General features: G+C 39.6%; 1 protein-coding gene across 4 annotated transcripts; it reads left to right on the forward strand.

The window, feature by feature from the left end:
* Window positions 1-5318: 5318 nt before the first annotated feature.
* sh3gl2a (SH3 domain containing GRB2 like 2a, endophilin A1) lies at window positions 5319-46169 on the forward strand. Of its 4 annotated transcripts, XM_069168480.1 has the most exons (12): window positions 5319-5529; window positions 33967-34035; window positions 34636-34708; window positions 36388-36531; window positions 36900-37033; window positions 37138-37296; window positions 38657-38760; window positions 38956-39071; window positions 39849-39863; window positions 40511-40522; window positions 43402-43413; window positions 43547-46169. In XM_069168480.1, the coding sequence occupies exons 1-12, from the start codon at window positions 5485-5487 to the stop codon at window positions 43741-43743; spliced, it is 1080 nt and encodes a 359-aa protein (XP_069024581.1). In that variant the 5' UTR covers window positions 5319-5484; the 3' UTR covers window positions 43744-46169. The 4 variants fall into 4 exon arrangements, with proteins under 4 accessions (XP_069024581.1, XP_069024582.1, XP_069024583.1 ...); XM_069168481.1 differs by lacking the exon at window positions 43402-43413; XM_069168482.1 differs by lacking the exons at window positions 40511-40522; window positions 43402-43413.
* Window positions 46170-72089: the final 25920 nt, after the last annotated feature.

The following is a 72089-nucleotide window of genomic DNA, read 5'->3' on the forward strand; positions in this document are numbered from 1 at the left end:
GAGCCTATGATCATAGGTGAGACCCGGGGTGCAGGACTTTTGTTTGGCTTTTTAGTTCTGACAAACTGTCTAGTCAGCTAGGAAAGAGAAGTAGAGCCTTACTCCAGCTGTTTTTCAGCAGTTTAGGAGAACTGATGGTCTTAACCAGGTATTTTCGGATAAAGGAACACTTTGAGAAATATTTTCTGTGGTGGAGTAAGAGCTTAAAAGACTTGGGCAAAACCATGCCCACTTCTCTGGCAGAGTTCACCGAGGTAGCCTAAAGGTCTGCAATGATTTGGCATAAAACCCATTTTTAATAAGGCGGAGGGAGGTGCATGTTCCAAATACAGGTGTTACACAGCTCAACCATTTCATGAAGCGTTATTACAGGGTGCTGGAAGGGATTCAAATTCCCTCCGAGTCATGATGATGTGGGTCAGTTCTGTAACTCTTTCAAAGCTACAATAGGGCTCATAAAGGTTTAAGCATCCATTGTACACAACATACTGTATGTTTTGTGAAGTTACAGAAACCTCATGTCCTTGTTGCAGCTTTGATTAAGAGCTTCTTTACAATAAGTACACTCTTGTTGTCACTGGTCCTCATCAAATATTTTGCATCTTTCAGAATAAAGTCAGAAAAAGGCAACACTCAATAGTTTAAAAACAGCATAAAGAATTGAGCCATGTATTGATCTATAGGGTGAATTTATTTTCAAATATTTAAAGAATATCGATGCTACTTTTTCAAAGGAAGAGCAACGCGCTGAATTGCAGAGCTGGAGAAGTGCAATTATTTTCTCTGTTTCTTCCTTGGTGGAAATTTGTTGTCATTTAAATAAAATCCATCTTTGCACTCAGGTGAGGACTGACAAGAATCCAGTTTGTTGACCTCTGCATCTCTGCTTTTAGTAAATTATATAGTTCTGTTGACCTTATTAGACAGTGATCTCCAGGTCTGATTGAGAGTCAGGACTTCTGAGTCTTAGGCCATGAATACTACATTACAATGGCAAGCCTCACTTTAGGGTAGGTTTACATATGTTTTGAAAGAACAGTGTGGGACATATGGCACATTTAACACATTTTAAAACAAAACAACTCAGACGCTTGGCATCACATGTTTTTTTGGGCAGCTGCATGTCATTTTTTTAGGTCTCAAAAGGAGCTCACACGGGGCTCAGAGTTGATAGAAAGGAGAGACTTACCATTTAGAATGAGGTGCAGTTGTCAATCAAGTGAGTAAAGAGGCGACCATGTCAGCGAGGAAGCAAAAATCTTTCAGAGTCAAATGTAGTTAGTTTGCCAAAATCAACAGTTTGGAACATTCAAATAAAGAAGTGCACACAGGAAAACTTGAAAATGCTAAACGACCTGGTAGATCAAGGAGCACAAGTCTTGTAAATGATGTTTCCTTGTCTATGAACATGAGAAGACTTAATGAACAGAATCTTCAGAGGATTCACCACATGATGCAAATGAGCCTCAACAATAGAAAGGCCGGTTGCAGTTTACAAAAACACACAGAAAGAAAACAGGAGATTTCTGGGGAAAAAAAAAAAAGTTTGATGGACTGACAAACAAACATAAGCCTCTATCAAAATGATAGAAAGAAATGTGAGGATGGAAAAAGCAACAACTTCCGACACTGGCATTTATTAATAATTTCATTGCCGACAGAGGCAACAGGATGAATGAAGGGGTGTACCGGAGCGTTCTGTGTTCAGATCCAGCCAAATGTATCAAAGCACATTAGATGACAGTTCATTATCAGTGTTGATGCTGATAAAAAAAGACAAGTGGTCAGTGAAATAAAGTTAATGGCAACAATCTTATATTTGACTTCAGCTCAGCCTTCTTCTGTCGTGCAGTTAAAGTTTATTGTCTCCTGACTGAAGACAAAAACGCTCACCTCAGGCGACAGACAGGAGTCGCAGATCATTGAGCCGTGGGACCGAGCAGTTAATCAGAGTTGCCTGTCGAGGCCAGTGCGCAGGAAATCTGTGCAAGGAAGTGCATGCATTTACTTTCTCTGTTTGTCAATAAGTGTCTGTTCAGCATATCTCGTATACCACTGTATGTGTGCTGCTTCACTGGAGAGAGGTAAAAGGTTCTGGGTTCGAACTTCGGTTGAGGCTGGTGCCTAACCTTAGCTCGGGCGGGGCCTTTCCGTGCCTGCGAGGGTTCTCTCCGGGTACTCCGGCTTCCTCCCACCATCCAAAAACATGCATGTCAGGTTGTTTGTTGATTTTTAGTTGCCGGTAGGTGTGAATGTGAGCCTGAATGGTTGTCTGTTTCTGTCTGCCTTTCTGTGTCGGCCCTCTGGTGGACTGGCGACCGGACCAGGTTGTACCCCGCCTTTGCCGAAAGTCAGCTGGGACAGGCTCCAGCCCCCCATGACTGTTCAGGGTAATTGAGTATAGATGATGGATTGATGTTGCGAGGCCATCTTACAGTCTCATGTACACTATCATTGCTGCATCATTTTATACCACTAGGTGGAAGCAAAGCATCATAGTTTGAGATGATATGTTTGCTGGACTGTGATCAGACACAGCAACAAAGACAGAGATGTGTAATCACATTCGAGATGGAAATTTTACAGATTTCTAGAAGGAATAGTATGGCCTAAATTTTGTTTATTTTTCATGCACAGCCTCTGGTGGTGTTTGTGTGAGTGGATATTTTGTATATCTGTGACTACAAAAACATCATGACTTAATTACCTGACAGTTAAGTAAAGATGCTGTCAATGTCCCATTTTCAGGATTTCCACTTGACGATGAACTGACTATTTTGTTAGTTATTGTGTTTGTTTGGTGTCTCAGTGCTGGCAATAGATGGTTGTTCTGGTGCTCGGTCAGTGTTCACACATTCTCCACAGGATGGCGCCACTAACATAACAAATGTTTTTAAACCAAACTCTGCCTCCAATGCTCTGCTGTGGTGAAATGTGGTCATTACTCGAGTACAGAACTGGACACAAATAAAAAACGACAAAAGCACAATAAGATAACAAACTTAAGTGGAAAAAAAAGCTTTAATATTAAAACAGAAATAAATCAACAGAATACATGAAATTATGTCCAAAATGTTCCTCATTTATTATGTTAATACATTCATCTAAGAAATGAGCATGTGTATTAGCTGTTCATATTTTGCACGCACAGGTATAGGCCTGCACGGAAATGGAAAATTGCATGCATATTTGCATAATGGGAATGAAGACAGAACGTGTATCTTGTGTATATATATTGTTATCTGGTGTTATTGAAAATAATGTCATCACAGAGACCCTCATATCATTGTTATTTTAGGGATCCCTCCGCTTCTGCAGACTACTATTATTAGTAGTAATAGTAGTCTGTTATTATTACTATTATTTACACACATGATTTGCATTGTGGTTACTTTTCCAGAGCAAATGAGCTGTATATAAATGATTTTATAATATTGGAATGCATTTATAAGGAATGCAGAAATTCACAGTTAGTGTATAAGGGTTGCACCTGGTCATTTACCCTTTAAATCATCTATATTTCCTACACATGAACTCGCAGTTGTTTCTTTTAGACATTTAACACCCACAGTTACATCTTAGATTTGATTGCCTGTTTTGTGATCTACAATCCGAGTCTTATTCTCTAATAGTGGCCATCTGGGATGCGACTATGACAAGAAGTCCCACGAAAGTCGACCAGCCATCTGGCGCCGAGAAGCTGCCACTGAGCTTACAAATGTGTGCAGGTGACTTATTAGCTTTAATTCAGACCCATTACTGTTATTAGTCCTGCAGTTTCGTGCAGGCTTTTAATCGTAGCAGCCAAGAAATGTCGTGACTGAGTGAGAAGCCGAGAAGGGGCGTGATGAGTTCAGGGTTTAACGTGTGTGTGCGCACTACGGATGAAAATTGCAGGTTATGCACAATAAAACTCTTAAATATGCGACATGTTAAGTTACAAGCAACCTCTGTAATGAAGAATATGCATGTAGTGGAGAGTTTAAGCCCACTGTGACAGTGATGGTCTGCACACTATTTAATTTTGTGTGAACATAAGCCAGCATTTTGTCCTCGGCGTCTGATTTTGTGCCAAAGCAGTTTTTGTGCCATTACGCACCGGTAGGGTCTGTGACTTGAAAGTTTGATGAGACTAGTCGGTCATGTTCATGATTTGACAGGTATACTCTTCTTATTACCGCATATGATTTGGAGAGTTGACTTCAGTTAGTTAGAAAAATGTCATTGTAAATAATTTAGAAAATTGCACACACGTTACTAAAACAAAATTTGTTTGGCTTTACCGGACTGGCTTCAAAACAATATCAGTGAAGACAATTATCAACAAACAACATGGCTGTGGAAGACTAAACAAGACTAAACAATGCCACAGCAGGTGTATTAGAAGGTCTGTTATCTGTTTAGTAAAATTAAAAGTCGACATTGCGTGTCAACTGGACTTCTCCATCAGCCGATGAAGATACATGTACAACATGGCAAGATACAGCTGATCGACCATGTGGTGACATTGTTTCCGTCTTCATGGTCGAGAATGGGCTTTCTATCTCAATATTTATGTAACAGTACAAAATACATATATCGGTAATATGGCTTCAGATAGATGTAGGTTGTATAAATCACAAAGTTATTTATTTTTATATAGAAAAGGGTCTTAAAGTTGCACTGTTGTTATAGTACTCTTGTTTTATATTCTTCTCGGCGCTCCGATAGTTTGTGTACGCACATCGTTATGGTTTTCACAATTAACACCAGCGTGTGATCTTTGTGTGGGTGTAAATCTTCATTTTGACACGTGAACCTGTGCACTGTTCCCCTATTATTCTGTTTAGAGTGTGTTTGATGGAACATGAAGAAAGGTAGTTCGTTAGTGGGACGTCTGTAGGACTTCTGGGTGGCTTCTTGATGGGTGCTGTCCAGGGTGCTGGAGATGTGGGAGCGCAGCGGAAGTCTCTGTCCCACAGGAGCAGTTTTTTTGTTGTTGTTGTTGTTTTCGGGGTCGGGGTAACAACCTCTATAGAATCACCGTCACCTCATAGGACTGCTCCTTGATTATTTTAATGTTAAAATTAAGTGTGGTTTTGGTTTACTTTTTCTCGGTGTCACCGCGTGTTAAAGTCAGACTAAAGCTAAATTCAGTGGAAAACTAATTCTGCGTCACCGTTCCTTTTTCTAAACAAGCTTATATTAGAAATACCTCCGCTTCCTCTTAGGGAACCGAGTTCAGCCGTGACGAGGAGGCGGCCGCTTTAAATGGAGCAGACTCCGACGTCAGCGACGTTTAGACATGTGGGTTTCACATCCAATAGCCTGATCGGGGTTTAGTCAGCCCCTTTCGTCAGGAGATCCCTCTGGTGAAGACCAACGTAGACGAGGGGGTTTAGTCACGGCTGCAAGATCGTCACCAGATTCAGTTAGGACCGAGATTTGCTCCTCACACCTGCAGCATCACTTCATATTCCCAGCTAGAACCACCGTGTAGCAACCATGTCTGTAGCGGGGCTGAAGAAGCAATTCCACAAAGCCACTCAGGTAAGAGGACGCGGCGTCCTGTTCACCAGGTCTCACCACATCATCGTGTTAAAAGTGTCACATTGTTGGAGATCACGATGGGGTGGCGTTTGGATAGTCGAGATTCACCTTTATTTGTTATGATGGTTAATAAATACTCATTTTGTGCTCCACTCGTATGTAGTATTTCTTCTGTAGTCGTGATCCTCTGTTACCTACTACGTCTAGTTGCATAGTGCTGAGATCTACTCCATTGAAAATCCTGGCGTGGTGCAGCACTGCACCATCAGAATAATGTATTACTCACGATTTAGTCTGCCGCCTCCGTGTGGCTTCACTGTGATTATTTCATGGACAACACGATAATTATTTAAAGCCACGTTTTGTGTGGCCGTCTGGGAGGCAGATGGCTCAGCAGTGTGATGATAGTGATGTCGGGCACGTCAGTTCCTCTCAGTACCCTTCAGATGACATTCCGCACGGAGAACCATCAGAGCTGCAGCATGGCAGCCGCGCACACTTCTAATGCGTAAATGATATGGTCCTAAATGCAGGGCGGTTTAAATCGGTGATTCTTTCAGCCAACCGCGGCGGGAAACTCAAACGCGCACGATGTTATGCAATCGTTAAGAGCGCCTTGGCGGAAATCCGCTCCGACCAGCAGCCATGACCCCTGCGCCCTCTAAACCCCACTTATCGCCTATTGCGGGACACCAGTGATAAATTCAAATACCTCTTTCTCATGTAATGCTGAATCATGTTATTATTAGATTGGAGTCAAATGCATGAGAAGCTATTTAGTTCAAGGTTACTCAGCAGCTTTCTCAACCCCTCCCACTCATTTTAGGATCTCATGTTATTGTTGTTTTATTATGACTTGATTCAGGTGCTCAGCTTAAGGGTTTGACTACCATTGACTTTGGGGCCTGTCAGAGTGGCGGCCATTGGTCGAAAGTGCTCTCAACTGGGACCTGTATGGTCAAAGGCACAGACAGATCTGTCAATGCAGCTCACCACCAACTGCAGGGCTCTGAGTGAGTTTTATTTCCGGTGTTAGCTGGGAGCAAGGGGTCTGGGGGAGGCTGTCGGGGTGAGTCACAGTGAAACTGACAATCAGCTTCAGGCCTTGCACAGCAAGACACCTAGAGCCCCGAGTGAGTCACAGACACTGATGCTCTTCAACCAATCTCCGAATGGCCTTGGTCACAATTCCCAGTTTGCATTATTCTTCAACTTTATGAGCAACTGTCACGAGATGGAGGGGAATAATGACTTGTGACACTAATAATGACATGTCTGTTGAAGGTCACAACCTGTAAATATTAAGTTTTCTTAATTGCATGTTGGACCTCAATAAGTCAGAATAAGGTTGCTGTTTGTGGACAGGATTTAATTTACACAATTAGCAATCGAATATGGAGATGCAATGGAGTCAAATGGTATTTTTACTTAATTTATGCTACCATTAGTCATATATATTCTTGGTAATGTAACCCTGAAATTTGAAAGGCTCATGTGGATGATTAAACACCGTGCAGGAATGGTACATTTAGAATGCGAGAATTCATTTGATCTGAAAGCTGAAAATATATGTCGAGGAGTTTCATAATGTTTGCAAATTAAATTTAAAAAAAATTAAAATTTAAAAAAAAAAATTGGAAACAATCAGTACTTGCTGTTAACACATTTCTCAGTTTTTATCAAGAGTTCATTTTATAAGATTGGAAGTCGACAGCAGTCCACACGGGGCATGGGGGCTGCACAGATTGTGTTCATTCTGTGTGATGACTCTATTGTCACCCATTAGCAGAGCCCTGTGTTTCCCCGCAGATGTTCCTCTACAGCTTCCAAAGTGTGTGTGAGGTGGAGGGGGTGCACATGAGCATTTCTATCTGTAAATTGGCATACACTTATGTGGCTCTCACTGTGCATGCATGCACAGGTGTTGTCAAGTGTGTAAACATGCAGTGGGGATGTCTGAATTAGTGCATTTTTGCACAGCACTGTCTTCATGACTCAATTTTATTTCGAGTGTGATTCAATCAGCTCTAGGCTCACTGTCAGTTGTCTCTGTGGTCTCCTGCCGTCTGCTCCTCAACATTACACACACACACACACACACACACACACACACACACACACACACACACACACACACACAGTCTTCTTCCCCAGACTCCCTGTGGCAGAAGGCTCCCCTCAACCCTTTTGTTCCCGTACCATAGACCTGTAATCCAGGCCCAGATTTATATAGGAAGCGACCCAGCAATCTGGCTACTTGCACACATAAAGTCTACACACACATGTTGTCCAACCACACTTTAGTAAGACCCCCCCACCCCCTCCACCACCACCACAACACAAGGAGAGGGGATCGGGAGATTATGGGTTGGGACCAGGATTTCAAATAATCCAGACAGTAGTTTTGGGGAATGGATATCTGTATTGATGGTTTTGGCTCTTTTCTCAATGCCATGACTCAGTGTAGCTCAGGAGGATTTATATAGATAAAACTCCAAAAAATTAATCTGCAACTAGTTTACTTTTCATTTAATCATTTAAACTATTTCCAAGCAAATATACCAACATTATCTGGTTGCAGCTTCTCCAATTGTGAGGATTAGCTGGTGTAATTTGATCATTGTAACAAAATGTGATTGTTATATTGAATTGTTTTCGGACATCGTTGGACCAGGTGAATATTCAATTTATTAAAAAGAATTGTCTGTCGACATAATCATTAATGTATTCAATAAAAATGTGGTGTCCATTTCATTGTACAGTGTACTCATAGTACATTTTTATGATATGATAAACACAAGGAATTTATACTATGTAGTATTTTTTATGGAAAAATCAGTTGAGGAACATTTAATGGAAAGAATAATGATGCAAATAGGCTATTATGTCACACTTAAATAAAAATCATATAAAATTCCAATACCATGGTAACATCAAGCTGTTTTATATGTAGATTGGAACAGATGTCGTATTCTAAAACGCTGCATTAACCTTATGGCCCAATGTGTCACTAATCGCTAATTAGCTGCGTAGCTTTGTCTGAATTTAAGTGTGCGGCATCTGCTTCTGTGAGCGATAGAAAATTCTTATTTTTTTTGTGCAGGAGCCTCGCTGCAATTTTTCATTAAAGACTTTATGGACACTGCTGAGAGAAACAGCTCATAAAAGGCAGAATGCCATGAAGTAACTGGGATTTTATGAAATTCACACACACACACACACACCACCTCAGTTTCACCTTCTCACATAGATCACTGAGTAATTTATTTCACACATGCACAATCATACTTTTCTTTCACAGAGGACCGCTCTCTCTTCCTCCCTCTCTGGCTCTCCCTCACTCAAGGACATCGAGGCTCAATGTGGTGTATTAATAACGGGGGCCATTTTAAAAGGAAGAGAATCATGGGGCATAAAGGGTAAAAACCCTGCAGTTTCTCTTGAAATTGCATTTTTAGAAATGTATTAATCTTTTTTTCTAAGCAATCAATTGTTTCAAAGTGATGTAACTCAGCATACTTTATTATAATACCTGGAAACAATTTGTATTCAATCTAAAAAAAAAGAACAACCCTCCTCTAAAAAATACCACGATTGTTTGTCCTCTTTTTTGATTTCAAACTAAGAAACAGTGTTTAGCCATCATATTGTTAAAGGTGAAGATCGCTCGCTAGTTACGTCACAAGTAAACTTCACCTCAGAGTCAAATGAATCATGCTTAGAGCAGATGCTACTTTCACGACGGCTACGTCAGAGTGAGGTTCTGCAGCGGATCATGTGTGCAAATGAGCACGTGGTGAACATGCTCATGTGGCGAGGCTTTTTATTAGGGACAGTCTGCTGGTGGTTTAGAAAAAAGAAGCTTGCTGTTGTGTTTTGAACGGGCTCTAGTTTCACCAGTAGTTTTTGGTATTTTAAAGCTGCAGAGAGCACATTTGATCTCAATGGAGTGAGCATGTGCTGGAAGCAGGAAAACAGAAATGTGTTCATTAAAATAGAAACTGCAGCAGAGAGAGAGGCAGAGATGAAGAGTTTGTGGTAAGAAGGCTTGGGAAAGTGAGCCACCACGAGTTAGAGAAGAAAACAAAAAGAAGAGTCTTTGGGGGTTTCATTCTTGCAGCTTTCCCACAGAAAATGTTTTTTTTTTTTTTTTTTTTTTTTTTTTGCTTCTTGTCAATGTCAGAAAGAAGCTTACAAGTTGCATTGCTAGTTTGGCTTCCTCTGCAGGCACTGCATGTATAAATGTAAAGAGTGCAAAGGCATGAAATGTCAGATTAGCAAACTTAAGTTTTGTTGCCTTAAATTGGATCTTTAAGTAGTTAAAATTGTAGATATGGAAGATTGTTTTGTCTGTATGTAAATGTAAAGGTTGCTTTACCTAAAGTCCCACTTTGCATCAAAGCTGCACCTTGAATACTGAAGAGCCCGTTGCTGTTAACCACATTCAAATTAGTCCACAAGAGTTTCATGTGATAAGATACTATCTTCAGAGCGAGTACTGTCTGCTAAAGATATGAATAATTACCATGTTTCCAGCTATGTTCTAGGCTTCAGATCAACTCCATATGGCTTTATCTTAAAATTAAGATAAAGTTAATTAACTGCAGTACAGCACACAATAATGTTAAATAATTAGCATTAATCACAGTGATGAAGTTTGAGTGAAAGCTCCACATATTCAATGTATTTCAGTCACATAAAATGTATTTAAACACAATAAGAAGTTAGAACCACATGACATCCGTACGTGTTTACTGACAGCTCAATTTGGAAACAACCTGTGCTCCTTTAGCAGTGCCTGCACTGGAATATCCATTGATCCAGGTAATAAAGTCACCCATCATGTTTCAGAAATGATCTCTTCAGCTGTTTTAACACGACACTGAGGAAACTGCAGGGAAAGCTGGAAAACAAAGCCAATTTGCCGTTGAGGACTATGAGCGCGGCATTAGGTGTCAGCCCTGTTCTGTGTGGAAACTACATTTCTGTCAAGATGCTGATGTGTGATTGTTGGAATCCACACCTGCCTGTGTGTGTGTTTAGGTGCTGTTGAGTCAAGGTGCAGTTACCAGATCTGAACGGTGTGTATTTCTCGTGATGGGTAGTGGATCATTAATCCTTTATTTTGTAGTCAGCCTGCGCTTGAGGAGAGATTTCCCACTACGGGTGCTGAATATTGATGTCAGGGCGACACAAATGTGCTCCAGCTTTTCATATTAGTTTGCATCTTAAAGGCAAAACATGAAACGTATTCTTGGTCCACTGGATTAAATTCTTTATAAATACATCTGCACACATTGACATGTACTGTTACCGCCTTATTTAAAGAGTATGCCGTGTGCAAGCGTGTATGGGAACGTGTATAGATGTACATCCATGCGAGCCTGGGGACGGCAGCGGGGTCTTTGGATGTGGCGGATGCCTGCGGGGCTTTAGGGCAGCAGATTGTGAGTGGGTGACTCATCCAGCCTGGATCCGTACCGGGCCTACTGCAGTGCAGCGTAAAACAGATCCAGCTGGGAGATAACAGATGGGGTGGGAGGGACAGAAAGAGAGATAAGAGAAGGGCAGAGTAAGGGAAGAGAGGGAGATAGAAAGCACCCTTGAGCAGGTAGGGAGTGGCAGAGAGACAGAGCGAGGATTCAGCCAAGAGATAACAAAGGCTGGAGGACCGCGTGAGCCAAGCCAAACAGGAGAGGCATTAGAGAACAGTAGATCTGCAGGCATTTACTCGAATTCAGGCTGAGAGAAATTTCTACCGTGCTGAATTTTGTCTGTTGATATTTCCACCAAGCCGGTCTATTTAAAAAAAACAACAAAAAAAAACATTTTTATTTATTTATTTATTAATTCTGGGTATGGCTGCAACTAAGGATTCCTTTCTTTGCCAATTTGTTTACAGATTATTCACTCAATTCATTTATTGATATAGTTGTCACACAAAAAAAATGAAAGAAAAAAAGGGAAAATACCTATAAAAATGTCATTGTACTCTGTGCAAAAACTCATTTGACCACGTGTCCACATGACACGTGACATGTGGTTTTAGAACATTCTCAATGGTGTAACGTGTGAAGCCCATGTAGATTCTCATTTGAAACATATTCCACATATTTTTCCCACGTTATCATATATTGCAACATGCGTTAAACGTGTCATACATGTGGAAGACGTGGGAAACATCCTTCCTTCTGAAGTTAAAACCAGAAAATGTCTGACGTTAAATTTATTGTAGTTTGTTGCAGATCAATTTATTTGTTGAACAATGAATCAAATAGTTTCAGCTCCAATTTCAGGAAAACAATGCATCATTTTGAAATAGAGGATTTTAGTAGTATTGTTTTATGAATTTCAATATTGGATGACTGCAAACCATCAAATGAGGCCGTGTGCCTTTTTTTTTTTTATTTTTTTTTTTACTTCCTGCTTTTTACACTATCGGTGCACAGAAACTATGGCAGGTCTGATGTTAGGAACAGACCGTGATGATGGGAGGCTGTAGCTCAGACGGTAGAGTGTGTTGCACACTAATCGGAAGCTCGGTGGTTCAATCCCCAGCTCCTCCTGTCCACATGCCTAAGTGTCCTTGACCAAGACACTGAACCCTAAAATTGCTCCCTGATGGTGTACCACTGGTGTTATAAGTCGCTTTGGATAAAACCGTCAGCGAAATGAAATGTAATGAAAATGGTTAAGGTTAACACGAAGTTGGTTGCCCATAAATTCAAAGGCAAAAATTAAGTTCAGATCTGCAACAGAACACCAACTGAAATCAAAGTCAGATGTGGATGCCCATGCACACTATGACCTCGACACTTTTACTTTTCCGCCTCACTAGAAACGTGGCACACTTCTTAATGCGTTGACACTGAAACTTGGTTTGTAAATTGTGAGGTACAGAATTGTCATATATGCACATAATTCTTGTGGATACTGTGCTGAGCATCAGTTGTAGCCATGATGTTTCCTGTCGGTCAAGTGCTCATGAGTCAGATTAAACAGTCTCCTAAGGGCAGAATGCGGTTTTCCGTCGACCCAGTGGATCCAGATTTTGGCAAAGTGTAGATCAGCAATGCAGTAAAGTGATGCTGCACTGGATTGAGTCCAGCAGTACAGTACCTGCAGCCATTTACCAACCATCCTTTTATCTCAATTTATTTCCTCCCCTCTTGCTGCTTTTACTCTTTTCCTTCCGTTCTTAGTTTCCAGTGCTTTTTTTGGAGACGTGTCCATCATGAGATGTTTTTCCCGGTGCTCTGCTGTCGTGTGCTTCAGACCCCTGACAAGTGCAAACAGTATATTTTTCCCAGATATTTGATCTTGTCTGCTGACAGCCGCTCCCTACCTGAGGGGGAAATCTTTCACTGGTTCTCAGGCATGTTTTTCTAGATATTTAGGCAGCAGTGACAGTTTTTTTGTAATAGTGTGAAGAGTCAAAAGTCACCTCCATCAACACCACCACCAACCCATTTTTCTGACATTGCATCATTCCCCGAGAGCATTGCAAGCACATACGGCAGTTGAAAAGTGCAGACAGAAAAAAAACCTACACTAAATCCCATACATCTACTGGAAATATTAATTAGAGGGTGAACTTTAGCTGAAACTTTGAATTAACTGTCAGCAGTATCACTTTTGACCAGAGTGCACATGCCAGACGGTTGAAAATGTGGACTTCTGGGTGCCCTGACGTCAGCTTTGTTCTCTGGGTTAAAGACAGACGGACACGGCCTGCACCAGTCCTATTATTAGCTTGTCCTGTGTATAGATGCTGTCTGCACATTTTGAATGAGAGCACTAGCTCGGTAAACTCATTAAATGTCCCCATCCAGAGGAAGAAGAAATGTGAATGAAACTAAATGTTGAGCCTGTTTCAAATCTGTCAGAGGAAAAAGATGTGCTGAGCGATGAAAACACTGCTTTCTGGTGTTCTGCAGATTCATTCATTCTTATTTTGACAGGGACTGTCGCTGGAGGTTTTTTGATTTGACGGGAGTGAGTGAGTGAGCGAGCCGCTGTTCATCACTGTCCATGCTTTCTCTCTCCTCTCTCTCCTCTCTCCTGCTAACTCTCTCTGCATCAGTATTCAGGCCATGGTTGATGTTTTATTCAGGACTTGTATATTATATATTCTGGGCATCAACCACTGCAGAAGAGACGAGGGATGACTTGGGGCTGGAAAAGTGGAATCCTCAAGACCTGTTATAAAGCATTAGAAAAGGTTTGCCTTACCAGATGTAATTAAAAGAAAAATTATCTTCACTACTATTATTTTCATTTTTAATTTGCTTTTAATGCTTTTAAAGATGTTAACCATTAATATGACCTTCTACCTGTTCAGTAGTAATACACAACAAAATGGTATGATAGGTTTTTAGTTGTGTGGTGATTCCTGCAAAGCAATTTACTTTAATATATGGAAATAGCGCAAACAGTGATAAGACTAAATGAAACCACAATACTCTCCCTCAAACACACACACACACACACACACACACACACACACACACACACACACACACACACACACACACACACACACACACACCTCTACCTCAGGGACATTCAGGTCACATCATTATTATCTGAATCTATAACCCACAGGGCTGCAATACACTCTCCTCAAGACCCATTCACCATGCTGGTGTTTTGTTTCGCTGCCAACGTGGTGCGAACATGAAGCGTGATGCAATGTAATTTGCAGCTATGGATGTGTTTACAGCCCAGGAGACCTTGTACAAAGTATCGTGTGTGTGAAGTGTAGTACATTCACTCAGGGTTAAAGGTCATTGTCCAAACTGAGGTCATGAAACAGATCATACCAGATAATAATGTTTTGCGTCAATAATTTAAAGACTCTCCCTCCTGTGAAAAACAAGTTTTTATCTTCGTTGAAATGTCCAATGTGAAATAAACACTCGGTCAGCGTCATAGCTGAGCATTTCTGTTGTGGACCTGCAGTGACAGAGTGACTCTCAAAAAGAAAGATTCATACAGCCAGGCTTTCAAAGAGACAATCCTATCACCTAGCAATGTGGAGCTTTCCTTATCATCAAGCTGCATACTGAATGTAGGCAAAGGTGTTGAGTTACATCAAATTACAAAAAAGTCGAAAGATGAGTACAATTCTTGAAAAACAACGTTGTTTTTTTTCTTCTTTCCTACTCTCATTGGTGGTGGCATTTGAGTAAAGCAAGAGAAAAACATGATAGAAAATAGGGATAAAATGTAAGAGGGAGCATGACGAGATGGAGAGGAGGAAGTGGAGAGAAGAGGAGGATGTTGGGAACAAAAGAGGAGAGGAGGCAGTGCATCATGTCCTCAGTCTGATGCCTAATTTGGCTCAGGCAGGGACAGTAATGAGGGGTGGGAGGGAACATAATGTGCTTTATTACATATACACGTCTGCTAAAGCAACTTCACATCAGTGTTTTGAAAAGACAGTATGTATTTTAGTTTGAGGATTGTCCCTCTGTAGAAAACCCGTGTAATTTGATCTCAGACGTGCACACACACGGTAAACTCAGTCTCCCCGTACACAGACAGCGTCCTCCCACCAGCAGCACAGCCGAGGCTGAATGCCTTGTCAGGGATTATACTCGGATTAATCAGAGCACAGTGACTTTGCATCATATTGGAGCTGTGTGTGACTCAGAATCAGAGCGCTGCAGTAATAATCTGTGAAACGTGCCGCATGTGCCTGACAAGAACACCAAATGTACCATGTGACAGAGTCAGAGATTCATGACACCGCCTTTGCTTCTTCTTTTTTTTTTCTTCTTCTTCTTCTTCTTTTTTTTTTTTTTTTTTTTTTTATTAAAACCAGAATAGTATTTTTTTGTGGAGTTCGTCTGGGGATTTTAGTACTTGTATACTTTTCACATTCACCCACAACCTTCTCATTACTTGATCCTGCTTTATTCTGAGAAGTGTTCAAAACTTTGTGAGGATCATGTGAAGGTATCTGTTTTGGTATAATGCTCTAAATATGCCCTTGGTACATGAATTATCTTATTTATTGTAATTAATTAAAACCAATCCTTCACTATAATTTCTTATAATTGCCCTTATGTTATTGTTTGCTATGCAGTTGAGCAATTATTTAATCCCAGCAGTGCTCTGTATACAAAAGCCTCTTCATCATTTTCCTGACTTGTAAAATGTGCTGCAGGCTTGAAGGTAAACAAACTTATTTTTCTGCTGTTCAGACTTAATATGACAAACAACACCCACAGACTGAGCCATGGATTAGACACCTTGAATTAAATGCAAATGAAAGGGCTTTTTAATTAGGAGGATGTGGTGGGTATTTATATAGGTGTGTTTATTTGCAGTCATATAATTGGTGGTTATTTTGAGTAGATGAGTGTGTACATTTAGCGGGAAGTGAGTTACAAGGACTGAATATAAACTCAGTTAATAAGAGTTTTTTTGTGTAAAACAGCTCAAAATTAAATTCAATACACGCAACATGTCCTGTACAACTCATTTTTGAAGCCACAAATCTACTGTATGGTGATAGTGATGTTCATGCAAACTATAATGTTAAAAAAATGAAATTATTTACATAATATAATGTGGGCAACACTTTGAGTTGTCCTTAAGATTCAGCTTTCATAAGCAGAATATAAACATTTAATAAATGGTTTATAACAAACTATGAAGTGGTTTTAAGCCGGTACTGTAAAAGTGTTAAAATATATTAATTATTCTTATATAGGTTGAAGGGCGGACAGGTGAACAGGAAACAGATAAAGAAGCAGAATAGTACAGCACTTTGTAGTTCAAGTTATAATTGTTATATTATACTAACAGTACATCTACATTAATAAACACTGAAAATATTATTTAAAAGCCAGAGGCATTATGTTTTCATTCATATGTACATACAGCTGCCTTATTAATGTGAACACGCTATCTCAGGAACACCTATAGGGAATGTCTTCAGGTTTGGCACAAACGTTCACTTGGACTCAAGGATGTACTATGATTAGATTTTAGTGGTCAAAGTTCAAAGGTCACTGTGACCTTGCAAAACATATTTGTGGCCATAATTTAAGAATTCATATGAAAATGATGGTCAAATTTCCCACAAATATCTAAAAGGATAAAATGACATTTCATATCCAAAAGGTCAAAGATCAACTTCACTGTGACATAACAGTGTGTAAAAATACTTTTGTAGCCATTATTCAATCCCTTAAATTTTAAGTGTCTACCTTGAAACTGTGGTGGTTGTATAGATCTTCTGTGCTGTCAGGTTGAAGAAGTGATGCATTCACGTTTTAAAATGTGTAGCTTCTTTACAGCAACATCCATATATGAAGCATTGTCTGCTGTCATGGCTACAACTTTGTGTTTTATCAGATTTATTGGTCAAATTCCTTCAAAGTCTCCACTACGTACAAGAGTCTATACAGATATGAATTAATCTGAAACTTGACAGGTTGGCAGAGACATTCAACCACAAGGTGGCGAATGTAGGTCTTTTTTTGTTGTTGTTGTTTTTGAAACACTGTACTCCCTTAAAAATCTCATGTTGTAGATGTATGCGAGTTTGTATCTTTCCAGTTAGCAAAATTGAAGATGGCACTGAGTTTATCACAGCAGAGCCTGCAGTAAGACGTAGATAGAAAAATAGTTTTAGACGTCCACATGTTGAATGTACAAGTTATGTAAAAACATTTAACAGGGTGTGTTGTTTGGGCTGCAGTCTATAAATTGTTGTTTTAACCTTCTTTCTTTGCACAAACATATCACTGCGGACCACTAATACAGCTTCAACAAAAACCTCCTAACCTTTATGTGGGGAGAATTAATTGCACGACTTCTTGTATTAGACTGCTCCAGTTGTATCTTGGTGTACTTAATAAACTGACCACTAAATATGTATTATGCACCTTTATTTTGGATTTCTGGACATGCTTTTAGATTTTGCCATTTTAGTGTCAATGATGCTTTATTGTCTGGCTTTGATTCAACACCTGGACATGAATTCACAGTGCTTCTTGACCTGTTGTTTGTGCTTCAGTCTTTTGTCTTAGAATAATGCTGACATGCTGACTACAACTTACATACACTGATGGACATGCATTAGATAAGGACAAGGGCACAAGGGTGCCATTGACACCTTTTTTTTTTTTTTAAACACTTCATTGGCTCCCTGTCAATTTTAGAATCGAATTTAAAATTTTAATGATCACTCATAAGGCTCGGAGGGGGCTGTCGCCTGAATATATAGCAGACCTCCTGTCCCCCTACGAACCTACATGCAACCTGAGATCCTCTGGTAGGTCGTTCCTGACCATACGCTGAACTAAACACAAAACTAAAGGCGTTTTCTGTTCAGGCCCCTAAGTTATGGAACGACCTGCCAGAGGTGATCAGGGATGCTAACACACTGTTTTCTTTTAAGTCACTCTTAAAAACGCACTATTTTAGACTCGACTTTTTGACTACATTTTATTTTATTGATTGACTGTCTGCTTTTTGTCTGTTTTACTTCTGTTGTATTTTATCATTATATTTTATGCTGTTGGATTTTGTGTTTTAAATGTAAAGCGCTTTGTAACTTGTTTTTGAAACGCGCTATAGAAATAAAGTTATTATTATTATTATTATTATTATCATTATTATTATTGATTGATTGATCCCTTTCTTTACTTTTGAATTTACCAGCTGGGTTTGTAGATATTTTTTTTTGTACTTCTATTTAGGTTTATTTCACTGCTGATTTTTTTACAGGGTTGTGAATAAGGGTGATTTAAAATATTGATGATTTGGAAGATTATTTTCTCAACTAATTGCATGTAAAATGTCAAACAATGACTAAATAACAACCCCAAACCCAAAGATATTCAGTGTTCTATCATATATGAAAAAGTGAAGCTTAAACCTCACATTTCTGCTTGAAAGATTACTGAAATAAAGATAAATGATTATAATAAAAAATAGCTGCAGATTGATGTTCTGTTAGCCAATTTAACATTTTACCCTGAAATATTTGAATATTATTATAATAATAATAATATATGTATTACCATATTTGTTAGAATTTATGTACCTCAGTCATCTGCATGTCTTTTTATGAAAATACATTTTCAGCAGTATCCCTTAATATTCTAGGTGTCATTAAATTTCAAGGGTGTTTGTCCCCTCCTGTCATGACCTTCTTTATGGTCAGGAAATCTAATCAAACCAGACCAGCGTTGAATAGCACATAGTCAATATCAGATATACAGGAAGTCAGCATGCCGAGGCTTTTCAATTATCTCATCTTCTATTGAGTCATGCCAGCTATATACTGGCTCTATTTATATTATTGTTTATTTTGTGAGAGGTTTGTGCAGAGTGATTGAAAGTTGCAGTATTATTTGCAGAGCGAGGAGGCTGTTTTATTGATTTTAGAGTAAATGTGTATTTGCTGCTTGTTTTTTCCAGGATCCATTAGTGTGCCGAATAATAGTTGAATTTAGCTTGAAGTTCTGAAGGAAAATACATTTATCTTCATCAACAATGGCAATGAATCGGCTTTCATTGTGGGCACCATTTGTTCAAGTGTGCTGTATGAAAGACTGTTGTGTGCTCTCACAGACTGCAGACACAGTCTCTTCTCTCCTGGTAGATAACAGCAGTGCCTTGTTTTCAGTAATGGTGAAAACAGTTTTTCTGCAGGCCCCCTGTTGCAGCATATACACTCTGACATACTGTCCCTTCCACTTATCTTTTTTGTTGTCCTGCTGTTGCTCTAGATCTTTTGTCACTCACCTCTTTTCTTACCTTCTCTTTTTTATAACATGTCCTCATGACTGTCAGTCCCTGTCAAACCCACATCTGTACTTTACTCTGTTGAGTTTTCTGTTGTACTGCAATGTTCTAACTTTACATTTAGGTAACTATAGATTTAAAAAACAACAAAGGCATTATGCGTGCACTGTATGTAGTTTTAATTTTGGATTTTCTTAAATTGAAATACTATGGTGCTATAATTAAGTCCCAAAAGCCCATGTTGGTGTCTTTAAATTGCTTGTTTTGTTCAACCATCTGTCCGAAAGCTGAACATACTGTGTTCAGTTTACTGTCAGATTCAACCGTTAAGAAGGTTTGTTGGGGAAATTTTTGACTTTTGTTTTCTTACAATACAAACCTTGTATGTATCTGGACATGTTTGTGACGCTATAGGGCTTTTAATTTGAAATGAAGGCCTTTAATTTGAAATTTTAGTCATTCAGCGTTCAGTTAACCAATGGCATCGCTTTATCACTCAGTCAGTAAGTGTCAGGTTTCCAGGGCTGGTTCAGCCCTTATCAAGGCTGTTGATAATAAGTTTTCTGTCGACTTATTAGCTGACCAATAATTTCAGTTTAATAATAAAACAAACATCATACTGTACAGTATAAAGTATTTTTTTTAGTTTTCATTTATATATATTTTGCTCTCCATGTATTAATTTTCTTTCTTTCTCTTTGTCTGAACTCTTCCTCCCTTCTCTTTCCATATATCTGCAGAGGCTTGTCCTTCATGTCTTTTCCTCTGTCCCTTTAAATATTTTTGTCTATTTCTACCACTTGTATCCTTCCATAAAACCAGAATAACCACAACAAAGAGTGTATTATTATCTGAGTCTCACTTAACTGGCTTAGTTTTAATCATAAACATTTTGATTATTCTTAGTTTAACAACATAACCTTAACTCAAAGTGAATTCACTTGCTTTTTCCAAAGCTTTCAACAACCTGCGACGGCCTTCTTGCATGTTGATGATTTCAAGTTAGTGAGGGTCTTGAGATGCAGTTGAAAGCTACAGAAACATGTGTTAAGTGGGCCTTGAGTTAAGATTTCTGTGTGAAATTATTTACTGTAGCTTTGCTTCTTTAGTTAAAGAGTAACAGGGAGCTACTGAGGATTGTTATTCCATCAGTCACAGTGTATAGTTCAGTGAGTTTAACATCTTTTCATTGGGCCTCATTATTGATTAATGGTCATGGGCTGTGTGGGAGGAAAATTTTCGACAAGGACTGATGGGGTGCAGCAACATTTGGGTCTTAAGTGAGGATTTGTCTTAGTTTTTATTTCAAGTCAGGAACAACTCCACCATTGTGTGTGAGTAGGAGTGAGAGCGATTTGTGCAAAAGGTCAAAGGCCTCCTCTGAAGGACGAACCAGCGAGGGTCTTTCCTGCTCGTAAAACACATGCAGGCATCGTTCCTAAACCTGCATCAGTGTTTTTCCCCTGAGACTGAAGGGACAGAAAACCAGCACCAGGGCTTCCTACACCATAAGAAAGCAGCAGATTTACAAAATGGCCTCTGTGTCATTTTACCCAAAATTAAAACATCTGACCAAGCCCACTGGATCACATACAAAGCATTACTATGTGACCAGCTCAAACTCAGGAAATTGGCAGCAATCATCCAGAAAGTCTTCAAAAATGAAGTATTGAGCTGGGCGAGATGTTTTGAGTGGCATTTTCATTTCAGAGAGATGAAAAATCACTGTCCAAGAGCATAGAAGACACGTAAGGTCAGGAGTAAACCGGGCGGGTCTTCTTTGACATTGACAGGGCCGTGCACTGTGAATTCATTCCCCAGGGTCAGACTGTCAGCACTGGGTTCTATTGTGAGCATCTGAGGGAAAACATTCAGTGCAAACTACCTGACCCGTGGAGCAATGAAACTTCGGTTCTCCGACAGCACATCATGCCCGCTCACAGCGCACTGAAAACAGTTTCTCACCCACAACTACACAATTAGTGCTCACCCTCCATGCTACCCGCCAAATTTTTTGCTCCCTGTGACTTGTTGTTGTAGCTGCACGTACCAGCGTTCACAAAAACGTATGTAACTCAAACGCTGATGATGATGATGAAGCGACGTAACTTGTAATTCTTACTCACAGAGGATAAATCTTCCCCCTGCTCCGAGCACATCACAGTGCTGCGCTCCGTTTGTGGGCAACAGGAGCAGTCTCTGAAGTTTTTGATTGCACTTCGTATTATTAATCTGATGGTTTTCCTAATTGACAAGATAATTTAAGGATCCCTTTATTGTAAAACTGACAAAAATAGCATTGATTAAAGATGGGGCTATGTTAGTTCTTCATGCCTGATAAACTGACAGTCGTACAGAACTTCATGCTGATAGGTAGCAACAATCTTTTGGATAAATGATGTGGTCGTGAATCTGTGGATTGCAGATACAAGGTACACACACGCAGCAGGCAGCGGTGTGAAACTGAGCTCTAATAACTGTCATCAATACTGATTTTCAGTGTTCATTATCCTGGACAGTACCATCATTACACCCATGCAGATTCAACCCACACCACTGACATAAAAATGATATTACTATGAATCCACTGTACACGTAGGAGATGTTTTCCTGTTCAGTTATGTACTGGAAAAAGTCCTGAGCAGACCTCAAAGCTCCATCATTATATCTTCTGAGAGACACACTCGCGTTTGAAATGGAAATTACAGAGTAGAACCCGAGTATGGAGAAACGCAAGTGTGTTGTTGTATGCCTCTACATTTCCCATTTCTTCTCTGTGTGTGTGCGTGCGTGCATGTGTGTGGATAGAGTATAATTTATAAAATGATTATTTCAGGGCTGTGTTTTTCTCCGTTTCCTGGTTATTAAGGAAAATTTGATATTTTGTCTTGAGCCAGTCATGTTTTTAAACTGAACATTATGTTGATTGGAGAAAATAAAATAAAATTATGGTTTACACTCGATCACGACAAGTTTGTAAGACATATAAACCGACAATGTTGGAAGTCAAAGGTTTTTATTATTGCTCAGTAAAAGCTGGCCATTACAGACACAGTAGAGAAGCAGTGAATCATATTTTTGCACTTTGTCCAGACAGAATCTTTGCTGGAAGTCAGGTTGCACTCAGTTTTAAACACAAAAGGTGCCGAGAACAATCATACGCCTACTACAAAAGAGCTTAAGAGAGAAGTTCAAACCATGTGTCTATCTCACCTCCACAGCTGGTCAGTCAGGGCGTTGAAATGTCTGATTGCTGGTTTTGGTTACAGAAATGGTCGGTCACTCAATCCTCAAATCTGACACTGAGAAGGTGTTGGGAGAGGGAGTTTCTGAATCTATTTCTGCTGAAGAATACTGAACTCTTAAAGCCCAGTTTCAACATGAACTCTATAAATCCGATTTATATTTTATATAAATCTCTGCGGTGAGGCGGGAGGGGGGGGGGGGGCTCAGCTGTAGATTATTACTTTAACAGTGTTGAAAGTTTTACGTCAGTAACGACACTCAACGGTGACATCACAGTGTACTGACACACCCAGCAATACATTCATACATCACCATAGCAAGCTGAGAATTTAAAAAACTTTAATTAACCCAGAAAGAGATTTTCAATCAGTGTTAAATTGATATTTAATGAAAACAAAATATGCTGTCATCAGGCAACTGGTGCTCTGTGCAGCGGTAGGGGCGGAGTTAGGTCACGCCGCCGCAGTTACACACATTCACGGTCACCTAATTCTACAGAGCAATAACACAAGCCAGGGAATCATACTGTCACTGCAATAGTATATAAAATATTCATGGAAGAAACATTTTACTGCACATTTAAATTGCAGTTAGGACAACCCCCATTATATAACCTTAGATTATATAATTATATAATATTATATACATTATATAAGCACTGAATAATTGTATTTGCCTATACCCAATGTGTACTTAAAGTAAACAAAAATGTAATGTAGAGCAGACTTAAGAAGTGCAGATGAAAGGACAATTGGTGGTAAAGACAGAAACAAAAAATAGACCTCAGTAAACAGGTGAGATTAACACACAAACAAGAAGAGACGTGAGTAGTTAGAATATGATTGTAGGAGGGAATTGAGTGTTTCACACCTTTCTAGATTCATGGGCTGAACTATAGGTGGTCTGGCAGGAGGAATACTGAGAGTGTGAATACTGAGCCCTGCACACTTTATGATAGAAGCAGTCTTACAGTAAACACACACTCAGTCCAACCGGGTGACACAGCAAGAGCTCGTCATGTCGCGTGTGCAGTCCTCCATCTTTGTCTCATCACCATCATCACGTATCCCAATGCTCCCAAGCTGCTGGCATGCTTTCCTCTCTCTCTCTATCTCTCTCTCTCACACACACGCACACACACACACACACACACACACACACACACACACACACACACACACACACACACACACACACACACACACACAGTGCCAGCTGGTCCCCCCCTTCCCCCATTTACCGAGCACTACATGGAGGGATGGGAGTGTGCACACACATCGCCCCAGCTACAGACTCATCCCTGCTGTTACATAAGAGCCATGTAAAGGCTTACAAATCAGATTATAATAGCCATAGGCCACACATTCAAGAGAGGATAGAGGTTAGTGAAGCAACATGGCCAACCAGTGGACCGATGCTGGCATGAGTTTGAACAGAGGAACAGCTGGCACCCCGTCCCGTCTGGGTGTTTTGTCCAATCAATCTGTGCTCGTTGCCTATCTGCAGGTTTTGATGAGATAGGACTAAACTGAGCTGCTAATTTAAATTCACTTTTCTATTCTGTTAGGTCGTGTGAGACGTTTTTTTGTTTTTTTTCAAACATCACAACCAGCAGCACTGCTGAACATTCTCCCTGCTAATGTCGCCCCAGGCTTCGAGGATCTGCGGGATTACTATCGTCCTCAAACAGCTGTAGGTAGATCAAGAATCACCAAACCTCCATGTTGGCTCTGAACTCCACCGTTTAAAAATAAGAAAGGGATTTTGCTTGATTCCCTGGGAGCACAGGTCTATCAGGACAGCCAGGACAATTATAGGTGTGCTTATAAGGTGCTGATAAGTACTCACTGTTTGCACTTCCTGGTGTTATATCCTTAGGAATCCTGCTCAGCTGAAGTCAAGGTTTAACCATGGCAGTATGTTTGTTAGTTAAGGTGAATGCAGTCAGACATATTGTTGAGTCACAGTCCTCGGGAAATGTGACAATAACAACAGAGAGGCAGAGAGACAATCTGTAAAACGAAAAAAAAAAAAAGGTCACGAGACAAAACTCTTCTGGGCATGGTTATGCAATTGTTTTAACTTTTCAAGACTTGGTAGTTCATTGTCCAATTCCTCTCTGTATGTCTTTGTCCTCCTTTATAGTCCTTTTATTGGTGAAAAATCAGCATTATAAAGACCACAAAAAAAAAAAGGTGAAAACACACCAGGACATCTTAAATGAGAGGGACAAATGTGACGAGAGTGTGTGTTGCACTGTGACATGTCCACACAGAGGAGAGAAAAGGTCAGCTAGGGAACAGGTATGTGGAGCAGGAAGGGAGGGATGTTTTAAATGCTGTCAAGAAGAGTCAGATCCTCCTGTTGTTGTCCAGCAGCAGCGGCTGTCCTCCTAATAGCCTCACTAATCACTCTTGTCATTTTTAATCTCCCTTTTCCACCCAGGGCGTATTTAAAGCAGGGGCCTCCGTGTGCCCGGCTGGGATTAGACTAGTGAGCAGGAAAGGAGGAGGGGAGGGGAGGGGAGTAGCAGCAGCAGTGGCAGCAGCAGTACACTCCTTGTGCACCTCACATTGGGCGCCATGTGACTCATGCTCATGCTAACAGTGCAGTTTTTAATGCATAATATACTGTCTAGGCTAGGAGGAAGATGAGGATAGATGAAAAGATGTTAAAAGATTTTTTTTAAAAACACATGGATTACATAATTACAACAGCAGGTGATTCACCTCTGCATACATCATAGACATAGAAATATTATTAACAGTGTAAATTAAATTCCTGTAGTCTTTATTCTGTTTTGTAAAATACCTTTTATTATATTGTAGGTGCTTTTAGTGGCACGGCTCTTGAGATGTGATTGAGAGTCGGTCTGTTAGTCCAGACTGAAATAACTCAACATATATGAAATGAACTGCTGTGAGAATGTGTGCAGACATTCAGGCACCACTCAGGTTGAACCGAGTGGCAATCAACCATGATGTCACCCTTTGGTTCGTGAACTGTCGTTCTGAAAACTCAAGTTAGTGTTTTTTTTTTGTCTGCCGCCATCTTGCTATTTTGGAGCCAGAATGACCATATTTGGACAAGCCGGGGAGGATCGAGCGGGTCATCTGAATCGATCTCAGAGGACATTAAGCCACGCCCACCTATAGATGGAACCTGACTGCACCACAGACCTGTCAATCAAACTGACATGCCACCAAATATGCAGCTATTTTAGGCCTAGTAACTAATAATGGGATTATTTTCAGGTTGACCGCCAGACACGAATAAGAAGGTTAGTTTGGTGCTCATGTTAGCATACTGACATGCTAACCTAACATGGGAATCATGGCAAACATTACACCTGTTTAATATCAGCATTAACAGTGTGACTGTGAGCATAAAACTCAAAGCAATTATCTGCTACATTTCCAAGTCTAACAAAATGAGTGAGTACAAGTTCAGCAGCCTTAACCAGTTTGTGCATACATGACTTCAATCAGTGCTTTGTCATTTAAAACAAGTTCTTGTGTTTGTAGATACACCGAGATCATTTTTTTGAAATTCAATGAACAAACCACATCCTTCAGTGGGTTTTTACAAAATACACAGAGGTGATATTCTTTCATGCAGACAACACAAATATAGTCTTTTTTTTTCCCCCTCACTCTATACGTAGCATACTAGAGGGAATGTAGCAGATAAAACAAAAGCAGAACATAAAAGAAAAAGTGTTTAAAGTAATATTTCAAGGTCCACCAAAGTATTAAGCCTTACTTGTCGTTTTCAAAACACAGAAACCGGTGCAGAAATATGAGATAATGAGGCCACATCATAACCTCAGACCTGTGTGTGCAGGTGCAGATATGATGTGGTGGTATTGATCACAGCGTGTTCTGCAGTGAGCAGCGTTATCTAATCTCAGACTCCGGTTTAAAAGCGACAACAGATGCTTTGTGTGTCAGAGTGTCTCAGGTAGGTTTTCTTGTCAGCCTTTTAATAGTATCAGCTAAGCGTGTCTTACACAGGTGTAAAACCTGCTGTTAAATTGCCAAGAGTGTTTTTGTCTATCTGTGTGGGCAGCTCTCTGCATTGAAAAGGAAATAGTGATGGGCTTTCCCCTCATTGAATATAATAGAGTTGGAACAAATAACGGGCAATGGGACAGTGGGAGAAATAACAACATTTGTCAGTGCATCCATCCATCATCTTCCGCTTATCTGGGGTCGGGTCGTGGTGGTAGCAGGCCAAGCAAGCTGACCCAATTTATCAGTGTGTTGGATGAAACCTCTAAACTCTGAAGGAAGTTGTTCTTCAGATTATTGTAACATTTTTTAGTAAAACTATATACATATATATTTTTTTTTTTTTTAATTATTATTAATTTTTTTTTTTTTAAGTAATAGGTAGACATTTGCGTAAATATACTTATTTGGTTTCTTGGTGAGTTAAGAAGATTGATAGAGTGGTAATAATCCTCTCTGTAAGAAAGTAAAGAAGTATATTTCCCAAAATGTTGCCAAGTCTTTTCTCAAATTGAAGAAGCTTTAAAAAAATCTTTAACTATAGATGATAAATGTTGTAATTGTCCATTTGTCCAACAAATCCCTTCCTTTCTGACGCCATTCCTCTGGTAACAGCAATTATAACCCCTTTTAAATTTTAAATGAATACTGTAAATTAAAAAATTACTTTGATTTAATTTATAGCATTAACCAACAAGACCTGTCACAATGTATGCACGTTTTTTTTGTTGTTGTTTTTTTTTACTAATCAGCCATCGTTTAGTACATTGCTCAGTTCAGTCTTTGTTATCCTTCATTTGATACTGGTCTTCCAGAACAGCAAAAACAGACATTTGACACGTCGGTAAAACAAACCAAAAAAATGTAACACTGTAGCTGTTAAAACAATACATGTTAACAATAACTGAAAATACTGTAAAACAGGTAAACACCAATAAATACGAAGAAGAGATAGATGATTTTTTTTTCATTTAGAACAGTATGAACTTCATCGTAGTAAAATCCCCGACTTGAGTTGAATCTTTCTCAACAGTAAACACACAGTAAATTGGCCTGTTATATTATGCTGCGTTTCCAGTTTATTACACCTTGTCGATGTCACCTGAGGCTCCAAGAGCTCTGAACTCTTAAAAGAGTGAGCTGTCAGGACACACTTTACTGAGTGATGACGCAAGAGATTTGGCGGACAGGGAGGAAGGATACCCTCTAGCCTTTGGCAAGATCTCTGGGCTATTTTCATTTAGCATATTTAATCTGGTCTGATTTGGTTTACATGGGTGGCAGTCGGAGAAAAAAACTAATTGAGTGAGGATCAAACAACTTGTGTGAACCAGACCTGAAGGTTTTCTGGATGTCAGCATTTTTATTTTAGCAGTTAGTCTTGTTTTGTATGTTTAATGTTTGTGATGGTTGGTCGATCCACCGATTCAGTCTAGACTAAAATACTTCAACAATTATGGGATATAATTGTCCTAAAGTGTTGTACGAACATTGAAGGTCCCCAGAGGATGAATCCCTGACTTTTGCTCCAGCACGACCTTGACGGGGACATCCCAACAACTGTCATGCTGAAAGTTCCCCTTTCATCACTTTTTGCATCAAAATAAGGTCAAAATTTAATCTTTCAATACTTTGGTTTATGACCAACCTTCAAAGCCGATACAGCTGATCATTCACAGATGGTGAAAATACAAGAATAATGCCCGCTAAACATTAGCCCTTTTAGCATTGTCATTGTGATCTTGTTAGCATGTTGACACTAACAAACTACAGTCTCGCAGCAGAACAAATTACACCAACGGATGTAATACACCCGCCAGTCCACTAGAGGACACCATGTCACTGTGACGGTTGGCCTCGCCATGGCGTTAAAAGTAAACAAGTGTGAAGAAGGCCATTTCACAAAGAACAAAAGGATGAATAAAACACCAGACTCTCACCCAGGATACCAGGGTTCCAGGTCACAAGAAAGTGCTGCGCATTTCTTTAAAGAAATGTTTTCCTAAATCTTCCCAAGAAGTTGTTGTCCCTAACCCTAATCACACCAGGGCATGGCAAAACCATGACGCAAAACCATCTAGTGGACTGGCGAGTATAGTACACGTTTTGGCGTGATGCCAGGTTGCTTGCAGAGCTACTAGAATGATTGTAGCCTCATTTCTTGATACACTCGTTTGGTTCATCTTGTTGTTTTGTATTACACTTGACTGAATTTGAGATCTTTGATTGATTGATTGATTGATTGATTGATTGATTAAAGTCAATATTGTGTAACTCCCTCTTTATTCAGTAACATGTTTTCCTGAATTCATATTTTACTTTTATGTTTGATCGCTGTGTAAAATGAAGTTTATTTCTACCGTCACCTACAGAGGGAGTAAAGTGTCTCCGTACTCACCTTAAAATCTCAGTTGAACGTGTATATGCCGGGCAGGGTTTTGTGACATCACAACTAGTTTGGAAGCCAATCATGGTCCAATATAAACGTTACACTAGCATGATGTGAAAATTTAAATTCGTGAAGCTAAGAACTGACTTTACAGTTCCCATCTTGTGTCCCATAGTTAAAGAATGAACATTGTTTGCATATTTATAGATTCTTTTCAATTATTAGATAGAAAAATACATTTAAGCTTTTAACAATGGAATCGATTTTTTTTTTTGGACGAAAACATATCAGCTTCAAATAATCATTCAAAGCTTTTTACGTCTGAAATAATGTGCCCCATGCAGTGAAACTGGATCTCTGCATTGGCTCTCCGTTTGGAGGAATCACGAAGCAGCTTTGTGAGCACTGCACTCGCATGCATCAGCACCGCTCACGACAGTCTTCATCACGATGAGTGTGTGACGCTGCAAGCTGTGACGTCACAGGTTACATATCATCTACGTCACTACTGTCGTTTCCCAGCAGCCAACTGCGCATTTCACTGATCTGTTTAAGTTTCGCTTCACACTGCCGCCACTGCTGCTCAGTTCACCTTGTCGTGTCTTTCCCCTTCAGGGACACTGAGAAAGAGGAGTGGGAGGCCTGAGAGAGTGATGGGTAGAGAGAGAAAAGGGTGATGTTGGTTGTTGAATGAGAGACAGATTAGAGATCAGTTGTGTGAAAGCACAGTGACATTGCTGATTCCCCAAAGGAGGATTTAGATCGCTGGTTTCCTGGCTATTCGATGAGATCGTTTGCTTATGTCACATTTGCATTGGGTCTAGTAAGTATAGCAGGATCAATCACCACTCCCGTGGTTATCGGCTGGGACATGCCATATATAGTCGTTTAATGTGAGGGCATCAGGACGCATCTCCTTCCATACTAATTTGCTGTCTCCTCAGCTTGTACAATAGCAACTCGCGCTGCAACTGTCTGGGGTTTGAACGTGCATTGACAGCAGCCGTGGGCGGCAGCATGCACAGCAGTACTGTTGCACTTACTCAAAGCAGCTACCAACTGCTCATTTTTATTCGTTCAGTTACTCTTCCCCTGGAAGGCTGCATGCAGGTCCCCACAGACGCAGCCTGACTGAGTTGTTATTCCTCCATTTAGCTAAAGAAATAACTTACCTCTACTGACTGTGAATCCCCAGCGTCCCTCAATCTCTAAGCCAAATAAATAACTGTGTATGAGCCTATGTGTGTCCCATAACCAAATGAGATGAAGCTGGAATAAGAGCTCTGAATACTGTGAGAGGTGAATTTAGTTTGCAACCACCCAAGTCAACATCCAGTGCTCCTGCATCAGGGATCAGATGAGTAAACCACTACTTTAATTCCTTTCTGATTTAATCGCTGTATTAAAGACCATTTGAATGAATTAAAAAAAAACTCTTTGAACATTTACTACATTTACAAAAAAAAAAAAAGTCATCCTGAATAAATGAAATGAATATTGAAAAAATTAAGTAATCTATACACTCAGGGGAACAAGTGTTTTCTTCAATGTAAGCCGTTCACTGTGGTTCTCTGATAGTTACATAAGTTTACATAAGGTATTAAGCATAGAATAGAGGTTTGTAAAATCAGAAGAGTGACTGCAGGATGAGGTTAAGCTTTGGTGTAACCTTTTTTGTGAATTAAAGTCTAAATATGTGATTGACCGATTTGCAGTACTATGGGGCACATTATATTTACTGTCTGCTGCTGCTGCAGCTGCTGCTTTGCATCAAGTCAAAGTTGCCATAAAGGAACATAGAAAGCAGTGTCACACAAATTCTGGAAACCGACACACAATTTGCAATGTTTTGTGACAATATCAGTCGTGCGACATTCAAAACAACTCCATAGACTGTATGATAAAAGTGGACATAAGGTCTGGGTCTGAAAAGTGAGGCCAGTGCAGAAGTGCCATTAAGTGCAATACCACCAAGGGCCACTAGAGGTTGGCTCCAAAAAGGATCTGGCTCCTTAGACTCCGATTAAACTTATCATGAAATACAAAGTCAATACATTTTTATGGTGTCATCTGATAAAGTCAGTCTTTCTTATTAGTTTTCTGGAGGTTCATCTGAAAATATTTCCATTGTTTATTAGATATTAGGCCTCCAAAAGCGTCATGTTTGGGGCGTGTCTGTTTGATTGACACGCCTGTGGTGCAGTCAGGTTTCTGCTATCGGTGAGGGGGACTTAGTGTCCTCGGGCTCCCAACCAGTTAGAGTCAGATCCACCACTCGCTCCTCAACAGTTTGTCCAAATATGGTCACTCCTGGCTCTAAAATAGCAAAATGGCTACGGCCCAAAAACAAAACTCGAGGCTTCAGTACGGCAGTTCACAAACCAACGGGTGATGTCACAGTTGGTCTCCCAAATCTCAATTGACTTCATACAGTTATTGAATATTGAGTGGTTCTTCTGTGAATGGCCTTTAAATGTAAGATGGAAATCTAAACAAAACACGTGTTCTGTTGACTAAAATTCCAGTCATTTTAAAGCTTTTCTTTCACATGTTCAACCCAGCGTGGTCTTTAACGTTAATCCTCATCATGGTTCAGAATTTCAGACCAATTCTCTCTGTAGAGAAAGAATGATTATGCTGCAGAAGCACCAGAACAGTGACTGTATCATTCTGCACAGCCGTTACACTCTAACATCATGAGCCTACACACTGACAAGATTAAAATTCAAAACACAAATAGTCACTCAAATTCTCTCTTTGATGTTATTCTTCTCTTTGTCAGCTCAGATGACTCATTAACGTCAGTGTGTGGAGGGGGCCTCTTTTTTGAAATACTAGTTTCTGTATAAAACATGGCCTTTTTTTGTCTGTTTTGTCCATTAACGTCATTTGTACATCTAAACCCGGCAACAATCGCATGCAGCTGCATTCATATGATATCCCAGGTGTAATATAGTTCACTATAGAATTAGATGGCCTGTTCGAACACCAGAAGTGTCTCTACAGCTGCGGCTCATCGGCACATATAGTACATGGACCCTGTGACACGTATACATTCTGCTGTACATTATACCTCCATCTTACCGGCTCAGTTCCCCTCTCGCCTTGTGCTGCCATCATTAAGCTTGTATCCCCTCTTGATCATCAGGTCTGACACAGTAAAGGATGTGATGCAGAGAGAAAAGGAAATATCAAGAAGTTACATAGGCACCTGATAAGCCAGGCATGGGCAGGTACCTGTCTCCATGGCAATGAGCTGTAGGAGGATTTGAAGACATTGTGAATGATGCCCAGGTGAAACTGATGACAGGAAATGTTGCTTGCTGCGAGCTTGTACGATATGTGCATGTATGTGTCTGTGTGTGTTTTGCATCGCTGTCAGGATATTGAGCTGTTTCACGAGTCGGATCTGAAGAGACTTTGCTGAGATGACTCAGACCACCAATCCTCAGAAAGTCTTCCACTGCAAAACTCTTGTCACAGGCTTAGTCTTATAAACCTCCCTGCTCTTCCTGTCATAGATCACCCCTCTTTGGTTTTACTACTAGAAATGTATCTCTCACTTCTACTCATTTTAAGTATTTCCTGCTGGAAGGATTTCACAATGATTTATAAAAAAAACGGAGAAGATAATTCCATCAATGTAAGATTCATCCTTTGTGTCCAAGAAGTGCATCCACAGTGCAACTTTTTTACTCGAGGAAAGATTTTGTGCGCTGACCTTAGCGTTCATGCTTTTGTTAGTCACACGTTGTGACGTTCCCTGAAAGCCTTTTTCTCCCTCCCTCAGTCCTTCCTCTGAGGGCAGTGTTTGGCCTCGTTGTGTCAGATTGCTGCCCCCTCAAGGTGTCTGGTTATATCACACACTGGAACTGGATGGCAACAGAGCTGCTAACCTTATCAGCGAACAGAGAGGGGACGGCAGTTATTTGGGCGTTTATGTCCGTGCACGTGGACCTGTGCCATGTCTGGAGCTGTCAGGGCCAAACCCTCGCAGCTTGTTGGACGACCATACTTATTTTATCTCTTTGCTGCTGCATCCGTGTCAAACATGATGCATGATGGAAGATCTTGGCATTGTTGAACAGTGAGCTTGACACGGAAATTTAAAGAGCAGAAGCTAACACACTGCCTTTCTTTAAATCTTTTTACATCTTTTTACATTTGTATAGTGACTCACAGTGGGTTCCGACGTGAAGCTGACAGACTCAAATAATTAACATGATAAAAAAAAAAAAACATATCTGCTACACAAAATGGTTTTTTTCTCACTTTAAGCTAATTTGTTTGTTTTTTTGTTTTGCAAAGCACTTTTTTTTTTTAACATTTTTTGTCCTCTTAAATTGAAATGAAACAGTCTGAGAAGAAAGCAGTGTTTTTTAAAGACATAAAGTGACAGACTGATGGTCAGAAGGAGACGTTGCTTCATTCTAAACGGTCTAAAGCTAAAAAGATTGACTTATATTACCAAAGTTTTGTAACCATTATTAACACATTATTTGCAGGTTTATTCTATTGAAGATCACAAAGATGAAAATTGCTAACACACACACGCTATGGTTTTGTTACACTGACAGGTTCACTTTACAGGATAAATGTTTGTGAAATTTGAGTTTAAAAATGAACCTTATCAAAACAAGAACCGGAGCACCACCCTGTTAAAGAGAACAGTGAAGAACAGTATCTGTATAATTCATTTTCGTGAACAATTTCATAGTATTATGATATAAATGTCTCCATTTTACCCTAAAACACAATTTGAAAAAGGAGCCATATTTACAGGAGAAATCTTTTCTATGTTGTATCTGTAGAGTTTTAATGTGCAACACTTGAAATGAGTAGGTTTTTTTGAGTAAGCTGTTCCTCTGGCAGATCATTGATTTGTTGCAAAGGTCTTTCACAATGAATGTTTCATTTCAGTATTGAGATTTTCTGAAATGACTTTGACCTCTAACATTTGCAGCATTTCATATTTTCATTATTTTTCGAGCTGATGAAATGTTTCTCTGTTTGTTTGTTTTGCAGAAAGTGAGTGAGAAGGTTGGAGGAGCAGAGGGAACAAAGCTTGATGAGGACTTCACTGAAATGGAAAAGGCACGTTTTATTACCTTGATAATTGACAACTAATTCAAAATATTACTATATGACTTGATTATGAAAATGTTGCTTTGCTAATCAATTCCTCCCAATCTGAATATCTTTTTGAAAAAAATTGTTAAGTGATTTGTTCTCAAGATATTCTTCCTCCTCTTTACGTTTTCTTGTAAAACAGTATTTATTTCAATGTATTTTTGGTGTATGTCTGTGCGCTGCAAACATCCATACCCGGGATAACTTTCTATGTTTTCAGTACATGAGCATAGATAAATACATGTGTTTTTGTGTGTGATTACGTTTGTATGTAAGTGTGATCATGTGGGTTTAGCAGTTCCAGTGAGGCTGAGAGCAGCCAAGCTGTTCTGAAACAAGAACACAAAGTGATTCTGGCCACAGTCTCATTCTCACTCTCATCACCGTTCTGCTGAGAAAAAGCAACACTTTTTTATCGCTTTTTTTTTTCTCTGCTAGATGGAAGTTTTAAAGAGCCATAACCTGTGATTATTCATTGTCTATTTTTGTTAGTGTGGATTGTTTCTTACTGGGTATTCCTGTGCCTTCTGTGTCTGTTCTCTTCCACATGTTTAACATTTACAGAAGGTGGACACCACCGCTCGAGCAGTTCTGGACATCATGACCAAGACTACTGAGTATCTGCAGCCAAACCCAGGTAACATAAACCATCTCTGACTCACTATACAGTATGTCTCGTATATACATATTCACTCAGAGTTCAAAGTTTGGGAACCCCACTAAGTCAGTAATTCCCTGTCTGTCAGATTTCACAGCTAACAGTCTTGATTTAGGAATTTTCAGTCGTTCATCACTTTCAGCTCTGAGGCCATCTTGCATGTGCATTATCTTTAAGATCAACCCACAGATTTTCACTGATGTGAAGTCAGGGGACGGTGAGGGCCACTCCAAAAGCTTCAGTGTTTCTTGAAGCATTTCATTGTGAAGTTTGAGGTCTGCTTTTGATCAGTGCTGCATTAACACTCCTGTGTCATCTAAATCTTCCTGCTGCTCCCTGCAGTCATACCGCATTTCAGGTTTTGCCTTTCTGCCCAGCAGTTGTGCATTACCTGAACGTTTTCTTGCTCCTCCAGTTCTTGTCAAGACTTCTGCAGTTCCCTTTAAATGCCTTTTAATGGCATATCAGACCACATAAATTGCCAGCTGGGAGCACTTTGATATCTATTCATTACATTACATTACATTTCATTTAGCTGACGCTTTTATCCAAAGCGACTTACAATAAGTGCATTTCAACCATGAGGGTACAAAACCCAGAACAACAGGAATCAAGATTCACAGGCCTCCTCTGCTTTGTAGGCGTCAGTTAGCTTCATTGTCACGTCCTCTGTCTGTAGTTTGGTGCAGCACATGGTTGTTACATTTCAAGAGTCGGAGAATTCATCAAAATCTGAACTATCATCCTGACCTAATGAGTCACTTATACCGTGGGACTCTTATTTACAAACTAATGTCTGTTACCAGATTTACTGGGAAATACAGAGAGATTTATCTGGTGGTGATAGACTTATCAGCACTGTGTGAACACATTTGTCTTGAATGTTTCTGGCGAGACAGTCCCACACCGTCAGATGAAGCATGCCATCAAAGACTTCTGCTGCCCTAGCTGGCTAACTTCGAGCTTAGCCCTAAGCTAACTTAAACGGGGACTCAATAATTCAGTTGTGTGACTCTTCAACTCTGTCCGAATGTTGTCAGACTAAATGGATCAAATTCTGAAAGTAAAACAAGTTGTTTCGTTAGAAATATAACACTGAAAACCAACAATCCACCGTCCAACAGCCACTGCTGCGAAGATCAGTTTGATTATTTTGTGATTTAACATATATTTTCCATATTTTGAGCACATGATATCAGAAGATATTCCAATAATAAACATAGTGTTATTATCTCTTTAAGTTTATTGTAATTTACATACTTTTCTTGTCCTATAAATTGAGGCTTGTTTTGCCATTTTCTTTTTTATTCTGGTGATGCATGCTGACTTTTGTGTTCCCTCTGTGTGATGTTAATCTCACACTCATGACATCTCATCTTGGATGCTTATTGGTCTTTTAAAGGTTTGATTTAATGCAGAATTTTGCCTGATAAGTTATATAATTAGTGGTCATCTCTTTTGTATGTCTGCAAAGAAACAATGAAAATCACTATAAACATCAAAAATAAATATTCCCTAAATTAATTGTAAACATCAAATTACATCAACTGCATGTTGATTAGATTTTACTCTGGTGCCTTCAGTGTTCTTTAACTAGAACATTTAAAACAGTCAAACATTTAGCCTGGAGCTGTTTAATTATTGCTCTGTCTTCACAGCCACCAGAGCTAAGATGAGCATGATGAACTCTATGTCACGCATGCGGGGCCAGGAGAAGGGACCGGGCTACACACAGACCGAGGCCATCCTGGGAGAGTCCATGACGAGGTTTGGCAGAGAGCTCGGAGAGGAGTCTAACTTTGGTGAGCAGCAGCACATTAAAGCTTCTCACAGAAAGTCTGACAAGCACTTTTTTACAGGCTTCACAAGAACAAATTGGCATAATTTTATTCCCCCAAGGAACCAGTAACAGTTTCATCAAAAATGTATGAGCCTGTTTTTCAGATAAGATCCGTGCAATTTGCCTCGTTGTTTAAATCACAAGTGAAGGTGTTAAAATGTTAATAAAGAGACGTACCTGTCTTCAAAATCTGATGTGGATTGTAAATTGATGTCGAAGACACTTATCAAATATCAGAAATTATTTTTTTTTTTAAATCCACACCATACACTGGCAAGTGTGTTATCCATGTGTTTTGTAGTTTTCTTCATGTGTCTTTATGTTTATAAGGCACTGCTCTGATTGATGCTGGGGAGGCCATGCGTGAGCTTGGAGAGGTTAAGGACGCTCTGGACATGGAGGTGAAGCAGAACTTCATCGATCCAATGCAGAACCTTCATGAAAAAGATCTGAAGGAGATTCAGGTACGAATGCACAACTTTGATACACAACAATGTGGAAAAAACCTAATCATAGTCATCTTCTTTAGGGCGAGGGTTGATGTTTACTTTTTGGTTGTCTTTTGTAGCATCACTTGAAGAAAATGGAGGGTCGCCGTCTGGACTTTGATTATAAAAAGAAACGTCAGGGCAAAGTGACAGACGACGAGATCAAACAAGCACTTGAGAAATTCGACGACTCCAAGGAGATTGCTGAGCAGAGCATGTTCAACCTGTTGGAGAGTGATGTAAGAATTACAAGTCTCCCGATCTCACTTTTCTCTCCCTGCTTCGCAGCTCTATCTCGGTGTGGATTTTTACCTCCTTAATATTCTAGTTTTCTATTGTCGTCTCAAACCTTCCACTCTGTGTGTATCCAGAGACTGCATCTTTTTCCCAAAAGTTCCGGCAACCCCCGGCAATTAATTGACTCTTCAGAGGTCAAGCCTGAAAACCTCGGACCTGTAGATTATTTTTCCCTCTCCGTGCACCTTGACAAGAGGTGAAGTTGTGCCAGAAATTTCTATTTGCTTCCACAATGAATTGACTTTTGACATGGTGGTGCCAGTTAAATAAAACTTTAATTCATTGTGCAACATCACCCAAATGCAACAAAAACAAAACACAATTAGATAACCGGTCGCCACATATTATACAGAGCGGGCTTGGAGAATGTGAATCACCTCTTGCGATGAACCCGTAATTTAAGTAGGACTCTTGGTATTTTCTTTTAAATGCAGTTTTCTTTTTGTTGGTGGTCTTGTTTTTTTTTTGTTGTTGTTGTCTCATCATTCGGTCTTTCCCCCTTTTCTAGGAAACTCATTTGTTTTTTGCTCATTTTTGCTAGAAAAAAAACAGACAACTGCGAGAAAGAGGCATGGGTGGAAGTGGTAATTTTTCAAAATAAAATACCATGCAGGCTAATGTAAATAAAATTAAAATAAATAAATAAAAGTTTTTATTCTTTCTGTGCGACCCAGTACCAAATCCTCCACGGCCCGGTGGTTGGGGACCCCTGGGCTAAAGGACAGACAACCCACTCTTTTTTCTTTGTGTAACCAACGGACGAGTTCACAGTCGTCCTTACTTTCTTTTTTAGGCTTTTCTTTGCACAACACAGCAAGTATCATTCATTCATTCACAGCTCTGTTAGTTAGTGCCAACTTTCCAGTGACGTCATAAAGCAGGTCGTGAAGCTGTGATTGTTCAGGGGCCAACATGCATACTGTCGTGTCTTGGCAAATTCTCAACAAAAAATTCCTGACTCCACATTGGGCTAATCTGACACAATGACCCTCTTATGAGATAAAAAATATTGCATGACCCAAACCCGGCGCTACAGTTTGAATAAAAACAAGACACGCACATGAAAAAATGTATAAATTGTTGACTGTTGATTAGATCAAGAACGCTTAGTAAAGCAGTCACATTGGGCTTTCAAAATATTTTATTTTTTTTACTGTTTTTTGAATTTCATAGACTAAATGATTGAGAAAAATAATTCAGAGATTAATGACAAAAACACCCCAAGTTTGAATACATTGCAAATCATCAGCTAAATATGTCGATGTGTAGTAGTTCCTGTGTTTCTTCTGTGCTTGTCAACAGATTGAACAGGTGAGCCAGCTGGCTTCATTGGTTCATGCTCAGGTGGAGTATCACAGCCGAGCTGCTGAGATCCTCACACAGCTCTCCAGCAAGATCGATGAACGGTCAGTCTTGACACTTAACTCTCCCACTGGGCCTTTATGTTTTAGTCGCTAGATGTACTTCCAATAACATACAGACTGTCACAGGATTCACTGAAACAGGATCTATTGACGAAACACAGCCAAAGGAATCGAATGTGTTCAATCTTAATCTTTGTTATTTGTGCTCTGAGGGAATCTTTGTCTTCTTTTTTGTAGAATAAGAGATACTGCTGTCAAACCAAGAAAAGAGTACCTTCCTAAACCGCGGACGTCCATGGACCTTTCCATTAGTGAGAACCACAATGGAGGCATCCACAGTGCTCGCTCCCCAGGTGAGACCCAGAATACAAACCTCACTGTTCAGAAACACGTCCAGAAACTATACCTCATACTTTATTGTATATGCACTGACGAATCTCACAAGTTTCAGTTAATGTGGAGACAGAAAATTTTAATTATTTATTTATTTATTTTTTAATTTTTTTTTTTTTTGTATTTTATAGTACAGTATTTAAAGGATAGTTTCTGGGCTCGTTTCTATTATTTTATTTTATTTCTCATGTTTAACCTTTTCTGGTTTTAATTTTGACTGTAAATTCTCAAATAGAAACCAATACTGATGCTGGTGAGTATTTACTGACAAATAAAGGTCATACACAGCACATACTAAATCAGTACAACACATTGACTTTAATTTCCTAATATAAAGCAACTAAATTGCAATGCTTCCTGTAAATGCTTCATAATAAAAAGCCTTTTGGGGTAAAAAAAAAAAAAAAAAAAAAAAAAAAAAAAGCCCCCTCCTACATCAAATTTATAACATGCATTCATCCACATTAAAGAAAACAATTTCAAGTGTTTTTCAAACAGCAGAAGAGAAATGTAAAAGAGGAGAATAGAGCACCTTATTTCAAATAAAAGAAATAAAATGTATTTGAGAATTTACAGTACGTTTATTGTGTTTGTTAATTTAAACTTTCTTTCTCCAAGCTCTTTTCCCATCATTTATGAACAGTTCTTACCTGAACAGAATATCCATCAGTCCAGAATAAATAAATACAACTCTGTACTCTTGTCTTTCCCCCTATGATTTTTGTTTATTCTTTTAGGGGCGAGGTCTCCAGGTGAGCCAAGTCAAACTTGTGCTTCATTTCTGTCAATTTGTTTCTATGTCTGTGAGCTCATCACCTCATTTCTCCAAAACCATCTTCTCATTTACACTGAAAACTCAGAACTAATCCCCCCCCACCCCCACCCCCCCTACACACACCCCACCCCCCACCACCCTCTCTTCCCCTTTTGCAGCAAGGTCTCCAGGTGAGACAAAAGTGAATCCCGGAGAGATACAACAATATCTCTTCATCATCTTTCATGTTTTTTTTTTTTTAATCCACTTCTTTTTCATTGTAAGAAAATTGTTTCTCTTAAATGATCCAAACAAAAAAACAGCAGAAAATCAAGTGTCATCTGCTCTCTTTCAAACAATGCCCAATCGACAATGACAAAAAGCTTATGAGTGGACGAGCATTTGCTATTTCTGCTTTGTTCTCTTGTCTGTTCTCTGATCTGTCTTATCCTCCTGTTCCTTGGTCTGTGTGCCTCTTCACCTCAAATTTGTTGTCTAACTTGCGTTACCTCTTGCTATGTTGTTTGCTGACCTCATCATTGCTAACACCTACTGTGTTTGTCCATCAGTTCATGATTTCCCCAACTAAAAATTTGATTGTTAAAATTCTTGTTTCATCATTGTTTTCTCCTTTCCCCTTTGCAGCAAGATCTCCAGGTGAGCAAGAGTGACCTGGAGCGAGATGCAAATTCTCTCTGTCACTCTTATTTTTTATATTCTTCTTTAAATGGACTGTTAAATAAGTGTATTTTTTGTCTGCATTTTTTGTTCGCAGTCCTGTTTCTGTCTAACCCCTGTTTTTTTTCTCATTTACTTATCTTTCTTTTAATGTTAAAGGAGTAGCTTAACATTTTGGGAAATGTTCTTATTTACATAAGATAAGAGGGTTGATTAGTAAGTTCTGAAACTGCCCCTGTTGCGCGAGAACAATGTGCAGCACCATGACATGCGCGGGGCAGGAGGAAGCTATAAACCTAATTAGTAAGTGATAAAAATGTAATTGCTTGATCAAAATCAGCACCCGACTTTCACATGTTCTTGTAAGTGCTTGTTCATGTGCACTGTGGTTCAGGATTTCTCCGTGGGCATGACCAGTGGGCGCACATCAAATTTTGTGTTTAACTCTAGAAATTGGCAACGGAGACCCTTTAAATGCTTCAGGAAACCTATAACAACAAAGCAATCTGCCAGGAGAGGTGTTTTGAGTGACATTTGCGTTTGCTAAGGGGGAACATTACTGAAAAAGGCGCATCAGGTCAGGTGGGCAACAAGGTGGATTTTTTGGGGGCATTCACTGGGTGATGCACCATGAATTTATCCCGCAGGGTCAATCTGTCAACATAGAGTTCTGATGTGACGTTCTGATGCGTCTGAGGGAAAACATTTGATGCAAATGACCTGAACTGTGGTGCGATGGCATTTGGGTTATTCAACATGACAATGCGCCCACTCACAGCGCATTGAAAACGCACAAGTTTCTTGCCCACAATAAAACAATCATCGCTCCTCACCACCCCTACTCACTGGATATGGCTCCCTGCTACTTCTTTGAGTTCCCCAAAAATGTGTCCCAAATTTTGCACTCTCCATTCAAGTTTCAGATGTATAAAACATCCCAGACCCAAAAGCATGTGTAACTCAGGAGCTGATTTTGATCAAGCGACAAAACTTGAAGTATTTACTCAAAGGTTACAGTTTCTCTGTGCTCCGTACACGTCACAGCTTTGCGCCTCATTAACCTGGCCAGGCTAGTGGATAGCTTTGGACAGGGCCAGGTTAGCGGTTTGCTTTAGCCCCGTTCAAGTCTGAAAGGCCTTTTATAAAATTCCAGGGAAACGTACACTGCTCTTTAACGCAGGTGGGCCAGTTAACCAGTTGTTCATTGGCCATAACAACCAGTTTTCATCATTGAGACATTTCTTTTGTAATACCAAAAAAACTAACTGTTTGCAGCCACTTTCCATAAGCATAAATCTCACATTTGTGTTGCCTATCCAAATATCATACTTCCCACAGTATACTAACACTTATTACTCGTACATGTTTGTACTCTTACTGATGTAATACTTGAATTTAAAAGTTAAAATACTATTTGTAGAAATGGAAAGACAAGATTGAAGAGAAAATGTGGATAATATAGGTGAAATAACATTTTGGGAATAAAATGAAATTGTTGAAATACCACTGAGAATAAAGTGGAAATGTCGAGAATCAAGTGCGAACGTTGAAAATAAAAAGTCAAAACATTGAGAATAAAGTTGAAATACCATTTTGAGAAGGATGTTGTAATGTTGATGATTACATTTAAATGCAGAGAAAAAAGTTCATTTATTATTCATTTTATTTCGGGAATGAAGTCGAAATGTTGCAATACCACTTAAAGTGGAATTAAGTGCGAATGTGGGAAACAAAAAGTCAAAATAAATATATAAAATGATACTGTTGAAAATAAAAGTTGAAATAGCATTTTGCCAATTAAGTGGAAATGTTGAGAATAGAGTGGAAACATCAAGAATGAAGTCAAAATGTCAAGAATAATAGTGAAATACCATTTTAAGAACAAAGTCGAAATGTTGAGAACACAAAATGGAAATCTTGTGAATAAAGTCGCAATTCAGTGAATAATCAAAAAATGAAGTTAAAATGACAAGAATAAAGGTGAAATACCACATCAACAATAAGGTAAAAATGTTGAGAATACAGTCAAGATGTTGAGAATAAAGTGGAAATTTTAAGAAAACAGTTAAAATACCATCTCAAGAATAAAGTAAAAATGTTGACAAAATGTTGAAATATAATTTTATGAAGTTGAAATCCAAGATTGAAATGTCAAGAATTAAGGGGAAACAACATTTCAAGAAGAAATTAAAATGTTAAGACTAAAGTTGAAATGTAAAAAATAAATGAAATATTTCCAAATTAGAGTAGAAATTTGGGGAATAAAAGTGTTTTCGTGAAACTTTTTCTGCAAAGGAACGGAGCAGTAATAAGTAAAGGTTGGGACTTTAAGGTTGATCGCTCTCCTAATTTGATTTGATGGACCAGAGAAGTCGACTTTATTCTTGAAATTTTGACTTGATTATCAAAGCAGTATTTTCACTGTTTTCTTGAGATGTTGACATTTTTGTCAACATTTTGACTATATTTTCAAAATGCAAAGAAAACAAACCTTCTCTGATCAGAATTTTTGGTATGCCTGGAACTAATCCTGAAAGTTCAACTTTGTTCTCGAGAAGAAAAAAACAAAACAAATTTTGCTCTCATTGGGGGTTTTTTTGTTATTGAGGCCTAACGCTCCGTCACAACAATGAGCCAATTTCACATTAAAAAACGAACTTCCAACAAACAACCCAAAGGATATGAGAGCGGAGTTGATCCTCTCATCTAACTCTCAACCTGAAAGAGAATACACGAGAACATTACCCAAAATATTAAACTGCTCCTTTAAACACTTTGCTTAATTCTAATTTGCAATCACTGATAGGCATGTTTTGTGTCTCTTTTGCTTTGTCTCCTCCTCTTTTCCCCTCTTTCAGCCAGGTCTCCAGGTGAGCCTTTCACAAGCTTTTCTTGTGATCACTATGTATTGAATCTATGTGCAGCATCTTATCTCCTCCTATTGCATCTCCTAACTCTGCCTTTCTTTCCTTATCTCTCCAACTCTCTCTTCGTTATCTGCAGCCCCCATGGACCAGCCTTGCTGTCGTGCACTGTACGATTTTGACCCTGAGAATGAAGGTGAGCTGGGCTTCAAGGAGAGTGATATCATCACCCTTACCAATAAGATCGATGACAACTGGTACGAGGGAATGCTGCACGGCAACTCAGGCTTTTTTCCCATCAACTACGTGGATATCCTGGTGCCGTTGCCCCACTAGGACGTGACGACTGCAACAGATCCTGGCCCCCAGTTCCTCCCCCCAGTATTTTCAGTAACCTTTTCCCTAAACATTCCTACTAACCACCTCTGCTCCGCTTCAAAGGAGTTAAAGCAGCAACAACACTATAACCAACGAAGACGTGAGCAAGATTGATGAATTAAAGCAAGTATGCATCAAATGAGCGTAAAACCTTTCAAAAGAAAATGAGAATAAATGAGCATTGATATTGTTGCTTCCCCTAAACCCCGGAGGTACCTTCAGGCTTCCATAGTTATTTATCCATTTCTGTCCCAGCTTTTGTCTCAGTTTAAGTTGGCTGTCAGTCCGTCATGAGTTTATCAGAGCAGCTTAGCAAAATAACACTTCTCATTCACTGTATTTTGTGGAAACCTCAACAGTAGATAGAAACTTTTCTCTCACATACTACAAAAAAAAAAAGGTCCACGTGCTTCATGTTGTTAGAGACTGTAGGTCAAGCATGGTTTCAAGTGTTTTAAACGTTTTATCTTATAGAAAATATGTTGAACAGAGTAGTTTTGTTTTAAATATTCCGCATTTTATCGGTAGTCGTCTTGACATGCTCGGGCAGTTTCTGAAGAAACCATGTCCCTGTGATGCCCTAAAAAGTCTGTCCAATGGATGTCCTCCCATTTTATCTATACAGACTTTTGACAGAAGTTGTAGACATATTCATTAAGCAGACAACCAAGATTACCCAAAGCATTTTAATTTTTTACATATCAACATGTGGGCGTGATTGGTCATATATATCTTAGATACCAAAGTTATCTGCGAAAACCTGTATTAACTCCAATAGAAGGTGTCAGCGGATCTGTTTGATGCTACAGGGTGAATCTTGCAATTTCTAGTGCTTTGATATTCTCTGAGGAGGGGGCGAAACTGTATTCTTAAGTATGTGACATTACATATCTGAGCCAGTGATTAGTGAAGTGGTGACATGATTTGCAAAAACACAAGTTGTGAAGTTTAAACTGTTTGAAGTGATGTAAGAAAACTATGGTGCATAAGTTTCAGTCCTCTGACATGTATTTTATCAGCAACGTGAAAAATGGTTGATGTATTGTGATATAATAACTTATAGGACTTAATCGGTCATTGGGGCACCAGTTTTTGCTGCAACTGAAGGTGTAGCTCGTTTTGCTGCATTCCTACTAGTCCAATTAGTATTCTGTCGTTTAGCTGTATAAGCCATTGCCTAAGACGATACTAGATGTGAATACTTTATAAGGAGGACAAAGGAGTGCACAAACGGCTGAGTGGAATGAGAAATCATTTGTTTTTTCTCGGTGTGAATTTTTTATTCACTGAAATGATGCAACTTTTACTAAAAAAAAACCAACCTTTTTTCATGATAATACAGACAAAAAGCCACTGTTCCCCCCCCCCCCCCCATCCCCACCCCATTCCATGTCATATTAGACCTCAGAAAAAAAAACTGTTTTCCATGATGTTTAAATTTCCCTGACCTAGCATATGCTTGTATGCAGTATTGTGTGACATTGTTTTCCCATTTTTCACTGATGATGTTGAACACAATCCAACCCAGTTACATGTTTTAGTCAGGTGAGCAGGTGCCACAGTGCACACGTTACCCCCCAAGGTTTTATTCTCTGCAATGTCGACGATGTATTAACCTTTCTGCAAAATAGTCTGCACAGCAGCAATACTATTATTTCACCCATCTTGAAGTAATGTTGTGTGTGGGGGGAGGGGGGTTATTTGGGTTTGCATAGGGACGGGGCTATAGAGTACCTCTAATGCTGAGGTATTTAATATATACTGTCTCTGACAGTGTTCAACATTAAAACAAACATGGGCGTCTCTGATAAAAGGATCAATTCATTACATACAGAAGATTTACAATAAGTGATGCTAAATCAACTGATAACCCATATTATGTGTTTTTTGTTTTTTTTTCAAAGGGAAGCACAACTTTAACAGACAGTATACTTAGTTGGCTGGGGAAGAATAGCGATACAGTTCGAAGAGGTCATGTATTTATTTATTTTTTAAGGGCGGAACAATTCCTTCCTTCTTTTTCTCTTCACTTTTTTTAACAATCGTGTGTATCTTTGCCCTCAATGAGGACTGTACAGCTTTTTGTGTTTTGTTTTCACCTTGTGTGTATAGTCACGCATCTACAGTAACGTATCTTATTTTTGTAACTGTGACAAAAGTATACACATACAGTATAGATGTATATATACCGTATATTACCCAAAAATAACGACAAGAGGGATTCTCTGTGCTGCACATGATTGTCTTTGGATTGTTTTGTTTTGTTTTCTGTTTTTGTTTTATTTTATTCTTGCACTGGATATTCTAAAACTGTATGCTTAATGTAAAGAAAAAAATGTGATAAGTCAATGTAATTTATTCAAATAAATACCAAGAAATGGTTATTGCCCTGACGAATTTCCATTTATACACACATCTTTGGATTTTCAGGTAGAAATTTGTTATTAGAATTGAAACATTTTTACAATCGTGATTCAAACCTGAGCTCAAGACGAAATCATTTCATATCATACTAAATAGCAATTTTACTTCACCATAGTTCTCAAGCCATATTTTCATTACATGGAGCAAACACAGCAGGGACTTGGCTCAGCAAATAGAAGAACGATGCATTATTCATTTTCCTGGTGGATTCTTTCATGTCGTCTTGTAAGAATCCAAACAGGAAAAAATAGGTCAGGTGGGAAATTATTTTGTATACCTCCAACAAAACTGAAATGTCTTAATAATCCTGCTAGTGCAACACTATCAGAGTCATGACTGCATCTTAAAGCATCTTTAAGGCTCCAAAATTATATTAAACACACTGTATGCATGTGTAAACTGGGATAAACAATGCAATCTTTTACAGCCTTAACAAACAAAGAATTATATCAGAGCTGTTGTAAATACTATAAATCAGCTGGCGTAGTGGTGGAAAGTAACTATATTTCCTCAAGTTCTACTTTAGTGCAAGTACTGCAAAATTTATTGCAAGCTCTATAGTGTTCTCTGCTGTAATCCAAAGGGACATGTTGTAATTTCTACTCCATTACATTTATTCAGCTGTTAAAGTTACTGTGTAGAAAAAGGTTTTACAAGCACAACATATATTAAATATGATGCAATGCCACACATAAAACTTCAAAATGCCACTAAAACAGTCTTTAATATTATACAAATATAAATCTAAGAGGGGCCATTGTGCTACATAATTACTTTTGGTACTTTAAATATATTTTACTAATCATATTCATATACTTTTACTTGAGTAACATTTGCATTGTTGAATTGCAACTTTAACATTTTTGGAAACGGGGTTGTACAATCAGTTTTTCTCTCAAAACCTCAGAATTAAAAATGAAAAACCAAATCCAAATTCATATATATATATATATATATGTAAATAAATGTTATTTGCTCAGATTTGACTTTAGCTCGAGACATCAGGGACATATACGACCATTATCAATGAATGGGAATTTTCATGGTTTGGAAGAGAAGTAGCACAGTGAGAAAAATATAAAACGAGTCTGGCACCACAGTCCTGAATGCCTGACCAGAGTTAAATTTGACCACAGTGGACTGAGTAAGGGTTTTGAAACTTCGGCAAACATCCAGTTTACAGAAGAATATTACTCTGAAGTTAAGACAGTTCAAAATTTGGTACATTTTACATGTATTGCCCTGTCATTATAAGGTTGAATGCATTCACTCATATTCTCTCCCAATGGGCACTGTGCAAGGTCAAGGGGGTTCTTACTCTATCCTATTATATTGAGTGACAGGGAGTGTGCGCCTACACAGTTGGCCATTCTGTTGCAAAGCAGAAACTTATACTGTTGATAAACATTCATACTCACCTTAAAGCAACATGTTGTCTCCTGTTCGCCAGGCCTTTGTCTGTCTACACTGGAGGATCTACAGAACGGCAACAGACATAAGAGGAACAGCCAAGCTCATGTTTAAACTTTGTTAAATGTAGTCTGTCATTTTTTTTTAAGGCTTTACTGCAGAGGTGATGTATTGTTCTGAATTGCACTGTGAATGTTTTCTTAATATTTCTAGACAGCTGTAATAATATAAAATTGTCAAATTTCTATATCATATGTTTTGCCTATGTCCATAGCAGGAAATGTTGGCACATATCATTAATTACCATCCATTAGAGATGATGTAAGCACTGCAGAGTAGTGTCCTGCAAGAGAAGCTAGCCAGAAAGAAGATGAGGTCTGGTCTTCAATTAAAATATGATGTTTCTATGTTAATAACATTCTCCGGAGTCTGCTGACAACCTCAGAGGCCTCGTGGACGAGCTTAGGCCCTTTGTGTCTTCAGCTGGATATGTGCTTCGACTGTGGGCTAGTAATGAACTGGATGGCATTAGCCACCTCCCTGAAGATATAACACTGGAACATGTGATTTTAGAGTGGATGAAGATATGAGACAGGCCCCGTCTAGTGGCAACCGTAGACTGTATATAAAAGTGGACATGGCTTTTGGTGCAGTCAGGTTTCCGCTATAGGTGGGCGGGGCTTAATGTCATCCGGTTTCTAATCCGATCGAGTCAGATACACCAATCGCTCCTCCCCACCTCGTCCTGGCGCCAAACCGCTCTGAAGTAGGAAGATGGAAACGGCCAAAATCCAAGCTCAAGGCCTGATAGTTAACAAATCAATGGGTGACACCACTTGGTGGCAACCTACTGCCTAACTCTCTCGCTTTCACTCTCCACCTGCAGTCTGCCTCACCACATGCGAACTTTTGACCAATCAGTAGGACCTTGGATCAGACCTTTCTTCCTTGTGCAATCTGGAGTTTGCGAAGGACTAAAAAGACTAATGAGGATTTGTACTTTGTCCAACGAATGAAAAGCCTAGCATGAGATCACCTCAAGGTCCTTAAATGCTAGAATTAAAACACTCAAGTAGAGGTCAATGTCACCCATCACTATGGGACCCTCTTTACTTTCTGTCTTCCCGCGCTTTAGGAAACACTCTGTGGCAGATAGCAGTGACATACGTGGTATGTTTCACCAAGTTAGATTCACCAGACAGTCCTCTGCTTCCTCCGCAGGGACCTAAGGGGTACAAAATAGTCCGTTTTTAAGGTCAGTATAACCTCCTCTGGTTTTAGTAGTCTACACTACAAGAGCCAAAGTCCTGGTTCAGCACCTGTGGGATAAAAAAAAAATGAGATTCGAGTGATCCAGCACTTCCAGAGCTCCTGCGTCTTGCTTGGAAAGAGAAGGAGATTGAGCTTTCCCATCTGTAAAGCATAAAACTCCAAAGATGCTATGTCAGCCCTGAGTTAGATTCATCCACCAGCCAAAGTGAAGTACATGTGTTTTGTGATGCCTCACAGCAGCTTGGTGGGGAATCAGTACTGAGAGTCCCAGTGGAGAGGTTGAAGTGGCATCCTTCACAGGATGATCAAAAGTGTTTCACAGGAATCAGCAGTGCATCCCCTGTCTGGAGCTGTGTGCTACTTTAACAGGGGCTCAGGTAGCCAAACTGCTCTGCTGGACCTCACTGTTGGTGGTCACCTGGCGTTGGGGTCTGCTGCCAACCCTGCAGATGACATCATATGGGAATGCCACTCTCTGCTCTAACAGCTGACAGCCACTGTGGCCCATCTTTTCTGCTCAACAGCCCAGATTAGTGGCCAAAAACACCACCAACTCCAAACATCCTCAGCTCACCGTGAGGAACTGAGAAAGCCAACCTTCAGTGACCTTACTGGGGGGGGATTATCTGTACCAAGAGATGCCACTCAGTTCACCACCTTAAGAGACTTTATAGCTACCACTGATCACTCTGCACATGGGACGGTCCAGAACAAACTCACAGCTGAGGATAATCATAAGGCCCAAAACTCATTCCTACAAGTGCAGCTATACTGCTTCCACAGAGACCTCGCCCAACTAAAGGTGGGGAATTCCAGCTCTTAGCAGCAGCCTCCTCGTCACTCTGGCTCCAGAAATGAACGAGAATCATTTGTGTAGGCGGACCGTTATGCCACAGTAACAGGCTTGATTCAGAGACCACCTATCCAGCTGTGCAGGTTACCAAATACCCTTCACACAGCTGATTATTTAAGACTTTGATGAACTGCTACATCATCCCGGCTCCAAAAAAGTCCTTTCTGAAATTCAACTTGAATACTGGATCCCACCCGGGCTGGAAACCTTTTGCCGCTATCAGTGTACCTGCATGTCTTCTGGCGGGCAGTAGAGGGCAGTGTTGCATGGAAATTATACATCAATTTGCCTGATGAGATGACTGTTACCAATCTATTATGTAGCAGCTCAATTCACTTTGGATAGATGGCAAACAGAGGTGGAAGTTGGAGGACCTGATCGTGCATTCTGTAATTGCATTATATATGAAATATTGTTGGTTTATATTAGTAATCTACTGTAGGTGCACAGGGGGCTGCATGGACCAATTTGAGATTGAAAACACAACAAGGTATGATTCAAATAATCTAGCGATAAGAAATCATACTAAATGTATACTATACTGCCGTATTATACAAGGAATCATACTTAACATGTTATATTAGAAGTAATAATTATGTTGTAGCGATGCTGCACGTCAGCAGTGCTGCAAGGTGACAAATTGGTCTGCCTCAAATCACAACAATTAATTTTTGTCTCCCCACACCCAGTACATATCCAATGTTGGCTGTATTCAGAGTATTAGGGAACACTTTATACTTACTGGACATGCACACACTCTATATATGTCTAAAATACAATCAAGAAAAATTTTAAACATATGAGATTAAGTCATTTGCAATTGCTTTTCTAATACACAGTTCACATCATCATGCTGCTGCTGGTGGTCCTCTGATCCATTGTAATCAAGCTTATGCATTAGTTCAAGAAGGAAGTTCTGTTCCCTCCCATTACGTATTCATTCCTCTGTGGGTAAACGTGCTTTTCCTGCTGCTCTGTTTTCTTCATCACTTCCAGTTTCCCGCTGTCAAATCACTCATTCATAATCTTGTCGTACACTGTACGTAACCAATGATCTTTCTGCCCGCGTTTATAAGCCAGTCAGTTTCTCGTCCCTGTCCTTTAAATATCCTCAGAATTCTTTAATTCTTCCTTTCAGACCTCCTGATGTGCAACCTCTTCCTCACCCTCACCACCACCTCATCCCTCTAGTACTCCAGGGAGCTTCAAATACATTTTCCATCAGTCACCTCTACAACGTCAACCGTATAAAATGTCTATCCTAAAACCCTAAGATAGTTTCCTCAAATTTTTTTTTTGGTTATCAAAACAATCTAAAACCCCAAATAGTTTACTATCCTAAATGACAAAGAGGAGAGTGAGGGGCTGGAATCGGATAATTCTGGGCATTTAGCTTATGAATATTGACTGGCTTTATATATATCAGCTCTACGCTGTATACCCTAATGTCAAAGAGATTAGTTTCTTCATTTTAAAATGACACAATTAAGACAATGATATAATATACATTGTGATGTTCCGATAAAATAAATTCATTGTAGATTTCAGAATTTGATATATCTAATTTTACTGTGTGGTAAAATTTGAATCGTAGTAGAGGCATGCGATAGAAGGAAGCTATAGATCCATCAACAATTTGATAAGTTCGCTCAGGTTAGAACTGTATGACAGTTACTGTACATCAGTGAAACATTTAGGTCTCCACCCATTTTTTCTCACCACCAGTCAATCTGGCTACACCCTCTCTTCATACAAACAATTTAACCCTTGCTCTCCCTCAACACTGTTGCATGCGCACACACATCACACACATTAACACATTGATCCACTATAGGGGATCCTGCAGGATCCTTTGAACTAAAACAGCAAGGTCTTTTGAGCAGCATCAGACCATGTCACCCTCAATGTCACACCCTGTGGCCGCTCCGCTGATCACAGTAAATATAGACACAGCCTTCACTTTGTTTAACATAGTGCCTGTGAGATGATTCCACGAACACTTATGCAAACCAAAAGGTACTGTAACTGGCACTGTCATATATGTGTACAGGTGGATACTGTGGATACAGGGCGTCTCCTTAAATGTTGTTTATGAAACTGTGCCAGCTATCTATCTGAGTCTCATTCACTGTTTTTCTTCAAACTGCAAGTAAAGCATCCTCTAGTGGCAGTTCACTTTAGGTGCTGCAGGGATCTTTTTAAAAAAGAAGTGTCTTTTGGCTGGTTACATTTTTTTGATTTCACAAATTAAGGTTAAAAAAAGCAACAACTCTAAAACAGAGGTAGAAGAACTTTACTAAAGTTTATACTACATACTTCCACTTTACTACTGTTAATAAGCAAATATTGAACTTCATCAACATCATCTGACATCTACAGTTACAATATAAAATCATCTCAGACATTTTAATGAGCTGTTAAGGATTAAACCTTCCAAAAGTGTACGCAAAGGAGCGGCACCTCTGCTGCAACATTAAAACGTTTAATACACATTTCTCCAACAGTAATAATAATGTAGTAGTACGATACATAACACTGACTGCATAACTCATATGTGTATTTTTGAAAGTTTCAGTAAGTTTTGCTGATAATAATTTGATATCTTCACCTCACATTTTAGATTTGGTCAATTTGGGTTCAAAGAATGTGTGATGGATAATATTTACTTGATGGATTCCTGTGTAAGAAGCTGAAACCAGTAAATTCCGGGCATTTTTTGTTTATAAATTGCTTCTTACGAGTCCTCTGCTGATAAAACATTACGTTTTGGTAACACTATCGGACTCATGATGTACAGTTCAAGTATCAAAACTGACGGAGCAGAACCAGAGACACATTGAGGGCCAAAGTTCAGTCAAAGGCAAAGCCGTGACACAAAGCTTTGACCAATGCTGACATCACCCTTTGGTTTGTGAACTGCCAGTTTAAAGCTTCGATTTTGGATTTTGGCCATCTCCCTCTTGGTATTATGAAGCCAGAATTGACCAGATTTGGATGAGCTGGGGAGGACCGAGCAGTAAATTTGACTCCATGTGATTGGGAACCAAAGGACACTGTGCCCCGCCCAGCTATAGTGTAAACCTGACTGCACTAATTACTGATGCGATTATTTTCAGATGGACCGCCAGAAAACTAATAAGGAGTGAATTCAGTGAATGACACCATTATGACTCGTAGAAAATATTAATTGACTTGGTATTTCATGAGAGAAGTTGAATGGGAGTCTATGCAGCCAGAGCCTTTTTGGGGCGAGCCCCTAGCAGCCCTCAGTGGCATTGCACTTTATGGCACTTCCGCATTGGCCTCATTTTTCAGACCTAAAAGATACTTTCACCTTTAATTCAATTACATTACATTTTATTTATATAGCGCCAAATCACAACAGTTTATTTCCTGGCACTTAACACATTAAAGTCCTTACAGCAGAACTTTACATTATACAGAGAAACCCAACAATTCAACAATTCCCACATAAGCTAGAAGGGAAAAACTCCTCTTTAAGGGAGAAAAACCTCCAACAGAGGTAAGGAAAAACTCCCTCTTAACAGGAAGAAACCTCCGACAGAACCAGGTTTAGAGGTGGGCAGCCATCTACCTGGACCGGTTGGAGTGAGGGGAGAGCAGAGATAGAAAAGGACAGCATAGAGATACAAGATATGAACTGTTGGTGAGGCTGACAATCACAGAGCAGAGACATGCAGGTCCACGGCTGGTACATCCGCAAAAGAAAGAACAGAAACTACGCAAGCGAGGAAACTGAATGGAGATAACAGACAATAAGCAAAATCTATGGGAGAGAAAAAGCATGAAGTTAAGGAGATGTGATGATGAGATATGAGTCTACAGAGAGTTAAAGAGTGAGAGGAAAGCGACAGCAGACAGTGAGCTCTCCAAATACTTCTAACGCACCTGCATTACAATAGTGGAGATAATAAGAGCGGAGGAGTTGATTTAGTTCTGTAACGACTGCAACATGCACAACGCTGCATTACATCATTCATTACATCACATGTCAATTCATTACATCACGTTCATTATATCAGTCAATTCAAACTTTGGACCTGCTCAGGTCGAGCAGACAGTCTTTCTCTTTCACTGATGTCTCTCCACCTCCTCCTCCACCTCCACCTCCACCTGTTCTCTGCAGCCTCCTGCACATGTAGTCGGGCTCGTTTATCCGGACCGGTACCGGTACATGTAACCGAGAGGGTCGGTGATTGTAACGTTACACCAGAGTACAAAAACAACAACCCTCATTAATCACGAGGACAAGGTATCCTCTGGTCCATGTTTACCATCACCCCGACATGTAAAATACAGAGTTACATATGTTATAGTTCCTTGTCGTAGCTAGATGGACAGGCATAAAAAAATCTGCGGTTATCGGAGCATTTTCTTCTGAACTCTGCTCGGCTACGAGCTCAATAGAACTGAATAAAATCACATTAGGGGTTTGCCCCGCGGACTAAATGTGGCAGAGTTACCTCTGGAAAAGTTATCCGCCTCTTTTTCCTTCCTTCATCAGTAGGAAATTTAAATAGCGAAGCGCTGCTTTGGAGGTTCTTGCTTTTAGGAAAGATGCACTTGTGGAGGGAGACATCCTGTAGCAGCCAGCTGATGTACAATAACAATCTGACTATGGCAGGAGTAGAACTGAAGTCGAGTGGGATGACCTCTTGTGCAAATGAGCTCTAGGCTTTTATAGCGTTTCACCGTGTGAGAGGAGGAGCCATGCAGAAGGTTATATAAACCAGCTGTGATCTGACGTAGATAGGTTGTTGTGAGGTAGATAGGTTGGGTTTTAGTCCTGCCTAAAAAAACCTGAGCTGAAGACAGGTGAGAAACTGTTTAACAGTCTAACTCCACATTTCAGTGCGACAAAGTTTAAAAGCTTTGCACACGCTTTCAGCAACTCATTTCACACATATATAATGTATTGAGAAGCAAATCTTGGAATTTACTTTACAGCATCTTTAAAGCTAGAGAGGGTTTCTGCTCCTCGAACACAAACTGGGAACTGGTTCCACAGGAGAGGAGCCTGAAAACTGAAGGCTCTGCCTCCCATTCTACTTTTGGAAACTCTGGGAACCACAAGCAGACTAGCGTTCTGAGAGCGAAGTGCTCTTTCAGGATGATCTGGTTCTATAAGATCTCTGAGATAAGATGGAGCCTGGTCATGAAGAGCTTTATAAGTCAGCAAGAGAGTTTTAAATTATATTCTTGATTTAACAGGAAGCCAGTGAAGAGAAGCTAAAACAGGAAAAATATGATCACTCTTGCTAAATCCCACCAGTACTCTTGCTGCTGCATTTTGGATCAGCCGCAAGGTTTTTAATGAGTAATTTGGACATCCTAACAGCAAGGAATTACAATAATCTAGCATAGAAGTAACAAACGCATGAATTGTTTTTTCTGCATCACGCTGAGGAAGGATTTTCCTGATTTTATTAACATTACGTAGATGAAAGAAGGCAGTTCTGGAGACTTGCTTTATCTGGTGGCTAAAGGACAAATCCTCATCAAAGATGACTCCAAGGTTCCTCAGTGGTGCTGGAGGCCAAGACAATGTCATCTAGAGTAATGAAGTGATTAGAGAAAGAGTTCCCGAGGTTTTCAAGACCAAGTACAATAACTTCCGTTTTGTCTGACTTTAGAAACAGAACATTTTTGGTCATCCAGGCCTTAATGTCTTTTAGACAGGCTTCAAGTTTTACTAACTGATTTGTTTGGTCTGGTTTTATAGAAACATATAGCTTCGTGTCACCTGCATAACAATGGACATTTATGCAGTGCGTCCAGATGATATCCCCTCATTGAAACATGTAAAGTAAAGTAAAAATGATTGGGCCTAACACTGAGCCTTGTGGAACTCCATAGCTAACTCTTGTTTGACTCATTGTTTACGTGAACAAACTGAAATCTATCTGATAAATACGATTTGAAACAGTCTAATGCAGTTCCTTTGATCCTCGTAACATCTTCCAGTCTCTGCAATAAAATCGTGTGATCAATCGTATCAAAAGCAGCACTGAGGTCCAGAAGAACAAGTACAGAGACATGTCCATTATCTGAGGCTATTAGAAGATCGTTAGTAACTTTCATCAGTGCTGTTTCTGTGCTATGATGAACTCTAAAGCCTGACTGAAAATCTTCAAACAGATCATTCCTTTGTAAATGATCGCAAAGTTGATTTGCAACAACTTTTTCAAGGATTTTAGAAATAAAAATTAGGTTGGAAATTGGTCTGTAGTTTCCTAAAACAGCTGGATCAAGAGTAGGCTTTTTAAGTAAAGGTTTAATTACAGCCACTTTAAAAGCCTGTGGCACATAGCCGGTTGGAATAGATAGGTTGATCTGATCTTATATGGAAGTACTAATTAAAGGGAATATTTTCTTGAGGAGTTTAGTTGGGATGGGATCCAAGAGGTAGGTAGGTAGGTAGGTAGGTATTTACTTTATTAATCCCCGAGGGGAAATTTTTTTCGCTACAGCAGCATACATACAGAAGCAATAAGACAATAATAGAAACAATAGAATAAAATAATAGAATAGAATAGAATAATATAATAATAGAAAAGCAATAAAATAAAATAGCAGTAAATAGCAGTAAAAAATATAAATATAAAATATAAAATGCACAGTATATACAGTACATTATATATCTATATATATTATATACAACAAACCAACAAACACAGTCAACATATATATATATATATATACAGTACAGTATATATCTATATATATAATATACAAACAAACCAAGAAACACAGTCAACAGTGTTATTGTACTGTGATGGATTTTGTCGGAGGTGAGTTATTGTGCAGTCTTATTGCAGTGGGCAGGAATGATCTCCTGTATCTGTCCTTGTGACAGCGGAGCTGGAGGAATCTTTTAGAGAAAGTGCTCCGCTGTCCCTGCAGTAGGTGGTGGAGAGGGTGGACAGGATTATCCAATATGGATAATAGTTTGTTCAGCGTCCTCCTCTCCACCACCTTTTCCAGGCTGTCCAGTTTGTAGCCGATGATGGAGCCGGCCTTCTTAACCAGTTTGTTAAGTCTGTTGGTGTCACCGGCTCCAATGCTGCTCCCCCAGCAGACCCCAGCGAAGTACAATGCACTGGCCACAACAGACTGGTAGAACATCTCCAACATCTCGCTGCACACATTGAAGGATCGAAGTTTCCTCAAGAAAAAGAGTCGACTCATCACCTTCTTGTAGACAGCATTGATGTTGGTCTTCCAGTTCAGTCTGTTGTCAATGGACGCACCCAGGTACTTGTACTCCTCAACCATGTCCACCTCCTCTCCCAGAACTCTCAGCGGTTGTGGAGCCGTCGCCTTCCTCCTGAAGTCGACCACCATCTCTCTGGTCTTGGCCACGTTCAGGAGCAGGTGATTTCTACGCGCCCACTCCACAAAGTCCTCCACTACTGCCCTGTACTCATCCTCCCGTCCATCCCTTATACATCCTACCACTGCAGAGTCATCAGAGAACTTCTGCAGATGGCAGGACTCTGAGTTGTGCTGGAAGTCAGTTGTGTATAAGGTGAACAGAAAGGGAGACAGAACAGTTCCCTGTGGAGCTCCAGTACCACTGACCACCGTATCAGACAGCACACTGCCCAGACGGACAAACTGTGGTCTGCCTGTCAGGTAGTCATTGATCCAGGAGACGGTGGGCGCACCACCCGCAGCTTCTCACTCAGTAGCAGTGGTTGGATGGTGTTGAATGCACTGGAGAAATCAAAGAAAGTGATTCTCACAGATTCACCGGTTCCATCCAGGTGAGACTGAGCTTGTTGCAGCAGGTAGATGATGGCGTCGTCCACTCCCACATGAGGCTGGTACACAAATTGCAGAGGGTCCAGAGAAGATTTCACCAGCGGCCTGAGGTGGGCCAAGACCAGCCTCTCCAGCACCTTCATCACATGAGATGTGAGGGCAACCGGTCGGTAGTCGTTGAGGCCAGATGGAGTCATCTTCTTGGGGACAGGAACCAGACAGGACGTCTTCCACAGCACCGGGACCTCCTCCTGCTTCAGGCTCAGGTTGAAGAGGTGTTGTAGGACCTCAGCCAGCTGGACGGCGCAGGTCTTCAGGACCACGGGGCTGATGCCGTCAGGCCCTGCAGCCTTGCGCTGGTGGAGTCTCTCCAGCTGTCTCCTAACCTGGCCAGTCGTCACAGAGAGGGGTGTGGGTGTGTGTGTGTGTGTGTGTGGGGGGGGGGGGGGGGTCGAGGTGTCGATGGAGGAAGAGCCCTTTGAGATTGAGGGCTCTATGCAGTTCACCCGGGGGCGCAGAGGGGGGAGGGAGGGAGGCAGCAGAGGTGTTTGGGAGGTGTGAGGTGTGGAGGAGACAGATGAGGGTGGTGAACTATGAGGGTGTTGAAGAAACAGTTTAGTTCATTTGACCTCTCCAGGGAGCCCCCTGGTTGTCTCTCTCTCCCCTTGAACCCAGTAATCTCCTTCATACCGGTCCACACCTCCCTCACGTTGTTCTGCTGGAGTTTGGCCTCCAGCTTCCTCCTGTAGGAGTCCTTGCACTCCTTGAGCTTCTCCTTCAGGTGGCGCTGCACTCTCCTGAGCTCCTCCCTGTCCCCAGACCTGAAAGCTGCTTTCTTCTTATTAAGAAGCACCTTCAGGTCACTGGTGATCCACGGCTTATTGTTGGGGAAGCATTTTACAGTCCGGGATGGTACGGTGGTGTGTTCACAGAATTTGATGTATTCTGTGATACAGTCCGTCATGCTGTTGATGTCCTCCCCATGTGGTCCAAACAGCACATTCCAGTCCGTGGACTCAAAGCAGTCCTGCAGGGCTTCTTTAGCCTCCTGTGTCCACCTCCAAAGAGACAGGTGGATGATCCAGATGAGGAAATAATTGTAGTTAGCTCTGAGAGCTCAACAGGAGAGAAATGTTCAAGATATAAATCTGGTCCCACAGTTGCTTTCAGGGCTGCTGTGCTTAGATAGATAGAAAGATACTTTCACTTTTATAAAAAAAAAAGAAAGAAAAAAAAGTCTGTTACACTGACACAAGGCCCTCTGGTGGACTGGAGGGTGTTTACATGCTTTGGCTTGATGGCGGATTGGCCCCACTGACATCTTTCGAGACAATTTATCAGACTCTAGGCAGCTCCCTCTGCAGCCACAGAAGGCTTTATAAAAAAAAATAAAAAAAATAAAAAAAATTCACATACACAGTTGTACTTTACAAAATTGTCAGTGTTTCACAGTAAACAATGAAAATATTATCTAAATGTTGCTCCATAATTTATGGGCTGAAATAATAAAGAAATCATTTCAGCTCTGAGAGAAAAAAAACTAAAGTCTCCTCTCCTCTCTTTCCCCGATTAGTCTGTCCGCAAGATTGATAAAAAAAAAGGAACCACTGACTCAAAGTCACAACACTGGCGGTCAAACTATATGTGGAAAATCTATATCCAGGCAAACAAGAACACGCCATGTGCATACACACACACTCCTCTTGTCCAGGTAATATATGTAATAGCACTTCTGACAACATGCCCACACACACACAAACACTGTAGGTCTGAGGACAAGGAGGAAGAGAGGAGATGAGGAAAGCAATCCAGTAAAAAGCATTCCTCAGACCCTCTCTCCTGGTGGGTGGCCTGCTTGGATGCTGCACCGCTGAGACAGCAGCTCGTATTTAAAAAAGCCCTTACAGCCATTGTGTCTGAGTCACCGACCCTCACACACTCACGTGGCTACTGAAAGTTTCTAACAATGATCATCAATGCTCTGCTTTAGAGCCAAATGATTGTTGGCCACTTGTCCCCGATTTTTCTAAACATTTATCGGCTAGATGATTGTTTACCAGCTGCTTCCATGTATTTTAAAATAAAGCTATCATTTCAATCTGAGTTCTGGAAGTTTTTCTTTTAAAATCTCGTTGAACTGGCCCGTCTGCGTGAGTTAAAAGTCAATCATTCATTTAGTTTGCGTGTAAAGAGAAGCGATGCTCCACACTCAGTCAGCCGCTCAGCTAACCAGCCATGGCAAGCTTAAACTGGCATTGGAGCCAATACCACTCCATCATATTTGACACTTGAATCAGCCACAGCTCTTGATGCATGAATGGCATGCATGTGTTCTGGCCAACCCCAAACCACAGCAGACCACAAGGCACCCACACCAATCACAGACATGTTCCACATATTCAGGGAGGCCAAGGGAGCAATAAGTATCAAACTCGAGTGCCACCCACAACTTACAGTGGATTAAAACTGGTTTCACTGCCTGCTGTCATGTGTAAACGATACTATGCTACTGTATTCACTTAAAAGGCATGCAAAGATCTTGCACTGGACCTACCTGATCTCTTCAACACTGTGGAGCCATAAATAATGCATGTTGCATGACCAAGCAGTTTTTTTTACTAGTACTTGTACTCAATCTACTCAACATCTTAAGGTTTTCAGACATACCACACACACTTAGGTGTCTGTTTAACAGTCCTGCAGTAAATATTCTATTCACAAAACTTATAAGTTTGTATGATATTGTTTGTCCTTGCGTTTCTATTGTATTGCATCAATATTTTCTCTGCTTTCATTAACATAAACGTATAACATCCATGAAGATACATTTTATTACTGGGTTGTTGCATTTTCATTTTAGTTGTTTATTTCTTCCATCTTCAGAACTTTTGAGTAAATGGTCTAAAATTTAGGTAAAATAAATGCAACTTTGTTTTTTGGGGTTTTTCTTTAATGCTGTGAAATTTAATTTAAGAAATAGACAGGAAGTTCGTTGTTAACTTCTCTCCCTAATTTTCTGTCATCTCTTTATTTTACTGTCTGTGATAAAGCCATAAAAATGTCATATAATATTTTTAAAAAGGTGAATGTATAGTTAAAGAAATTGTTTTAACTCAGTGAACTTATGAAAGCTATACATCATGCTTGGTCTTTAGGATTCTTCCAGTTATATTAAAGAAAAATATGATTGTATATGTTATGAAACAAAAAGTGCTCCTTTTGGTTTTAATATAAATATAAAACATTACGTAGAAAAATTAGTAATTCCACAATGAAAAAACAATCCATTTAAATAAGTTCAAAATCTTAAGTATAATTAAAGAAGAATTATCACCAATATACGTTTAGGTGATAGTTCTGGTTCTCTAGTTATACTATTATATTTAATTGATTAAATTACAAAAACATGAAAATGTAAGCAGTGTTATAAAGTCAGAACTAGATCAAGAAGAGCTCATTTCAACAACAAAGCGTCATTTGAAAACTACAGCTGATAAACAAATGTGGGGAATTAAAACATATAACATTTTGTTTTAATGTGGTGGAGGGGAAAAATGAAGTGGCATTTATTGTATACTTAAGTAAAGTACAAGTACCTAAGTACTTCCTGTAATTGGTTCAGCCATATGTCATTAAACCCTTTGGAAAACATGAGGTCTTTACTATAAGATGACTAATTATTTTAAACATAACGATTGAGAAGCAAAATAATAAATAGTTTCATTAATATTTATGTATTTTAAAGCCCAAACAAAACAAAGACACTCTTCCTCATTGTCTTCCTCTCCCCTTGTTTCTACCAGTCGTGTAAAATAAAAAAGCACATTTCCAAAAGTACTACTAGATATTCTTCAACAGTAATGTACTTGACACTTCTACTCTATAATACTCAGAGGAGAAATGTTGTGCTTTTAAACCCATGCATGATGGGCTTGTAAAATACCAAACCAACAGTATTTTAAATAAACTGTTCAAATTAGAGCTTTCTTTCTTTATAATGCCACTATAATGCATGAATGCATCATTATGAATCATTTAATAATATATTACAGCACAGAATTTATGGTTGAATAGTTTTTCTTTTGTTATTTTCTGCACCTTCTTGCTAAGAATTTTTTTTAATTTTACTGAAGTAACATTTTAATATTTTTCACTCTAATAAAGACTATTTTTACAGTCTGGTTTTGCTACTTTTTCTCAAGTAAAAGGTCTGAATGTGTCTTCCACCACTAGTCTCTACTCTTCTGTCCTCTTACCCACACTTAACAACACAAAACAGAGCAGAACATATACATAAACAAAGAAAGACATAAAGATAGTGGGCACATAAAGCCAAAAGGAAAAAAAGAATAGAAATCAATAAAAGAGTTACAAACCTCAGAGAATTAACACCCCCCCACCTCCCTCCCTCCCTCCCTCCCACACACACACACACACACACACACACACACACACACACACACACACACACACACACACAGACGCAGACACTATAAGGAGCAGCTGTTAGTGGGAGTGTGCCATTGTGTGTCACTACATGTTTTCCTGTGGCGTTCACACATAGTTTCTCTATTCAGCAGGGAAGCCAAGCTCTCAACACCAGACTGAGGCAGCTAATACCCCCGTCTGTCAGAGGCGCTCAAAGAAGTGATTGGAGATGACAAATGAGGCAGAAAGACAGGTCAGGCAGCTATATGGCAGCAGCAGCAGAAGCAGCTAGAGAGATTAGAGAGGAGGCGGGGACTGAAAGAAGCATCTAAGTCCTACCAGGGAGGATGTGTTTTGTGTGTGTGTGTGTGTGTGTGTGTGTGTGTGTGTGTGTGTGTGTGTGTGTGTGTGTGTGTGTGTGTGTGTGTGTGTGTGTGTGTGTGTGTGTGTGTGTGTGTGTTCTCCCATATTTGTTAATCATACCGTGAGGGCCTCTGGGGGTCTGACGCCACACTTGTCTGTCAGGTCTGAGTTTGTTTCCAGGCTCTGGATTTACTTCCAACACCAGATCTGTCCCCTACGAAGGTCTCTGTCACTCAGGCTTACACAATGGAATTTAAAGGGCCGAGAAAACGTACGTGAAAATGCAGCCGCAAAATCCTCGATTTTAAACTTCAAACTGCGATTATCAACGTTGTTTAAAACTCACCAAGCTCTGTGGCAAGTGATAGGTTTCATCTTGGTATGAATGTTGAATTAAGAAGGGTTAGAGGCAGGTGGGAAGGAGTGTGAGGAGGCTGTGTAAGGACCCAGGCAGCCCCAACAACAACGTCATGGACCATTTTTGACAATTGAATTCAGCCTGAGCTTAATGAAGCTAATAAATATTAAGAAAATCAGTGCTCCCAAAAATTTCAAGAACAAAAGTATCCAACACCATGTTATCACTTTATTTATCATGTACTGCTAGCTAAGCCTCATAGACAGTTCTCATTTGATGTGTCTATTAACCAGATAACAACTAATTATATTCAACCCCCTTGAGAAGGTCATATTCTGCTGCTACTGTCGTTGGTTTGAGATCAGGAATGAAGAACATTTTCACAAGTCTTCAAAGATGATATATTCAGTTCAATAATAATAAATTCTAATCTAATATTTAATAGATTTCTTCTTTGATGCATTTGTTTGCTGATTTTATACCCTTCTTTTGAACCTCTTATCTTTTTTATTGTTGCATATTGATATGCCACTATGATCTTTATGGCCTTGTGACTTGTTCTTTATCGGTCACTTTGTTTACCTAATATGAAAGTAAATAAATTAACAAACTCTTAGAACACATTAAGAGTGCATATTTTATGTTTCATGGGAATTAATCAAAAAGACACACTACAAAAATAGCAGTATTTAACTCAGAAAACACGAAACTGAAAAAAATATTCTCATAGAAATACTGAAAGATGTATTAAAGCAGCTGATAGTGAATATTGTAGATAATGATAGAAATAGTTTATGAATAATGATATTAAATAGGGTTAATATTGATAAACTCAATAATAATACAAATAATTAAGTAGTTGTATTTACAGAGTAGTGTGTATAATAGCGATACTTTCAGTGCAGTTTTTTTTATAACACCTGCAGACAGAAAGATATTGATGTTCAGTTGTTCAGGTAAGAAGTTGATGATGGAAATGTATTTCTTAACAATAAGCTTGCGCCCCACTCCGCCAGGATATTTATGAAGAACTTGATTTTGAGCCAGAGTTATTTGGCAGTCCTGAACTCATTTACTTCAGTGTAGCTTAATGCTGCTCATAAATGCTCCACACTGGTTGAGCTCGTAAAAGGTTTTTCAAGTGTGAGCCAACAGTGAACCAGAGAGAAGGGCTTTCATGACAAATTGTGCCAGGTTAAGGGCCAGCCGCACAGCATGCAAAACAGTACAATGGGACAACATTTGGTGTGCAAATCCATCAGTCCATTCAAATGGTGTTCCATACAAAAGGTTGATACACAAACAAATAAATGAACCTGGGGTGGGCGGGCGAGGGGGGGTTCAGAATAAATGAAAAAGAGGTGTTTCATCAGCATATATTTACAAATAGGATTAGGCTCAAATCTGACACGCTCAAAAGACATTTAAAGTCACATCAGACACAATAAACATATTGCCAGTGTAATGCTGCAGATATTGTGACACTAACAAGTGTCAGGATTTCCCCATATGGTATTTAGGAGGAGTCTCATCGACTCAGGTGGTGAAACCTGTCTGTTTATGGATCTATTCTCTTTCTTAAATCCCAGAGGCAGTCACACCCATCACACTGCCATTGTGCAGCTGAAACTACTCTGTGCATGACAGAGTGTGGGTGCTCAGGTTTATCAGCCACTAAGCCCGAATCACACACATACGCACACATAGATATGTGCACAAACCAGCAAACTCAATGCCATGCACACATGCAATTTAAAGTGATGGTTTTTCTGTCATTTCTGCACTTAGAATATCCTTACTTCCGTATACAGATGTAGGGTCTCTATTTGCATCCAGGTGTTGGACTGGCAGGAAAGTTTCTGTGTCAGACTCTGATTTAGTTGTACATTCTCACTGGGCAGTTAAGACACCCACGTACAAAAATAAGCTCTCTTATTTTCTGAAAGAATGCACAATAACTTGTCAAGGAGCAACGCTTTCTACTATCAAACAAAACTGTTTTACATGCCTTACATGTTCAGATTTTAGATTCATAAAGTTATTTTGAATCGGAACAAATCTGTAACTTTGCAGTTTTGCAGCTTTGCTAATGCAACATATAAACTCCCCTTTGTGCCATCTTTCCTGTACATTTTCTGTCGCCTCCTTTAGTCTCCCCTGAGCTCGAGGTTCAGTAAAGGTTAACTTTTTTTGTCTCCAAATGTTGCCTTTAAAGTGCAAATTCAGTTTATCATAATTCATTTCTGATCATCAATTATAACATTGAATTCACCAATGAAATTACGGAGATCTGGAAACAGAACAACATTTCTGCATATGGCAAGAAATGGGAGTAATCACAGGATCAAGTAACCAATAATTCTACCAGATTACATTATATAAACCAATTTATTTTTTATTCTTTTTGCTTCATTCACAGATCTTAGGAATGAAGTTAGAGAGTAAAGTCTCATTTTTACTACAATGGTTGCCAAATCTATAAAATTGAAAAGCAAATGGCTCTCCACCCATTACATCTGTATTTGTCAGTATTAAAACAGCTTTATGTATTTGGATTGTTGATTTTTGGATTACTGATGAGGCTTTTAATCTATGAACCTTTGATGACCTCCCTGTGTCTCTGCTTGCTATTCTGTATATGGACAATAATAGACAGGCAGTATATAATGTAAGTTGATATATACCCCTATAACAGCATAAATGATGAATAGACCATGACAAAAATCTGTGAAAGTTAAATAAAGAAAAGGAAAGTATCTTCGCTTTGGGCCAGACTTCCACCTGCACCTACACAGAGAGAAATCCAGGTGAGTAGGTTTCTAATGGGGGAGATTATCATCATTGTTCAACAGTATTTCCTTTTCTCTGTCTCAGTCACTCATAATGTTTCCTCAACAGTTGACCCACCTGTAACCTTTGTTTGTACCTGACTTTGGCGATCTTTGCCAAGCACAAGCCCAGAGCACCTCATGACAAAACCACAAAGGCCGCTTATCACCCAACCAGCCGAGTGGCAGGAGAATAAATCTACTATTATGTCATATACGGCTTCAATTTAAAACAGTCTTTGAAACAATACTGCTTTAGGGGGGCTCTGTGTAAATTTACAAATGATAGGGGTTATACTGAAACAACATTCTTCAACAGGTAATTACAGCAATTATACTAGTAGCAGATCCTCAGTAGATTCAGTCCACAAAGGGAGAGATATGTTGTGTTTGAGTTCCTGATTGCTTGCACACAAGATGTGGCTTGTATTGGCTTTTTACCTTAAGTACAGATAATCCACATGTGTCAGTGATTGAGGAGGTACAAATCCCACAGCAACAGACACACAGGTGGCACTAGAAAGAAACAGCATACCAGCCTAGATTTCTCTCTCTGTGTCTGACTTGGCCATGCGAGGCTGACTCAGAAGGGCAACGTCCCTCTGCACAGCCCAGCTACAAGTATGCATGAGAGTCACAACACCCAATATACTGCTGCCTCTCTCCATTTCCTGCAAACTCACTCTCTCACACACACAAGTGGACTGTTCTGCACCACATCCTGTTTGAGTGGTCATGCTCAAGTCTCTCAGCCAAGTCATCCATGAAGATGTGGATCCACCATTGCGTTGCATGTGTCCTTTCTCTCAGGCAGAAAGAAGTTGAATTATTCCAGCACACATAGTAACTAGAAACATAGTAACAAGACAAAACAACTAATGACTGACAATGACAAAAATCACTCATTCAGATCTTCCAAGTAGAAAATGTTATTGTCTGCAAGACAACCTTTGACTTCAACTCACAAAGAAATTTAACAAACACTTTGCAACTTTGGGGTCAAGATTCCTCAAGGGTTCACAGGATTATTTAAGAGAACATTTTGGGAAATACAACTGTTTGCTTTCTTGATGAGAGTTGGATCAATATCACACTAATGTCTTTACAAGAACACGACTGATTTATCGGTTGAAATATTTTGGTAAAATGGTCTTCACTTACATAACACCTTTCACCTGAGTGGTCTCAAAACATTTTACAGTGTTTCCCATTAATCATTTCACACACACACTCACACAACAATGACGACAGAGCTACCAAATAAGGTGCTCGCCTGCCACTGGGAGCAAAATAGGGTTCAGCGTCTTCCCCACAGACACTTCAGCATGCAAACAGGAGGAACCAGGGGTTGAACCACTAACCTTGCAAAAATCACACGTACATCAATATTAGTGAATGCTGCACAATATGCACTAAATGAAAACTTTGTTTCACAGACGGTAATGTACAAAAAGATGCTTCAGGTAATTTAGAAATTTTTTTATTTGTGCGTGTATATTAACAGTTATTTATGATTATTGTATTTCCAATTAAGTTCACTGTTTCAGTGCACTGATGTCTTAATCTCCAACCTTTCCTAGACCCCTCAGATCCCCTGATCGTTCTTCTCGGTTCTTCAATCCTCCTTATCTCTAAATGTACGTGTGTGTGTGTGTGTGTGTGTGTGTGTGTGTGTGTGTGTGTGTGTGTGTGTGTGTGTGTGTGTGTGTGTGTGTGTGTGTGTTTAGGGCAGGGATCCCTGGCATTATTGGATTGATTTAGATTTTTTTGGGGGAATTATGGATTGGCCATAATAAAGAAATTAGTTGGGATGATGGCAGTTTTAATTATTGCTGATTAGACTAAATGATGGTGACTGAATGTTTTATGTAGTGTTGAAATTTCATTTGAGATGCTTTTTGTGAACTTGTGTGGAGGTTTTGGCATTTGTTTCATATATCTTTCATCACATCTTTTATGTTTTTTTTCATATTTTATGTATCTTGGGTTTATGCACGTGTGTGTTCAATGGTTCACTGAGGTACAGGATAAATTTCCCCTCTGGCAGGGTAAAATTAAGTTTAAGTTGAACAGTCACAGGGCAACAAGGTTAAGAACTAATGAACTGTGCAGTTTTAATTCAATCCAATTCATTTCTTATTTATAAAGTGCCAAATCATAAGACAAGTATTGAAGATGGTATTCTCCATTCTTTTATTAAATGCATTGACTGTTTATGACTCATTTATATAAAAAAAAAAAATCTCTTCATATTAAATAAAATCCACAACATATAATGACAAACATGCATTTTCAGAGCCAAGGCTTTTTCCACAAGCGCTTCTTCTGCCAACCCTAAAAAGACATGTCAGGTGTTTGACAGCTGAGAAAACACAACACTGTGCTCAAGGATATCAGTGGAAGCTGGATGAATACCTGTATCTTCCTGCTTAGGAATCAGAGGATTTAGGTGGCGGTGAAAGCTTGTCTCCAGTGGCACACAAAAGCCTCGTTGTGCACCAGTGAACGAGCAAATTAGGATATGAGATTTAAAAAATGAACTGCCCATTATTGTTGCAATAATGGAGATACAGTTATAGGTTCACACAGACAACAGAGACAGCCGAGACCACATAATGTAGCAAGTTAAACCCTGTAACTATTGGTAACTTTGGCATAATAAGGCAGTGCTTTCAAACGTACACATGATCTTTTTACCGTTTCCACAGGTAGACTTATTGGCTTTCCTGCTGCGAGTTGCAGATTGATATCACCCACATATCTGTACAGTAGATGTAAAAAAAATTAAGCCATCGGACAGTTAGCTCAGCTTAGCATAATGACTGAAAACAGGGGGAAAACATCGATCTGGCTCTGTCTGAAAGTAACAATATCAGCCTGCTGCAGGCATCTCCAACCCTTAGCTTGGGAACTACAACTAGCCGCCCCGTGTCAATGCAGCAGAGGTTGAGCTCCACTCTGATAGAGACACACAGAGATCAGAGGACAGAAACTGCGGCCTGCAACTCGCCTGCAAAACGCAGCAGAGACTCTCACACTGGAGCTGGAAAGAAATGCAGTTGAAAACAAAGAAATGCATACAGAAGAAAGCATGAACATGCTGTTGAATTTATGCTGTTGTGATAGAAAATTTTTCAATTTGTTATTGTTCACATAAAAGAAGCTTATTCAACTGGTTTGGGTGGAGCTCAGCTATGTGAATAAATGTTACTAAACATGAATAGGTCTTGGACATTTTCATTTAGGTCCCAGAGAAAAGACCCCTGGCACCTCTAAAGCTTACTATTAAGATCAGAGAAAAGGACAGGTTGGGGTTTTACCAAAAGTTATGTGTGGAACTGTTTCTTATCATTCTTTTGGATAAAAAAAAAAAAACATATAACGTGTTAATTAATAAGCTTTAAGGGTGCTGGCAGGCAGATTTTGTTCCCTTGGGCTGAGCCTGGCGGGCTGTTTTCCCCCTTTGTGAGTCTTTGTGCAAAGCTAAGCTAACCATCTGTTAGTAGTAGTGTCTTATTTACCCTACAGTATTTAAAGTGTTATCATTCATCAGTAGAGAAAGTGCCGTGCTTAATTAAAAAAAAATCTTAATTTTTCCTTAAAAGCATCTTCAAAAATCTAGTTTAAAATAACCCATTTTTTAAATGACATCACTTTGAAGACTGAGTTGCGTGTCATTACGTGCCCACGTGCAGAATGAGCTGCATTGCACAACTCAAGAGACAAACAGCAAAAGCTTTGCTTCATGGGAAATACTTTGGCAAAGCCACAAGAGCTCCCTCCTTCGCTCTTCTCTCTGTTTCTGTGTCAGGCAGCAGACACCGGCAGAGAGAAATGAATCTGTGGTAATGAAGTAGAACAAAATAAGGACGGCGCTCGACTTCTACAACCACCCTAACGTGCAATCCTATTGTGCAACTGAGGTTCCTTTCAGGTGCAGGCATGGGTAAAAATGCTCATGTGCGGCTGCCTTGGCTCTGTGCAGGCTGAGACATCTATGAGGTGTTGACACATAGATCCTAACAGAGCCCAACTGACATAGACGCACTGACATTTGCAACCAGGCATGACTTTAATTGTGAGCTCTGTTATAGCGCAGGAGGCAGATACTGTCTCTATCAGGTGAAGGGTGAGTCAGACTGTGTGAGTCATATCAAGGAAACCTGATCCACAACTGATCATAAATGGTGATAAAAAAAAAAAAAAAAGTGGATAATGTAATTTGCTTCCAATACATCAGTAGCGCAAGCCTATTAGTAAAGACTGTAAATAAAGTAGTGGTTAATTCTCATTATCTGGTTTGGCGTATTTTTCCTTAGATCCTATCCGTGGCACTGGAATTATACCTCTCATCTTCCAGCATCAATGAGTGTTGATTTTTTTAGCAATAATTAGTTTGACTTGACAAGTGTAATATGACTGCTGTTGGTTGTGTCATGGAGTCGGTCCCACTCTGATGTGGCAGTATAATTGATTCAGATGGGTATGGAGCGTACATACTGTAAATGCAGGCACGGTGTTTGTCGGATTGTGTTTTAAAAGGCATGTAAGGGAAATTTGTTTACATGAATTCTGGGACTACAATAATTGAAAGAACTACAACTTGTCTTTTTAAGAATAAAAGCCTAAAAGGTTTTGCTTCTTATTTTTTTACTTCAACAGTAATTTGATTTTTTTTTTTAACTTTTCTTTTTTTAAGTGTTCGGCAGCATTGGGGTTTTTTTTTTTAAGTATTTGTGGCCATATTTGACAGTAGAAAGATGACAGCAGATGAGGGGGGAGCGAGAGTTGGAATGGTATGTGTTAAAGGTACCTGGCTACAGTGTATGGCGATTACATTTTACAGCCCTCATTTTAACCTCGATTCCACCAGGACACGCTAGAAAAGGTGTATGTTAAACACCAGCTTCAGTTTTATTTGAAGAATAAGGCTGGTAATATAAAACATTTTACTTGTGCTTTAAAAAAAATACCATGAAAAGGCCTTATTCCTGTTTCCTGGACATCATTTGTTACTCAAACTATGAGCCAAACTCTCCCACTGGGTGACCTGCTTCTTTGATACAAAGAACATGAGCATTGTAGTTTATCGTGTGTCAATCCTACATACAAAATCCTGCTGTAAATATGCATAGTATATGCAAATGTTGCAATCCATGTTTGAAATTAGTCCACAACAAATGCACTACACTTACTCTGTTTGAGTAACATTTGTTAAAAACCACATTGTTCAACTGTTTTGGGAAATTATTTTGCTTCTTTTTAAAAAAGTATGTATTTGATGCCATTTTTATAGACGTAAAACTTCAGTAAGAACCAATAGGCTTGAGGCTGAGTGCTTGAGATAGTGTTGAAGTGTTTGAAAGTACTTGTTTGGTGATGATAAGACAAATATAGAACAATCCCAGCCTCATCTTTTAATATCATGTAGAAACTAATTTGGCCACTGAACGGTTGTTGTAGCTTCAGGAGGCTTCATCAGTTCAACAGATTGAATTAATCGGTTAAATGGAAGTCAAACAAGTGATTCATTCCACGTTTTAAATATTATGGAACTACTCGGGAACAGATGACAGTGAGGCGTCGTCAGGAACTTTCATCCTAAAGGCAGATTTAGACTCTACGAGAACTATTTTGGCAAAAGTACACACTCCAAGGTGGAGTGAAAAGCCGGTTGTAATGGCGAGGTGGGAGACGCTCTAAACGTTCAAATGGAGACAAGAGCATGCATTCCTTAAGAGTCTTTCCTGGAAGGTATTCAAAGTGTTGCACTTAGAAAGCGACAGAAGTGGACAGAGCTTAAAGGAGAAGTTCTTAATTTCTCACTTTGGTGTTTATTGTATAATGTACAGTAAATACATGGTCACCATGTCATGGTCCTGGTTGCTCGTCTCTTTTTTTTTTTTTTGCCCAACAGTGTGTACACGTGCTCCTCACGTTACCACACAATTCTTTTAGGATTTTACATTACATTACATTTCATTTAGCTGACGCTTTTATCCAAAGTGACTTACAATAAGTGCATTTCAACCATGAGGGTACACATTCAGAACAACAACAATCAAGAAAGTACAATTTTCTTCAAGATAGCCAAACTACAAAGTGCTGTCAGTAAGTGCCATTTTAAGTGCTACTAAAGTTCTACTGTTCAAGGCAAAGTCGGAAGAGGTGTGTTTTTAGTTTGCGGCGGAAGATGTATAGACTTTCAGCTGTCCTGATGTTGTTGGGGAGCTCATTCCACCATTTAGGAGCCAGGACAGCAAATGGTCGTGATTTTGTAGAGTGTTTAGCTCACAGTGAGGGAGCGACAAGCCGATTGACAGATGCTGAGTGGAGTGAACGGGCTGGGGTGTAGGGTTTGACCATGTCCTGGATGTAGACTGGACCCGATCTGTTCACAGCACGGTACGCAAGTACCAATGTTTTGAAACGGATGCGGGCAGCTGCTGGTAACCAGTGAAGGGAGCGGAGGAGGAGCAGAGTAGTGTGAGTGGATTTAGGAGGTTAAAGACCAGTCGAGCTGCTGCATTCTGGACGAGCTGCAGAGGTCGGATGGCACTAAAAGGTAGACCTGCCAGGAGGG

The sequence above is a fragment of the Embiotoca jacksoni genome, unplaced genomic scaffold (assembly GCF_022577435.1).
Source record: "Embiotoca jacksoni isolate LCO1_2020_lvr unplaced genomic scaffold, fEmbJac1.0.p SCAF_4, whole genome shotgun sequence".
Classification (NCBI taxonomy): Eukaryota; Metazoa; Chordata; class Actinopteri; family Embiotocidae; genus Embiotoca; species Embiotoca jacksoni.

Excerpts from the sequence above, each read along its gene's own strand:
- sh3gl2a (XM_069168480.1), top strand. The coding sequence starts at position 5,485 with ATGTCTGTAGCGGGGCTGAAGAAGCAATTCCACAAAGCCACTCAG. Across the intron at positions 34,036-34,635 it reads ACTTCACTGAAATGGAAAAG|AAGGTGGACACCACCGCTCG; the intron begins GCACGTTTTATT and ends TAACATTTACAG. Across the intron at positions 37,297-38,656 it reads TCAACCTGTTGGAGAGTGAT|ATTGAACAGGTGAGCCAGCT; the intron begins GTAAGAATTACA and ends GCTTGTCAACAG.